Raw genomic sequence first — 71595 nt, 5'->3', positions numbered from 1 at the left:
GTGAACCTGGCACATAGCATGATCGAACTGCAGCAGAACTTAGGGAGCGTCTGACAAATGACACAAATTTTGTGTTTGTGGGGGGAAATACTCGCCGGCCCTATTTTCCTCTGCTCAAATCTCACTTCAACTCATCGGTCGACATTTACGTTTTGCAGGCTTGTTGAAAGTCTTGTTCAAACCGCTTTTCTCATGGGGCAAAAGGGAGCGGTATGTTAAGCAGATAAATGTAAGTGACAGGGGAGGAGAAATGGGTCACGGCTGGGCTTTTTCCCCCCCAAAACCTGTACAGAAATGAAGTGAGTCATTCATCACCGGGGAACACAAAGGGAACTGCCGTGATAAAGCACCTAAAAATACATAAAAATCCTGACAACTGCATACATTTCAGATACAGTGGAGGACATGATAACCCGCCCTTTCTTCCCTTATTCTAAAATTAGGTGTTGCTTCAGCTAAATCTGAAATTGCTTTAAAATGAACAAAAACAAACTAATAAAAGCTCTCCTAGGGGACTTTCAATTTCACATTGCTTGTAGTAACTTTTCATTTTAATAGGTCAGTTCTCTCTAAGCCATTCCATTATGTGTTTAAAAATAGGAACAGGCTTATTTTTTACAGCAGGCGACAGTATTTTTAGACCCACGGCTGACAGATTGCAGAACTTTGACAATGACTTCATTCTGATGAGGTGAAAAGTCCCTAAAGGGTATGAATTGACCAATAGTGTCATTGTTAGATTACTGCTTCGCACACTGTACTTCTGTTGCAAAAATACACAATACTGTAACAGTGCCTCTGAAGTAGCATATAAATGCTGTCTCAGCCAGGTGAGATTTTTACAGTTAGATAACAAAAACAAGGTGGTTTTCACAAAGTGAGGTCAAACACAGAGAAACTGTATAAAGTGTAACTTGTGGCACATTTTGAAGTGTAAATTCTATTGCTCTTTTTCTTCAGATTCAGATTCAGATTTAGATCAACTTTATTATCCCACACGGGAAAATTAATTTGGTCCAGTACTCCAGACATAAAAACACCATAAAATCCACAGTAAAAACAACAGAATACAGAGTAAGGCCGCAACATAATGATAATAAAACACATTTGATCACATTGAGACAGAATAAAACAATTAAAAAAAAATAATAATAATAAATAAATAATTAAATAAATAAATAAATAAATAAATAAATAAATAAATAAAAACAGTCAATCCAAATCAGTAATAAAAAAAGTGCGAGAGACCAGATAAAAGATCTGTTGATTAAAACTACATGTTATACAGGCTAACGGCTTGAGGAATAAAAGACTTCTTGTATCTCCTTGTTTTGAATTTTTTTTTTGTAGAAGTCACTTTCTCCGGGTCAGGTAGCTGCTGTGACTGAATGTGGAGTGAAGGGGATGGGGACTATCCTGTAAACATTTTTTTGAGTTTTTGGAGGATGAGTTTGGTGTACAGGCTGGTGGCTGTTTCTTGGTCAACGCCTATGATTTTTCCCGCTGTCCTGATCTGTCATTGCAGACTGTCTTGGTCCTGTTTGCGCATGTTACCAAGCACACAGATAAACCCAAAAGACAGAACACTCTGAAGTACTGATATGTAAAACATTTGTAAAATCCGCCAGTTTACATTAAAATGGTTTAGTTTGCATTACATTCAGCAGAGAATGTACAAAATATATATTCTCTGCTGAAATTTCCTGATTTTTGAACTGGCGCAGTCCCTGAAGTTAAGTTTATTGTCTATTTCAATTCTGAGATATTTGTATGTTGTGACCATTTTCACTGTTTCACTGTTGATTTTTGTAGCAGACAGTGCAGTTTTGTTCCTTCTAAAATCAATTTCCATCTCTTTTGTTTAATTCTAGGAAATTGCCCGTGCACCAATGTGCAAAAGCTGTCGTCTCTTCCTCAAAAGCACCAAGAGAAGCCTGATTGGAGTGTAGGAAACCTACTATCGCGGTGTCATCCGCGTACATTAAGCAGGGCTTCTTCTGATTCATGGTAGGAAATCCCTTATTGCCAGTTGCTAGTGTATTGTTATGTTACTGCAGAAGCCACTTTTACATTCAGGGAATGCCAGTACTGCCTGTAGTACACACATGTGAACAAATTATACCAGCATTGTAACGGATAGGGAGATATCAATGATATGGTAGCCACAATCATTGTTCCTATTCCTGTCCATGGGACAATGAGCCCACATAGTCTATCACCAAGGATTCACTCACATGTCTATAACCCTTGAAATGAGAGTATTGTGTGGGTAATTGTCCAGTTATTAATTAATCCAATGTCTAATCAAGCAATGGATACAATAATCATCAATTCACTCATCACTAAAACTTAATCAAGAACTCAGCCTACTGTTTACAAACTCTTAACTGAACTGATGCTATATGGAAGTTCTATGGCATTATGGCAGTTACTTCGGTTCTCCTACATAAAATCAAAACGTAGGCTATATGAAACATTTATGACAATGTTATGTTATTAAAATGTAGTTATTAAAACATTTAACAGCAGGATTCCCTATGTTTCAATACTTCACCTTTACTATAGTTAGCAAACAGTGTCGGTAACAGTGTTTGAATAAAAGCGTCTGCTAATTTATAAATGTAATGTAATGGTATCATGCATTGTGCGAAAGTGACGTGATTGCGAGCAGCAAGCCACGAGAAGGTAGCGTCTGAACATCGTCGTTTCTACGACAACCTGAAGTGTCGGAAACGGTCGGAAATGGCCGAACGCGGTGCACCCTGGGAGAGTGGAGAGAGTCGCCATCTTTATCAGATGAAGTGGCTAGCTAGCTAACATGCAAGTTATTAGCGCCTATAATTACCACGTTTATGGGAATATTATAAAAATTGCATTGTCTCTCGGATTATATGCTGGTATATAAATATTACGCAGATAAGGGAAATTATTAAGGACTAAGTCACTCCCATCAACGGTTTAAGCTTAGCCACCTATTTGCATAAGGGTTTGAAGAGGCAGCCATGGGTCGCTCCCGGAGTCGCAGCTCGTCCCGCACCAAGCACACGAAAAGCGGAAAGCACAGTAAGAAACGGAGCCGGTCTCGGTCGCGATCCAGAGACAAGGAAAGGGCAAAAAAGCGGTCAAAGTCCCGGGAAGCAAAGAGGAACCGAAGGCGTGAGTCGCGGTCTCGCTCGCGATCCACCACTGCGTCCGCCCGCAGGGAGAGGGAACGGGAGAGGCCCGCCTCACCGCCCGAAAGGATTGACATTTTCGGACGGACGTTGAGCAAGAGAAGTGCCCTGGACGAAAAACAGAAAAAGGAAGAAGAGGAAAAAAAGGCCGAATTTGAGAAACAGAGAAAAATGTGAGTGCAGTTGTGTGCTCCTTGTTAGCATGACAGCTAATTAGGCTAGTACTACAGCTGTCTAGCTAGCACAGATAGCAGGCCTTAACTCAATGAATTAGACTGCAGGGTGCTGATGCTTACCTAGCAGGCAAGGTTGAACGAATGTTAAGATTTCTTGTAGTTTCTGTTGTCACACAACCACTGACATTAGCTGTAGCTATGCACAGTTTAATCCATTAAACGTATATGTGGACTTCACTGCGAAATTGTGTAACTGAAGATGTCTGCAATAATGTAACTATTGCTAAGTTAGCTAGCGAATATTTTTTCTGGATTGATCCAAAACTGGATTGGATTGATACTAATGAGAAAAACAGTTTCCAAAATAACTTTTGTAAAATTGCCTGGCCATTAGCCTTGTAGTTGGTGTTTTAAAGAATTCGAATTACTGCAAAGTCAGTAGAGAGGTATCAGTACCAGGGACGCCGAATGAAAGGTTTATTAGACTAGCTAGCTATGTAACAATCGTGCTAGCTTCGTGTACGTGAAATGCATGGCGAGTGTGAAGAGGAGGAGGAATTCGAACAACGATTTAGCTCTCCGATCTATGGGTGTATTATGTCTTTGGATGAGTGCACGTTTTATGACGTAGTCTACTGTTAATGGTACAGGGAGCTAGCTGCTGTCTGTAAGCTGTCCAATCAGATGTGCAGGTTATCAGGTTACTCTCTGGCCCAGGTGTCCGTTTGGTTTTTGGACACGTCTCAAGAGATTCCTAAAGGTGGTGTTTTGTCATGGAGATTATATTATTGTTAGTATTTATTAATACTACTTGATATATAACACAGAGTAAGGATCATAAAGGCTGACTGACATGTGTGTAGATGGGTAGTCTCAGAGCTCAGATGATCGGATCTCAAAATATGCCAAGACACTGTCCTTACTGTTGGAATACAATAGATTGACATGGAGAGGCTTGTGAAAGTGTGCTGTTTTTGGCACACATTTCCTCTTCCCACTCAACCACTTCCCAGTGTCTCCTAGTTTATGTTTGAATCACTACCTTCACTTCAGAAGTGTCTTCATGCGATATGTTAGAAAACATTGGTTAGAGCCTAAAAATGTGTGCGTCTCTGGTGCTGGATTGCACTGGTTTCCCCACTGCTGTAGTGCAGAGATGCAAGCCTGGCATGTCAGGCTATATCGGATGGGAGTTCAGTGTGTTCTGGTCAGCATGCAAGTCCAGAGTCTGGCTTTGGATGCAACACAGTCACCTGTAGTCAATGGGAATCGCACTAATAACAGGCTGTTGCCGCAACACAGTGGCTCCAGCCTCCAGCGAACAACACTAGCGCTCAGAGCTGTGGCAGAAATAACCTGAAGTTGGGTTTCACCAGTAAATGCTGTTTCAATTCAGGGATGAGCCGCAGGGCTAAACCTGCTCTTTACTGCAAGTGCGAATTCCCCCCGTACCCTTTTCCTCTTTAGGCATGGAGCTGGGCCGTCCGGCTCTTCCCTCAGTTTTTAATGATGTTCCTTCACTGATAACTGTATACTCTCAATCATTCTCCTTCCTCCCTATTTGGAAAGCACAGTTTGTAGATGTTGTCCAGTTTCTGTATTATCCTTCATGGCACTCGCTAGCAGAAGCCGCATGGCTGACTGCCTGTAGGAGTCTATGTCGGGTACGGAGGCTCGGGGTGCTCTGCCTGCCATCACCCTGCATCCTCGGGCATTGCCGCGGCCAGCTACGCCTTGCCCCGCAGGACCCCCCGCTACAGTCGGCACTGTCGGCGGTGCACCTTCGTAGAACCGAGCGAGAGCTGGCTGTCGGATGCCAGTCCGGCGACCCTGCTGCTGGTAGCCTGGTAACGGAGTCAGGAGTGCGATAAGCAAACGTCACGGTAAAAAATCTTCCAGTTTTTAGCAAAACGTTACTGGGTATTTCTATTGATTCAGCTCTCTGTGAGGTGGTGTGCTGTCAAATTGCACTGTCAGTAGTGTTCACTCTCTTTCCCTCTGTAGCAGTATTTCATGAACGCTGCAGCTGCTGATAACTTGTCTCATTTACATTCATTACAGAAAGTGTAAGGAGCTGAGCATGGATAAATTTCGCCACTCTGGGATTTACACAAAATATAGCCGACCCGTCTTTGGCCAAGTGAACACTTAAGAACATTGAAGACATAAGTTATTTCTCCTGTGTAGAGGACTGTGAAGGGCATGTATATCTTTCCTGTTTAAATTGTGTCTGCTGTCCTGCATTGCAGCCCCAGAAGCACTACAGGATGAAATCTAGCGTGCTTCTCCTGCCAGGGCTGGCTTGGTTCCTACAGGGGTTGGCTGAGCTCTCTGTAATTCCGTCTGTGGAACAGGGATAGGCTATCTGTGCTGAAGCCGCCAGATGTTTAGAAACACAGATGTTTAGTGTATTAGACAGATTTCCACTCTTTTCCATGCTCTCTACTCCTGTGCATGGTTTTCTGCTGGTCTCTGATGCAGTGTTAGGTAAGGTTTCTTGGCCACACCCCTTTCGTGAATATGCATAATGAGGCTGAAAGTCGGGACTTCCAGATTCAGCAGTGTGTGGGACAGAATCTTTTTAGTTTTTATGCTGTTAATAATTTGAAATGTATAATCTAATATCTAAATTTAGCAATGGGCAAAAACGAAACATTTTGTGCATGCGTTTATTTAAAATAAGCAGGGTCCATTTTAAACATGTGCATTAGGTACTGCCTTACACTGAGCTGCACAGCAGCTGAAGACGCAGGGTGTCAGCCTTGTTCCTGTGTGGCTGGGTGTCCGGAGCTGTGGAGGGGCCGGCCAGCCCGCCCGTCAGTCCCAAACCCCGCCCACCCGCAGCAGGTGGCAGACACGCTGGTGAAATCAGGCTCAGCGGCAGCTTTAGTCGCGCGTCACTCCCGTTCTGGCAAATGTCACAGGCATCACCTCAAGTGCTGATCAGAGAACAGGACGGAGGGCAGAGATAGATAGTGTGGGACGGACAGAGGAGGGCAGAGGGAGAGAGATGGGGGAGTGGGGGGAAGGGTCGGGGGCAGCCGGCCCGCCCCGCGGCTGCAGGGCTGATTGGCCGCTGGTGGGCGTCTCCTGTGTCGGTCGCCCTCGTCTCCGGTTCCCGCTGTCCTCAGGAACGCCGTCTGCCGCTTTAAGAGCGTTCCCTGACCGAAGAGGCCGAGCGGACGCCGGATGAGGCCTGCGGTTTCCAGTTCCTCTGAAACGCGGGCTAAATTCGATTAGGGCTCGCCTGTTCCTCTGCTGTTGTTTTTCCCTCTGTGTTTTGTTGTTTATATAGCCCGGGGCGATGTTGTGGGCCTTTTAAAAAGCCCCTTCCTGTTTGCGGTGCAGCTGAAACGGTTTATACCTGTTTAAGGGTAAACGAGTCGCCCCCTGCCTCCCGAGGCCCACGGGCGTTTGCGGACCATGTGACCCGGCCTCGCCTTTATCTGGCGTTCCACGCCAGCTCCGACCCTGAGGGTTATTTAGCGACCCCCACTCCCACCCCTACCTGTGCGCTCAAGCACATCGTTCTCTTCCTCAGACTATCCCCTGATGCACCTTCCCACCCCTACAGCCCCACTGACTGGAACTGAGTAAACCATGTATGTTAACCACTATTTATAGCATTATATACATGCGGTGCCTTGGAGCCATCACATACTTTCACATTGCACTTACACATGAGCATCTCATTAAACTTCCACACACATAACTATGTCATTACATGTAGATGCACATGACCATCTCATCATACTTACAATCATAGCATTATGCTAACAAATAGTACAATAGAGCCATTGCATCACACTTTGACCAGTTTCACAGTTACTAAGCAAATATGTGTATCCCTTCTGCTGTATCATCACTTAGGTGCGAAATGTGGTGTGAAAAAGTCTGTTAGCCTTTTTGTTTTTATAGATACTGGACACTCTTATTGAACTACAGGTCCCAACATGCATATGTGCTACTCAGAACAACTACTAATAATTACCAAGGGCTTGTTTGTGTGAAAATGCGACTGCAAATACCCAGGAATGGGAGTCTTGGCGGAATCTTGCCTTGTGTGTACTCTCTTTATGCTTCTGAGTAGGGTCCAGTGATATATCATTGTGTTGATACTCTTTGGTATGAAGCTTGTAATTTATCTAATTGGCAAATACTGCATATCAGACATGGCATAAATATCATTTTGCAACAGTCCTTGAATGAGTGACGTTATCGCTATGGTATCTTTCCCAGGCCCAGCCTACTACAGTCCAGGTTGTGTTTGTGCATGTCAGGGACAATATTTGCACATTGCTAGGTAGCTAGCTACTTCGCAACCAACTAACTAGCCCTTGCTTGCATGCTAACAACCAGACTTTTGATAATTAAAAGACCTTAATATTACCTGCGATACCACGCTCGTAAGCCCGCTGTGTCATGGGAGTACCAGGAACAAGGCGGTGAAGCGTAAGCCAACGGCCATTGCCAATAAAACAACAATAGGCCAACTTCAAAATTTGTTCTTCCAGATTCTCACGGAGCTAATTTGACATGACCGGTTAGCATAATACGTGTTACTCCAAGATATCCTATTTGAGCTTTTTTGCACATTTCCGAACAGCAATTAAAAAGAAAAGCAACCCAAGGCATCAGAGAACTTATTGTATGTGGCCCAAATCACCATTTTGCTGTGATATATAGGCCCGGCTGTTGATTTGTTATGGCTCTGTAGATGATTGGAAGTGGGCACGCGTGTGAGGATAGGAGATGCGTGTGGACTGCTTAACGTCCTGTTCAGATTTCTGCACGACACAGACTGTGTTTGCAAGGCACTGGGTCCCCCTCAAATAATTACATGCTATCAGGGAGAGGCTTTGAGTGAGACGCGCGGTGCATTACACACACACACACACACGGATAATGCGCTCGAGTAGTAATCCCAACAACATTATGGCTCTTTAAGCTCCATTGTTGGCTTGGGTAAAAGACGTAATCCACTTAAAGGGAAGAAAGCGACGCTGGGCATGACCGCGGTTCCCAGCGCGTTCAGAGCGTTTCTTTAGGCGGGAGGTCACCTGCGCGTTCCGGAAGCGCTCGCGTTTCCGCGCTCCGCGTGAAGCCCCGGCCCACCCCGCGCGGCGGTCCGGGAGTCCACCGCCGTCGCCACCCTCGCGGAACGTTCCGGACCGCTCGACCGTCTCGCAAGTCTGAGAAGAATGGAAAAAACAAAAAAAACAAATGCTGGTTTTGTGAGCTGTTGTGCTTTTGGGGTGTTGTCATGCTGATAGGAGTTATTTGCATTTAAAATTTAGCATTTGCATGTCCGTGTGGAGGTTGTTTTTGGCTGCCTTCACACACGGGATTGGCAGACTGAGCGTTTGTCTGTAATCGTTATCACTTATAAAGAAAATGGGAAGAGCCATCCCTTCTGCCTCAGCCCTCTATTCCCAACCCTCCCCCATCCTCCCCTTATGCCCTCTTGCAAGGCCAAACTGTGTCACGTCGTTTCCTGTCACATCATTTCCTGTCTGGAGTAAGGTGCAAATAACTCACAATTCAGCAACTAGGTGAACTTCTTCCTGAAAGTTTGGAAATGAGTGGTTTACCAGCAGGAGAAGTTGGGCGGGGGGGGGGGGGGGGGGGGGCTAAGTGGGGAAAGATTTAACAGGGAAAGGTTTCCCGGGCACTGTCGGCCCTGGGGGGGCGGGCTACAAGTGAGGGTGATATGATGATAGGTATGGGCATGCCCCAGCGAACTGGCGGGATGCATACTGCCATCCCAATGTGTGCATGGGTGGGGGGCCTCATTTTTTTCCCATGCACCACTCATTTTTAGATCAGTCCTTGCTCTCACGGGAGACTGCTGAGTCCTGTGTGCCCGTCAGAAACGGAACGCCTTCGCCAAGGGCTTCTGTGCGTGACGGGCTTTTGCCGACGCCTCATTTTCTCCCCCCCCCCCGTGACCTCCTCCCTGCAGCCGTCAGCAGGAGATCGAGGAGAAGCTGATCGAGGAGGAGACGGCACGGAGGGTGGAGGAGCTGGTGGCCAAGCGGGTGGAGGAGGAGCTGGAGAAGCGGAAGGACGAGATCGAGCGGGAGGTGCTGAGGAGGGTGGAGGAGGCCAAGCGCATCATGGAGAGGCAGTCTGACTGGGCAGGAGCGAGCTGGGAGTGAGAGATGTCGGGCAGCTCACAGGATGGCTGAGGGAGGGAGTGGCGGCAGAGAAGCCAGATAGGTGGCGCTGCAGCCTGGATGCGAGGGAGGAGTAGATGGCCCGAGAGGTAGTGCTCTGTGTGCAGAACTCTCACAGGGGATTGGCTGAGGAGGGAGGGGGAGGGGTCAGGGGCAGAGATAGAAAGCAAGATAGGTAGCGCTCTGTGCAGAACTCTCACAAGGGATTGGCCGAGGGGGAAGGGGAAGGATTCAGAAGGCCAGAGAGGTAGTGCTCTATGCAGAACTCTCACAGGGGATTGGCTGAGGGGGGAGGGGTCAGGGGTGGAGTCAGAAGGCCACTGAACTAATACTCCATTGCTGAGACTTTCCACTACTTTTTAACTTTCAGGATTGAATTGTCTTGTTTGTCCCCATGAAAGGCCATCTACAAATTGACATTTTTCACCGTTTGTGCTAATTTTGTCTCCACTAGTCAGTACTTTTTTATCAGGGGATATAGTGCAGCTACAGCCTGCAGCACTGTAGCCACATTAAGGCAGTTACAGACATTTATCAAGCCTCACAAAGGGGTTATTAACATCACACACCATCAACAAGGGAAATCCTCAGTCTAATGAGCCCTTTAACTGGGACAGTTCCTGCAATCATTCCCCATGTGTCTGTGCATTCTGTGGAAGGCGCTCTCTAAAATGGCACCCGACACGTTTCCCGTGTCCTGCGCAACTTTAAACACGCGTGACCACATCGGGGTGTATGCTGCACACCCACCCACATCTAAAAAGCCTAAGGAAAAAAAAATGCGTTTTAGGGGGGGCCACGTGGCAGTAGTCAGAGCCGACTTTTAACACACACACACCAATCTCCCCGGCAACCGGGGGGGTTCGCGTTCCCGCCACGGCGCTTTCTCCGCCGTGGTCCCGTCTCCGTCTGTAAGCCGTCTCCGCTCTCGCTCCGTCTGAGTGAAAGCCAAAGTGCACGTGAGGAGAGCGGACTCTCTGCTCCGGTTGTTTAAAAAAAATTAAATAATAAAAATCTCGGTTCAGTTGCACGTCTCTCCACCCTCGCGGAATGCGGGCTCGTTAATCAGACGGGATTATCGGCTAATTAGCATTAGCCGCGCGGGTGCTGACCGCAGCGGCCGGCTAGCGTCCCCCCCGTCCCTCCGGAGCCCCCCGGGGAGCCGCCTCAGCCCCGCACCACCCCCCCCCACCCCTTTTGTGTCCCTCCGAAGTGGAGCCCGATTCTCCGGCCCACAGGAGCGGGCTTTCACCCGGGCGACACTGCCGGGTCTCCAATACCCCCCCCCCCCCCCCCCTTTCAGAGCCTTCGGCCCTGCGGTCCCCCGCGGTCCCCCGCCGCCCCGCCGGGTCCTAATTGCCTGGGGTTTGTTTATTGTGACGTTGGGAGCGGCCTCGGAGCGAAGGACCCCAGTGAATACCTTAGCGACCTGATCCACGGGAGAATGGCCAGTGGCTTGTTACTAATCTTCTGTGAAATGCCCCCTCCTGCACCCCCCCACCCCGATCCCTTCCGCTAGACTTCCTTCTCACAAGACGCCGGGGCGGGTGGGGGGGGGGAAAAAAGAGCTCTGCCCAAAAAGGATCCTTTTCACAGTTCTTTAGAGCAGTATTGCCGTGTACAAGACCGTGAGCTAAATTCACACAGGCTTTTCGGCGTTGCCTTGTGTTGTCCCAAATTGTAGTGTTTTTTTTTTTTTTTGTTGTTGTTGCTGGCTGGGTTTTTTTTTCTTCTTTTTTCGTTGGGGGCAGGGGAGGGTTGAACTGCGAGCCGTTCACTTTTGACATTTTCGGGACGAAGACGGGAGAGCGCGAGCGGACCCACAGAGCCGTCATTTAATCTCTCTAACACGGGTCGGGATCTATTTTTAAGATCGACTCTCGAATCCTAACCCTCTTTTCGAATATCGCGTCTTAATGATCGGAGAGCATGTCATAATTATTACAGACCTTGCTGTGTCTTTCACTGTTTTTATCACAAGAGATTCTCTGTCGGGCCGATGCTAAGATTGTGGCCGACACGATGATGCAACATAGACAAGCTAGCGAGGCTGTGCGTCTAATGTCCTGCTGATGTTGTAAATTAAGTGAAAATGTCATGCTCAAAAAGTAGCCTGATCACCTGAGCCTGAATTTTATTTATTGTTTCTTTTGAATTGGTCAGTTTTGCCAGCCAAACTCACCAGCACAACTTTCGGCACAGTGGCTATCTAGACTCGTGCTGTGTCTAATAGTAAAATAAGCCAGTGGGAATATTTTACACAAATAAGTAAATTGACATTTTGTTATGCACGTGAATATTCCTCATGGTCATAAAAATTGTAGTTGAATGTTTTTGCTTGAGGAACTGTTCATTTTAACACATGCTGTGTTCCTTAAAAGCACTGAGGCGCGTGTGTGCGTGTGTGTGCGTGCGTCAGAGTGAGGAGCGTACGCGCGTTCGTGCGAATGTGTGCATACACGCGCACAGCCGTGAACGTGCGTCGGCTGACACTGCTAACGCACCTTTACGTAAACCTAACCCCCCCCCCCCCCCCCCCCCGCAGGAGGAGGAAAGCTCAAAGAGGGCAGAGCTGGAGAGGATCCTGGAGGAGAACAACCGCAAGATCGCCGATGCCCAGGCCAGACTGGTACGTCCTGTGCGCTCGTGAAGGCTCGGCTACGTGCCTGCTCCAGAGTCGCTCACCCTCTGCTTCACGAGGGGATTGCACCATCGGTCACTTACCCACCTTAAAACCACACATACGCTGGCGCATTTAAATTGTGACCATTAAAGCGTGTGTGTGTGTGTGTGTGTATGTGTGTGTGTGTGTGTATATATATATATATATATATATATATGTGTATGCATATACGCACATACACTGACACAAATACTAGTGTTAATTTGTCATGCCAAATAAAGTTTTTGCTCTTTCATTGTGTTGCGCTGGATACAGTTAGCTTGCCAATATAGCTACTATTACATTGTACCAGGGCAGGAAACAAATTTTTCCATTCGCTGGCCACTGTGGCAGATGCATCCCAAAATCTTCTGGCCAATTTCACCGTTTTACCAGACAACTAGGTATTTGGAATAGGACAGGATTGCCAAATGATGGGTGGTTACCTGCCAAAGTGTGGCTGGTTGTGCAGACAAACTTACCAGCCACAGATAAAATTTACCAGCATTTGGCTGGAGGCTGGCGTTAATTTCAACCCTGGTGTGTGGCGTAAAAAAAAAAAAAAAAATCTAGTCATCCTGCCTTGCGAATCAGCTCCTTTGAAATAAAATACTCTGTAAATATGGTTAGCTTGCAAGCCAGTAAACGGCGTTCAGATCTCCTAAAAATGGAATGCTTGTTTTTCAGGTTTTCGTGTTCATGGTAACACATTTTTAATACCTCAGATCTGATTATTAACATTTTCTATTCGCATAGGTGATGAAAGCCCTCAAACTTAAACTGCTGTTTCTCTTTAAAACTGCAGACATAAACACAATCTGTGAATTAAATTAAATAAAAATGCAAAAAAAGCTAATAAATACAAAATAAATTTTGAAATGAGCTGGTAATGTGTTCAGACGAGCTTGGGAATGTGGAGTAAAAACCCTCCACATTTCTCTTCTGAATAGTTGGTGTGTTAGCCGAATGTAGTCAAATAAAAATTGGAGGCCCTCGCTATCTGTCTGTTCAGTAAATCATTTTTTTAAATCCGCATTAAAGAGTCCAAACAAAATTATGTATGCCTTTTAAAAAATTCTTCTATTGAAGAAATGTCTCCTCCTGTTTTTTACAATTAAAGCAGTTTGAGGTTTTAAATGCTTTTATTGTTTTGCTTTTGGTTTCTTTGTGATAATAATAATGCCCCTATGTCCCTATGTTTACCATCTCTCTACAATGGAAGCTAAACTCAGACAGGGCTCAGGAAAGCACGTAAAATAAAGCCACTTTCCCTCCTTTGTGAGAGAGACATAAACACGGCGCGCTGCTTTAGCACGGCAGGAGCGGCGGCTAACGGGCTAGTAGCCCGATAGCGAGGGCCGCACGTCTCTGATCTCTGCTCTGTTCTCTTAGACGCCCTCGGGAGGGGTTCCACAACTTACCGTTGTTAGTACTGCATTTTTGTCCCGATCGCCTGTCTCCTCCCCCCATGGAACCACTCTTAATGCTGTCTGGCGTGTAAGCCTGTAGTTCACACACGAGACCGCAATAGGTTTCTTCTTTACAAAAATGGCAACAATAGGTAGTCTTCTATGAATGTGGGTACAGTGTAGCCTACTTCTTTTGTTATTTTTGTTATGGATAATGTTGTAAATGTGGTATTATTATTATTATAATAATTATTTTTATTACTAATTTTTGTAATGTATTTATTTTAACTTGTGGGCTGTTAAAACGTTTTGCTGATCATGTGTTTTCACTGTGTGTGTTTGCATGCTTGTCTGTTTGTGTGTGTGTGTGTGTGTGTGTGTGCGCGTGTATTTGTGCACGCGTGCGTATGTGCGTGTGTGCGTACGTGTGTGTGTATCTGTCTGCGTGTCTGTGTGCGCGTGGCCGGTCGTGCAGGCCGAGGAGCAGCTGAGGATAGTGGAGGAGCAGAGGAAGATCCACGAGGAGCGCATGAAGCTGGAGCAGGAGCGGCAGCGGCAGCAGAAGGAGGAGCAGAAGATGATTCTGGGGAAGGGGAAGTCCCGGCCCAAACTCTCCTTTTCCCTGAAAGCAGTGGAGTGACACGCCGTCCGCCACGACCCCTCCACCTTCACCCCCACCCCCACCCCCCACCCCCCCACCCCCTCGCCGCCGCCCCACTCGCCGCACGGTAGCTTCATGTTGAAGTGTTCCCCCGGAAACTCATACACTTTTGCTCCCCTTTTTTTTTTAACTTTTTTTTTTTCCTTTTTTTTTTATCGCTCCTCTGGGCTGTGCTCAACGAACTTTCCGGAACGAGAGGCGGCGACGGGCGGCAGCGACGTTTTTGCGACTTAAGAGAAAAAAACCTGACTGTCCTGTCCTCTGTACTAAATGCTACGACCGTTGTTCTTATTGTTTTTGTGAAATGCTTTTTTTTTTTTTTTTTTAATCGTCTCTATTTTTACTTTGTTGGAAGGCAAACCCCAGGCTTGTGTTAACCTGATGTTCACCAGAATTGTTATTTTTTTAAACTGGGAAATGAAGTGTGATGTTGTACGTTGTGTGGGCTGAATAAAGGCGCGTTCGGTCTTATTAGAAAAGTGACCGTCCTGAACGTGGTTTAACCGCTGCTGCAGGGGAGTAGCCAGTGCGCCAGAATCGAACGAGAGAAGCCGACCTTTCCGCAAGCACAAGAGCGTCCGCTCGTCTCGGCACTGCAGGGACGCTGTAGGGTTCGTCGCTTCGACGTCAGTCCTCCCCCACCCCCCCCCACCCCGACCTTCTCATCGCCTTCTGCTTCCTGTCGTACAGTATATATATTTTTATGTATTTAATTTAAAGAGCGACATGGACGGGTGAAAAATGAAGTACGTGAGCGGAGGTGAGATGTTTCAGCTCAAATGTTGCGGTGCCCCGGCCCCGCCCTCCCGACCCGGGGGGCCCCCATTAACCGGAGAACAGGAGAGGGCCGGTGAGGGATTCACTCGCTGTGCGGTACCTTATAATACGGTCTGTGATGTGCAACGTTTTTTTCCCCCCTGATGTACGAATCCCTACACAAGAAAAGAAAAAACATGCCAATCTGTGTCCTGTGTCATTAAATTCTCTCTGAGTAACTTTTGTTACGTATGAGTGCAGTCTGCATTCCAGTATTCCATGTCTTTCTGTGTATTTCACTTGTTAAAAAAAACAACAAAAAAAAAAATGCACCAAACTAAATACCCCATAACAAATCCCGATTGTTGATCCTGATTCAGGTAAGGGCGATAGGCTGCGTGTTTGGGGATGGAGTAGGGCTTATGCGTGTGAATGCATGTGTGATACCACGCGTGCATGTGAATGGACGTGTACTTGAGTGTTTGTGTGGGTATGTATGTGTATGCACTTTGAGTGTTTGCTCGTGTGTATGTATATGTGTGAGTATGCTTTTGGTGGAGAGTATTTGGAGACAGTGCACTGGGTGGACAGTATGTATTGGGTAGAGAGAAAGTATGCACTGAGTGGAGTGTGTTGGATAGGGAGTATGCACTGAGTGGCGAGTATGCACTGGGTGGTCAGTCTTATGGTATTTTTTTCCACTCTGGAGTGTAGCTGGCCAATAAAACCTTTGGATGCTCCCCTCTCCCATCTGGTTGCTTTATTGACTAGTCGCTCAGGGTGGTAATGATGAACTGCAGGCTCAGTGCTCCTGCCCCATCCTCGGAAGGCTGGATCTCCGGTAATTTATGCTGAGGGAACACGGTCTTCAGCCGTGGTTCAATATGGGCTGCACCAGATTAACACAAATTGGTTTCAATTAAAAGGCATCATTTAGCCCAGACTACCGCCATTCCTTTACTCTGCTAATCCATAATGTGCAAGCAGGAGTGCTCCCAAATTAAACAATTTCAAACTTTTTTCCCGTTCTAGCTTTGAATGTTGATTTAGAAGTGAGTTTGGTGCTTCCTGAATGAATGCTAATGAATTTAATTTCTAAATACATTTTTTTTTTTTATGTCGGTCTAATAATTTCCGGAATGCTCCTGCTTGCTTGGTCTCGATTAATCATGTCTGAAAGTTTGGGGTATTGGTTCTTGTGCTGTGTGTGATGTGAGCGCCTGTTTGCCATTGGATATGCCCCAAGTGAAACAAAGACATGCCTGTGTATCATTTCAGGTGTTTTTGTTTTTGGTAATTAAATTAATTTTCTATGTATGCAATACATAGAATAGAGTAAGCAGATATAACCTGAAAACATTCCCCTCCCCCTTCCCTCGCACAGGATGCTTGAAAGTCAATTAATCATCCACGAAAATAAAATAGAAAGTGCCTGATTTAAAAAAATTATAATTCTAATTCATCTAACCAATTATTTCTTTACAGCTGTAATTCCAGTTTTTCACTACTGCAGTGTCGCTGGTCTGGCCTTAAGACATCCGGGCAGAAGAGAGTTGCTGGTAAAGTAATGATTTTGGTGACGAGGGCAGTGGCTGGAGTGCCTCTGAACGTTATCCGGATTTAGACCCGCCGTTCTGTGCTGCTGTGATTATTAACTGCGTCTGGATGCTGAAAGGAAGTGTTAAAAACACTAAAAGTTTGCACCTACCTGAAGTTAGAAAGCCTAGGCTCACCTTCTGTTTATATTTGTTTTCCTCTGGTGAGATATATTCAAATGTAGGGTCCCATTAATCATATACTTAGAGACATTTAAAGTATAAAACATTTAAGTGTTTTTAAAATGGTGCACTGTTCCTTTAAGCCCAACAGTTTGACTGCACTTTATTTTTTTAATCTTAATTTCTACAGGTGCAGCTTTTGTTTGTCTTTACTGGTTGTACCTGCCTTGCTACTGTTGGTATGTATGAATTAAACTTCTCCAGCTGGGTTTGAGTCACGTAAAGTAATTGCTGATTTAAAAATTGCAAACGAGCAGTACGGGTTGGGAATGGTTTTCTTCAAGTTTGGGACCTGCTGTTGCCATGGTCATTCTGCGGGCTGTTGTGGTGGGAGTTCCTTGGTCACATAGGGCTGCTTACTTCACTTACAGTATTTAAAATCAAGTGAAAAACCTTATTGGTGAAAAAAACAAATGTAAATCTATGAGCTGGTTTAAAAAAAAGCATATAGGTGACATTTATATGTAAATTTGAAGTTCAGGGCAAATGTTGATTGAAGCCAGCCGGTGACACTCCGCCTGTCCCCAACTTTCAATAATGCTATAAAGTGTTAGATGAATCAAATTACCAGTAATCAATTGCATTTACCTGTTTGGGCACTCAGGGACACGGTGGTGTGCAGAGCACTTTTCTAAAATATGACTTAATGGTTGAGGGAAAAATACTCACAATGTACAACTTCTACATTAGTATAATTGATAAAAATTAATTGGATTGACATTAAACTTTCTGGTGTTTTTGACCTTTGTTAAGTTTTAGTGTATGCTTTTCTGTGATTAAATATTATATTTTGGATACATACAGAAGGTTCTGATAGGGGGTATTCATGGGTTTGTGGTTTAAAGCAAAAATACATTGTGTGTAACTCCTCAGCAGATTACACAGTGATATTGTGTTTTCAGAGACTGTACATATGAACATATTCACGTCTTAACACAAATATAATTATTTTATTGATATTGTAATAGGTAGATATTTATGAATATGCTAGTACTTCATTTTACTCATGTGGCATGCGCTATAGAAAGTAACGCCAGCAGAAATTAAGATTAAATGTAATTAATCGGGTCATACACGTACAACCTCTCGAAGCATAACCTTGCGAATTGCTTTGGAGTTACTTAATAACTCCGTATAGTTTTTAAAATCACAAACTAGGCATTGTCAAGCCTATAGCTTCAGAAACGTCGGTAAGTATCTAAAATACCATTCATAGCACACAAAAACCATCTGGGACAACTGAAAACATACACGAAAAATGAAATAAAAAACACATAAAACACGCATAACCTATATGTCAGATATTAAGAATTTGAAAATACAGTAACTTTTTGAATTTTCAAAACTCAGTTAAGGAAGAAGTGCCTTTGCGATAAGATTGGGCCCGAAATATTCTATATGCATATAAAACGAACAAGATAAAATAAAGATGGCTAAATCAGTGTGCACGCGTATGCGACCATTTCAAGAGCAGGACTCTGTGATTCTAATAGACAACCCAAACGCAATATATCATGTGTTTGACAATTTTGTCATCACATTCTCAAAGTCTTACGCGTGCAAGACATTTTAGTTCAACGTCACCAAAATACAATAGGTTGTTGTGCAAAGACTTCAGATGATTCCCATGACTTTGTGAGTTCAATGAGTACCAAGCCAATTTGACATGTCCGATGTTTATAAATAACACGAAAATGTGTCTGTAGTGTTGGGATAATTTCATTTCAAGACCAAAACACAGATGAACTCTCACAGAAGTAATTTAATATAGGCCTAAGGATAAAATGTTATGCAATGTCACATTTTTTATCGCATTAATTTTCTAACCCAATATTTCAACAGTAAAAACCTTTCTTGCCCTCTTCCAAAGTTTAACAATTTAATATCTCCATTCACCGCACTTCATCCTCCCTGCACTACTGGATGCGAATTTCCGCCTCACGCGCGCGACTGCTTGTTCCGAGGGTCCATCGTGTTTTATAAAAACTTAAGGTATACCACAAGACAGGGCACCCATGGGGCCCCAGGTTATCGGGGCATTAATTACATTTTACATTAGTTTAGAAATGTTTCATAAATTATGCACTGATCGTCTTTGTTTGGCGACTGACTTGTCTCAACGTGGATGTTCCCGGTGCGTGCTTTAACACAAAGGTGTAAACCGTAGGCCATCCACCGCTGGCAGTTATAAAGTTTAAAAGATACATTACTGTGCAATCACTTTCCCAAAAACAGGCTTGTGGGCGCCCCAGGAAAAAAATAGACCATAAAAATGAGAACTAAAAACTTTGATCCTTCAACTTAAAGCTAAAATATATTCTAATTTCCCCCAAATGTATGCCCTGGCATGTCTTTTCTGCATGTTGTTAAACTGCGATTGACCGGCTCATTCGTCTCTTCAGAACTCCTTCAACTGATCTCGGCTTTCATCTCGATTAGGTCGGGATAACACTGGAGTTTCCGACTTCCAATTATACATATTCTATATGTACACACGCATATACTAAAGCATTCTTTCAACGTGGGTGAACATGGTGAAAAAGTTTAGATTTTTGCTTCCCTTTGGCAACATGACTGGAGTTACAGTAAATTTAAATTCAAGACTGACATAATCCAGGAAAAAGTGCTACATTTTCTGAGAAGGCGATCACATATTTCTTGGGAGTTCTGTCCGTTTACGCGTCGAGAGCAGTGAGCCTAAAATGAGAGGCGCAAGTTAACGGACGTTTTTGGTGTTAATTTGAATTAAACTGATTTTATCAACAAATTGAGTTTATCTTGTTTTATAAAGACACTGACAAAACGAGTACTAAAACAAATTACAGTGAAACTGATGGCTATGGTTATGACTACTACTGTTACTAAGGCTCCTACTGGTAGGATAATAATAATAAAAATAATAATAATAATAATAATAATAATAATAATAATAATACATTTCCATTTTTACATGTTTATTTTTAAACATTCTCAATTCATATAGGCTAAAAGCAAAATAGCCATTTTTTTGCAAACTGACAAACAAGGTTGAAAGACAATATTATAACAATAATAATATTAAATAGATATTATAGTTCTACCCTCTGTTATAACCATATGCAAGTGATTTACAAACCTTTATTATCATTATAATTATTATATAAGAATACGTATTTTCTTTCCTGTAGGGCGTATAATTTCTTAGCGTTACTTTTTTATTTTATCGTGTCTACTAGGCTACCATTAAACAAGTAAATATATTGCGTTGACGGAGTTCGCAAGGACTTAAAAAAAAAATATTTTATGTTGCTAGACTTGCTGACTCTAGCGAAGGACAGACACACGGGGGAAACAAGTTAGGAGATCTTTTGGCTTTCTTTTCTATCTGGATCCAGAAGAGTTCCTCGTGTAAAGTTTTGTGTCATAATACATACGTTTAGAAAAAAAAAAAAAAAACAACGCCGCCAGAGCAACCGGGATCTGTTGAAACATGTATAGGCGAGTTGCAATACCCTATTCTCATAATTATGCGTTACTTAGTCTTTGCTTTAAATTTATTGCATCGTAGTTTGAAGTTTCTTTATTCGCATACACAATTTCGGCAGATGCGAAATAGCTACACATGACGGGTAGCCTTTACACGGCATGCATAACCTTAGCGCGGCATGCATCGTGCGGCAGTGAAATTCGCACGAATGTGTTTATTGGAGACGATTAGGACATATGTTCCGTGGATCTATTTTCAAATTGCGTTGTCTAATGGCACTGATTAAGATTATACAAATAGTGCAATACACAAAAGTGGCTAAACACCCTCTGATCAAATTAACAGGATGAAACGTGTGAAAGGTTCACGCAGCATTTTCCTATCACTAAATTTTGGTCGAAAAGGAGATGTAATCCCGGAAGGGGAGACAATTCTCTGCCGAAAAAAGTCATTAACAACGAAAATCTTGAACAACAAGGGTTCTGTTGGGCATTATGTAGAACTGAGAGAACGAGAGAGAGAGAGAGAGAAATATGAAAAAAAACTTTCACATGATTATTAATATAAATTAATTACACAAACTCAGCACACGTGTAAAATACAAAATATAATTAATTGTAACTAAAGCTATACTAATATTATTATGATAGTTATTATAATAATGAATAATTAAACTAATAATCCCTGTAATGTAATGTAATAACAGTGACTATAATAACTACAAAATATTCCTATTTTAGGCTATGTATTACGCTAAAACAACACCAGCAAGAGGAACAATGTAATAGCCCACTACTACTACAACTGCTGCTGCTGCCACTACTACTACTACTACTACTACTACTGCTACTGCTGCTGCTGCTGCTACTACTACTACAACAGCTGCTACTCCTACTACTACTACAACAACTACTACTACTACTACTACTACTACTACTACTACTAATAGGCTACATACAAACGAACATACAAGCATGCATATGTACCTGTACCATATGTAGGCTACATATGAATTTATTTCCTTTTGTAAACAAAAACTTTTTTTCGAAAATTCTAATGAATATATATTATTAAAGATACTAACTTAATCTCACGCAAGCCTATGATTATTCATTAAATCTGATTTATCACAAATAAAAAAATAAAAACATCTGTGAAACGTCTCGTTTTTACTCACCTATTTATTGTACATTTATCCGCTAGTGAGCGCTGTTGCCCTTCGGAAGGAAATTGGTTTTACGGTTTCCAGTTTGACGTAATTCACATCAATCACATTCAACATATCTCTTCTAAGTTTGTGTCTTGCTATCCAGAGTCAGTAGAGACGAAACTTTAAATGATTATTTATAAGAACAATGTACTCCAAAAACAGAAGCCTATTTAGGTTGCTTTAAACGTATGGTTATTTTAAAAGAGCTGATAATTTGATGCCATATAATATAAAAGATTGTACCAATATTTATTGTGAAATGTCGATTTAAATTCATTTATGCATTAAATAAGATATGTATGTTAATTGTATGCTAAATGCTGTTTTATCTTTATATAGCCTATTACCTAAACTTGGCATCATGCAGCTTAACATTTAAATCCTGTACGTTAAACCCACACTTCGGCTGCAGACGGTCGGCGACATCTCTGGACTCAACTTGCAGTAGAGTTGCCTACTTATTTGGGGGAAAAAAACCAGCAAGACAAAGACATTTAGTCTATTCGGTTGTATTTTCTTACAATATCCAAAGGCATTTTGCCGCATGTATTCATTGGTAAAATTGCCTTGCATTATTATGAATATCGTCGCTAAATAATTTTATTTCTCAAGTGTATGTAAAGCAATTCGGCTGTGTTCGCGTGTCGTTCCACTTCATCCCCCTCGGTCGTTGATTTGGGGTTCAACTAGTCACCAAAACGTTTACCTTGATCGCCTGAAGTGTTTCTATTGATTTCCAGCGGTCTATCCAATGAGAATCAACGTGGGCGGGGCCACTGGAAAGACACTGCTAGCAAATATTCCGTCTCTCGGTCGCTTTCAGTTACTTGCAGCCCGGGCTCAGCGTAGCTTTTCGTGCCGCCTTGCAATTTCACAAAGGAGTTCTACGGGACCTGCATGATTCACCAACAGCACTCCCTTACAACTGAAAAGGACCGAAATGAGAATTTTACTTTAGTTTCATTAATTTAACTTATTATTATTATTTAGTTTTCATTTGTTCTCATTATTTTATCCATTTTTTAGAGTCTCAGTTGCAGATAATTTGCAGCTTGCATAGGGAATATACAGAATCACTATTTTTTCTGCTGCTACTCTCGGAGAACGCGTGCAGTTGGATTGATACCACTTTACTTGGCAATCGCTGGACAAAACCGCGGATTATTGTGTTCACATGTATCTGGCATCGAGGGAAAGGACATCGACAGTGGCGTGGGTCGCCCTGCTCTGAGGAATGTACCTCCTTCGGATCGGATGGCTGAGGAAAATTAACACGGTCTCATCCGAATGAGAGACTGCCGCACGACCCGGTTTTCCCCTGTTCTGCTCTTGCTTTCTGAAGGTTTGGAGCTCTCCCGGTGCTTGGGATATTTGCGCGCTCCGTAAGAGCGGTCGCTTTTTGGCCGTGGCGGGACTGATTAAACCCGTTTCTTCTTTGGGAATTTAATTGAAAAATTATTCCTCTGCGTCGGATTACAGAGTTTTGCTCCGTGTATTGTCGCATTTACGCTCGTTGGCGATACGAATTATAATAATAACAAAATATATATTTAATATCCCACATTTTGTGACCCACCGTGGTGGATGCAATAATGGGGGAGTCGCTGTGGAGATACTGTTTCGGAGTTTTCTTCCTTGTGTGCAAGGTGAACCTGTCCCGTGCGCTCATTTTAGAGTCCATCTACTGGAATACAACAAACACCAAGTAAGTAAAGCAAACGCGCTCACTACATATACATTACTGGCAGGATACTTGTTTTAACCCATATATGCTATATTACCCCAACAGAGTAGTCATAAGAGCGTGTCTGTAGTGAAAACTAACAGAAATAATCTTAAATATGTGCTAAAATGCTTGTAGAATATCAATCATCAAAAAGGCTCGGATGAGTCCCACAAGAAGCCGTTTTAAGTGCGTAGCCTAACCTGCAGTCAACTGAGGTGAAATAATATTTAAGATAACATTATATTTAATACAACAGAGGCGTATTGCTGTTCTTTTTGCGTTTTTCTTCTGTTTTAATGCCCGGTTGCGTGTGTTTGTGATGAACGATTTTATATTCGATGGGGGCCGAGAGGATAGTTCGCATGTCCTAGGGTACTTGTCTTCTAAGATGAATATTCTTAACTTTACACCTCGCCTCTACGTGATCAAAAAAAACGTATGTACTGTTTTTCAGAAATAACATTTTGATTAATAATGAGACTGCATAATATATAGGTTATGAAGTTTAGCATCCTCGACTATTTAGCGCAAGGCCCACTTACGGTTGGATCCGTCATCTCCATCGCGCATTGATAATCTTGTTTGAAGGCGCATATGATGTACCATGCCATGAAATGATAATAATTATAAATAATAATAGTAATAATAATAATGTCAAATTTTATTGTTGCAAATTTGTGCATTTAAAAAGTTTATAATGCAACGTACTCCTCTTTGAATTAATTTTTATTTCTGTTTCTCAAAAAAAAACTTTTTAATAGGACAATTTTGGTTACTGTATTTTTTTATTCAGATATCGATATGCCACATTTGTTTTATATTTCCTAAGCTTCATAGACATCACAACAGTTGCTCTTTGTATTGGAAACAAACAAGTTAACTTGTACAAAATGAACACATTTAGGGCCCTTCGGATAATTAACTAAATATGGCCTGTAATTTATGAGCCACTGTACAGGTTAGACATTTACAAATTTTTTATGCACGACTCAAAATATAAAAAAATATTCGGCGATACGCACTGAGTTGGAAATGTGGACACCGTGGAGTTAGCTTACATTGAGCTGGAAGGATGTCGGGTTTTCTTGGAAAGTACGCTCTATAACATGTAAACCACATAAACCTGACTTGAATTTTAACATGAATATCGGCATATCGAAGCAGTTCTTTATTTTTTGGGGACCTGGGCATACTTGTCTGCGTTCCGTTTTTTTTTTTGTCATAGAAAAATACGTTTCACCACGCGACTTTAGATCTTTTAGTTGGAAAAGTAGCTATTCTCTTAATTTTTTTAATGGGCCTGGACTGACAGCTCGGAGGCAATGACGACGTTTAACAGGTGCCCTCCTTGGCCTCTCATACTTACAGTAGCCTTCGAAAATGCATCTGCTTGAAAAGACATTTTATTCGCGTCTTCATTTTTAATCAGCAGGACTGCAGCGTGCATGTCTTCAGATATGGTACGCGGAACTTGCGTTCGATGGAGTATTGAATAAATAACGCAATGCGAGAATTATTATCGCGAGAGAGATAAACAGATATGGGGGGGGGAGAGAGATGCTGGTGGCTTTGCATATTACATACAATTCCTAACTGTCTGTGTCGCTATGGTATTCGCATTTTTCGTACGGCGGCAGTTGCGCAATCAGCAGTTAAAATACTGTCTGCGCAGCGTGGCCAGATAATGCAGAATAACGGCCTAGTTGATGGTGTTAAGACTAGAGATTCAAATCCTGGTGTAGGAGAGTGTCAGGCATTGAGATGGCTGGAGTGATTATTAGGTCATTGGTTTGCCGGCTGTTGGCGAAGTAGAGGGGAGAAATGGAGCTGATAGTGTTTAACAGGCGAGAGGCTAATGCCAATCCCGGGTTGCCAGCGCTGCTCCTTGCAGCCCGTAGTTCCGTCTAGTGCAACCCAAATGCGTACAATTTACTCGTAAATGTAATATGTCCACTGTTCATTCAGCTCTTAAGATAGTAGGCTACATATGAGTCGAATAGGGACCATATGCACCCGGTAAGAGTTGATTTACACTGGACATTTTGCTGTGATCGTTCCTGGGGAAATATGAAAAGGAACATTGTAGAGCATACACCAGTCGTTTGTGATTACCAATTTAATATTTTAGTAAGACAGTTCATTTCTCAACTGATTTATAGACGGATGAACGCGCATATATACAGATGTTTCCTGCTTTTTATTTGTACGTTACGTCAATGCACAGCAAAAATCAAGTTTGAAAAAGTTTTTATTTATATTAATTGACCTCACTAGCCCACAACCCGTAGCCAATTTATCGCTAATCCATGTTGAAGGCCAGTCACGGAAGAAGGTACCCGTATCGTTCGTTCTTCCTAATGAACCCTTTTTTGCTCAAGCACACATAGGGCGTAGATCAGATGGCAAGGTTACTCATTATCTTTAAAAAATAAAACAATTAGCAAAATAGGCTACCACTACCACTGCCCATGAGCTGAATTACAAGCACGAGATGACTTACTGACGTGTCGAATGAGTTTGCAACCTGGTCCTCATTCGTATTAATGAGTAGTTCCTCTAGTATAAACACCATACAAGATTAGCATGCGGGTCTTTTCATTGACGAAAATAATTACTCGTGAATTTTTTTTTTTACATTATTAATATTTCTCCTTACATTTGATCTTTTTGCTCAAAGTAATTATGCCCGCCAGTTAAAATGTAGTTAATATGTAATTTCTACATTTTTGTTTGGATGTGTTCAGATTGTAGGGGGAAAAAATCTCTGGGTCTTCGCCATATCGTTTAGTTTTCTTTGTTTTCTGTCCCGGGCCGACGAAGACTCAGCAAAGTTCAGTGCATTCGGTGAATGTGCAGAGGAAAATGCTAACCATGGGGCCCTGCCTGTCAGTTTAAATCGTACTGTTGTTTACGCTTTACTTAAACCAGTGTATGCACACCATGGTGGTTTTTCGCCTACTGGTAATCCGTTTTGTAGTTTTACGTGAGAAACAAAAGCCAAGCCCTGCTTAACACATTTTTTTATTGCAGTGGAATCCGCCGCTTTCTGTAGTTCATTAGTAGATTACAAAAGATGCTTGGCCTTTATAGCCAGGCAAGTATAGATATGCAGATACAGCATGAATGATCAACAGGGGGTTCCCAGTGCCGCAGGGAGGAAACACAAGAGGCCATCTGATTTGTTACGCACATAAGAAAACAAAACAAGACAAAAACAGGTTTATACTCTGCCCTTACAATATGGTTCGCTTGGAGGATTTTCTGTTTTTAGTATCACGTGTAAAACATTGGTAAGTCTTCCCATTTGGTATAATGCGCACAAAGGTAGGCTGAAAAAAAACTTTCCATGCCAACTCATGGAAGTGGAAAAAAGGTTTGCCTTTAGAATGTATCTGAGGGGCATAGGAAGAGTGAGGGTGGGGACAGAGGTTTTGAGGGCGTGTGGGTTGAACCCTTGGCGCTCTGATATTATTATTTAAGATGAATTGTTACTCATTATGGCATGATGGCAGACTTCACGAACGGTACAGGCCTCCGATCATCCGCATCCCATTTTAATGAAAACGCGGTGAATTTACTCCCATGCCGTCATCGTGCGTCCACTTCCTGAACTTCTCAGTCCTTGATTAGAATCTCCAATATACTGAGGGGATGACCGAAAGTCAAATAAACTTCGCATTTTAAACACAAATAAAACATCGCTTTCATCTCCTAGCCTCATTTTATCTGTCTCTCTCTCCCTCGCGTTGGCCTCACTTCGAACCTGTCACTTGTTGCCGAGCTGCGCCGTGCTGTGGGTTTCAGTTTTATATTTTTTTGCGCGTGGTTTAATGCGTTTGGGGGCGAGGACGCGTGGATTCGCCGGGGATAAATACAGACGGGAGCGAGCGGAGAGAGCCGTGCGGTCTGAGCCTGGCAGGAGAGACGGCGATGGAGATATATTTAAAGAAGAGGAGCCCACGCCGTCCAGCGGCAGACAGCCACGGTCTGTTGGAGAGCGGCAGGCTCGGGAAGCACACAGTACCGGCTTTGTCCTGTGGTCAGTGATTATTTTTGTAGGGCTAGCTTGACGCACTCATTCCGCGCCGCCCCCCCCCGCATTCTACATCTCCGCAATCGGTATTTAGGTGAAGGCAGGGCCAGGGTGGGAGTTAAAAAGAGAAGAAGGGGGGAATGATAAAAAAAATGAAGGTGAGAGAGAGAGAGGAAGTGAGACAGAGGTAGCAGGTTGTGATGTTGCGGCCACGACCTTAGGCCATCGCGTCAAGAACTGAGAAGAACAGAAGACGAAAAAATAATATAAACTCTCCCCTTTGTTGGTTGTGAAGGAGGAGGAAAAGAAACAAAAGCAAAATGACAAAAGCAGATGTCCGGCAGTTGATTGACTTTTCAGTTGTGTTTTTCCTTCTCCTCCCTTCTCACCCGCTCGTAGCTTATTGGGCTGCACTTTGATCTGATATCAGAGAAAAGAAAACGTTGAACCGGGCCCGAGCACCTGTGTGCCTCGTCTCCTGGGGGTCCCACAATGTCTCCACGGGAAAAATCAAGACCAAGACGCAACTGGAAGGAGACTACAACAGCAGATGTGTCTCCAGAGAGGAGATGCGTCCAGATGCGTCTCTTTAAGAGACGATGTGCTCCTCTGAGATAGGCATCTCAAACTTCAGTCTTCAAGGGCAGCAGTTTATGTAGATTTTATGACTTCCTTTCAATCAGTTGCTAATTTAGGCATCGGAGGCAAGCCGTATCGACTCATTGTCCAATCACAGAGTCAGATTAAGCACGCTGGAAATCCAGTAGACGCACTGGCTCTTCAGAACTGGAGTCTTTCAGAGGCTTGTCTATATTTTATGGGATATAGATTAGTTTGAGTTGAATTCAATTTAATTAAGTGGCGCTTTATTGGTAGGGCAAAACAATGCAGGCTTGCAGAAGCAGTTACAATATGAAATAGGCAATATGTTAGCATGTTGTATGTGGCATTCGCATTTGCACAGTTAATAATAATATAAACAATAACAACAACAATGATATTAATATTATTATTATTATAATAATAATAATAATAATAATAATAATAATAATAATAATAATAATAACAATAATAATAATAATAATTATTATTATTATTATTGTTAGTAAGCTTCTAAACTTTTCACAGTGTAGATATAGGTCTTTCTCCCAACATCATGATTTCATTTTGTTGCTTAGTATTTGTCTTGCATGCCTTTCATTCTTCGGGCTGCAGCGCAAGTACACGTCGGGGAAGAGGACATTTGGGCTGGAACAACAAAGCCGCCCGTCCCTCTTTACATGTCACCGGCCGGATGAGCCCCTCCCCCCAGATCGTTGCCGTGGCGCCCACCTATCCGCCGCGTCGCCGCCCTCCGCCCCCCCCCCCTTGCGGCGGTATTAACAGATAGCGGCTCGCTCCGGCTGGTGTGTGCTCGTTAGCGGGCCAGTGTGGGGTGATGAACGTTCCTTCGGCGGGCCTCCCGCTGTCCGCCCGGCCTTTCTCATGCAGACCCCGGGTAATATTTACAGCTTGGGGGGGATGAGCTGGAGGGGGAGGGGGGCGAGGGTAAAATTTGGCTCATGCAGGGGGTTAAAGCAATTCCCAGACATGAAAGGGAGACCTCGGCTTTTATTGGTTTTACACCCGTGTCCAACCCCTCACCCCCCCACCCCCCCCATCTTCTCACCGCCCTACCCACCAGCTCTCCTTCCAAAATACCCTCCCTCCCCCAGCCCTGTTGATTGGATATGCTGGCTCCAGAACGAAGCAGTCCAATCGTCTGCTGACGCAGAGGGATTGGAGGTAACGATGGCGTCTGTGCGTTGGAGGTCCGGGCGACCTTGTCCGGCCCTTCCTGCTTTAACTGGCTCAGCGCCGGTGCGGACGCTGAGGTGCGGACGCTGAGGTGCGGACGCTGAGGTGCGGACGCTGAGGTGCGGACGCTGAGGTGCGGGGGGCCGGGCGGCGGCGCTGCGCTGTGGTCAGGCCGACTGCAGGCGAGGCCTCGGTTAGCGCGGCGGCGGCTCGCAGCGAGCTTCGGTCGTGCGATCTGACGGTTCCTCTCCCCTCTTTTCTCCTTGGTCTATCGATCGGGTTTCCTCAGATGGTGGCTGAGAGAAGCCCCTTTTGAAACCGGCCGCGACGATGTCTCCATTCCAACCTGTTTGATTGTTCGCAAGAAGAAGAAATTGTTTCATTGCCGTAGATTTTTTTTTTCAGCGTCTTGTACTGCTGACGCGGCGTGTGATCTGAATTTGTTGAGGGCGGGAGAGAAGGGGGAGAGAAAGAGCGATGAGAGAGAAAGAGAGTGAGTGTGACGAGAGAGAGAATGTTCCTCAGTGCCACAGCAGTTTTTTTTTGTCAGAATTTAAACTGAGAGAGGGATGAGAAAACGAAGGAAAGCGGGGGAAGAGAAAAAAGTTGGAAATGAGAGAGAGAGGTGTATGAAAGATGGATAAATTAATGACAAGAGGACAGATAGATAGAGGGGAGTGAGAGAATTAGCATCAGAGGTGTGAGAGTAGGAGACAGAGAGGGATGAGAGCGATGGAGAGAGAGGGATGAGAGAAAAATATAGAGAGAATGATGAGAGTGTGCCTCGGTACCAGAGTAGTTCTGTGGCAGGACTGTGCTGGGCCTATTTAACTCCACACTACTGTGTAGATTCAGCTCTTTCGCAGAAGCAGTGGGCTGTAGCCATAGAAACTAGCTGCCACCGACCTTTGCCAGGTCCCAACCTTAGTGTTCTGCCTTTTTAATCTGAGAGAGAAAAGAAGGACTGTGTGCAGAGTCGTTATGTCAGTTGTTCTCATGATATTGTGTTTTGAAACGACAAATACGCTCATGTCCATGCATGTATCAAAGGCCAGAGGTTAAAAAAAAGACCCAGGAGTTTTCTGCATGCGTTCTGATATTCTAATTAAGGCATTTTAGCTTGTGTTGGCCGGAAGATGTACATTTCCTTCTGTGGAGGAGTTGTGTGTGACCATTGTAAATATATACATTTGTGTATTTTGACATTTGTGCTGCACTGCCATGTGCAAATTTGCTCTTATGTGTGAGAGCCTCTGTTTGTGTTTCAGTTTAAACCAGTGATCAGATGTCTCCTGGTAGTTCAGGTACATTTTACTTTGAATCAGGAAGATAGCAATGGGCACAGTGTGCTCAGTGTGCTCTTGTTTACGTTCAGCAGTTGGGCATGAGTCTGGCGTAAGAACTCGCCCGCAGCTCAGAAAGCTCCGGACCCCCCTCCCTCACGCGAGCTCGCCCTCCGATCGTCTCGAGACTCTCGATTCGGCTCCTCGTCTTTCCCCGGGGGAGGGTCGGAGGTCGCGGCGCCGGGCCGTCTGCCAGGACGCTCCCGACTTGGAGAGCGAGCGAGCGAGCGAGCGAGCAAGTAAATTATTGAGCAAACAAGGAAAACAAAACGCGGAGAAGTTATTTATATTTGATGCATTAATGTAGAACGATATTCCCAGAGTCCGGGGCTGGCACAGCCTCTTAAATGTGCAGGGGAGGCCGAGCTGGAGACCCAACAGTCAGCTTTTAAGAGAACCACCGCTGATATGATAGTCCTCTGTGGGGGGCTGGGATGCATGGCAGCAGATCAGAGGGAGTCTGGAGGTTGTTTTCTGCTCTCTCGGGTTCTCTCTTTCTCTCTCTCTCTCTTTTTCTCTCTCACTCTCTCTCACACTCTCTCTCTCTCTCTCTTAGTTCAGTTCAGGTCACTTCGGTTGGCATTACTAACGTGACAAGAATAATGCCCTTACTTTTCCAAAGTGTATGCTGACTGAATAAACAAATGGCAGTCAAACAGGAACACATTTTACAGCAATATTCAATCACACGAATAAACAAAGAAACAAAATCATAGACCTACGTAATGCTAACGTAAATGTAGCCTTGCCCTTTCTTTCTCTCTGTCTCCATTTTGTTCTCTGCCCTTCTCTGTCTCTCTTTTTGCAAGCTGAAGGTTCACTGTGTCAAACAGAGAAGGTCCGTGGCCGGTCACAGGACCCAGTTGAGGCAAAGACTGCCCCCAGTGGTCATCTGCTCGCTCCCTGCCTCTCAGTGTCAGGAGAGGATTGGTGGGAGGTTGGGGTTGGGGCTGTAATGACCCTAAAGCAGAGTGCTGGTGTACCCATACATGAAGCTACTTTGTGCTATGAGAGATGGGCTGTGACCTGACCATCTCAACTCCCCAAATCCACCTGTTGACCAGAGTAGGGAGCCAATATGATGATAGCCTGAAGATTAGATTAGATTAGATTAGATTCAACTTTATTGTCATTGCACATGTCACAAGTACAGAGCAACAAAATGCAATAAGATGGCCACAGCCTAACTTAGAAACCCACAGGTTTTGTCCAAAGTGTACAGTCTCTCCTAATAACTTTGTGTATGGGTTTAGTGTGGTAGCATTTCAAAGGCTAACTTGCAGTTCAGTGTTATAGGATAATCCTTGTCAGCTGTTTGTGTATGCTCCAGAATTTTTTATGGAAAATGCACGTCTATACAGACAAATCAGCAGGTAACAACTGTTGTGCATTAGACCAAGTTTTACTTTTAAAGATTAATGATTGACAATGTTTCACTAGTTAAGTACACATAGACATACTTTCAGGGACCTCTCCCACTTAAAAGAATACATTAAATTCCATCCATACTTCCTTGTGAGGAAAGTCACACTGTAAAGCATCTCTAGTTCTTCTGTAGATCAGCATTGAAGACGCAAAAGTATCCCAGAGACCCGAGGAAACCGTTCTCCCCCCCCCTAACCCTGTCCTGTCTTCTTCCTTCTCTCCTCAGATTCGCCCCGGGACAGGGGCTGGTGTTGTACCCCCAGATCGGGGACAAGATGGACATTGTGTGCCCGCGGGTGGATGGCGGGGTGGGGGAGGGGGTGGAGTATTACAAGCTGTACATGGTGCAGCGGGCGCAGCTGGAGAGCTGCACCATCACCAAAGCGGACACGCCCCTGCTCAACTGCGTCAAGCCCGACCAGGACGTCAAGTTCACCCTCAAGTTCCAGGAGTTCAGCCCGAACCTGTGGGGCTTGGAGTTCTTCAGAGGGCGGGACTATTACATCATCTGTGAGTACCCCCCCCCCCCCCCCACCCCCCCACAACATTTCGGTATTCTGTATTGTTCAAAGATCCGTGGGAGAGGGTGTGAATGTATGTGTGAGGGTATGTGTGGGGTGGGGTGGGGGTGGGCTTGGTCAGTTGGCTTGTTTGTCAGGAATTCACGCCTATTCCCGCAAGTCAACAGGAAGTCAAATACTCGTTTTCTTGAGTGTGGCTGTCGCCGTGCGGATTAGGCTGTGTGTGCTGCGTGTGTTTAGCGGAGCGGGCCTGGTGTTGGTTGCCTTAGCGGCGGGTTTGGACCTGAATTATAAGGTTGGGGATTGGGGCTTAGCGGTGGCGTGGGAGGGAGCCCTGTGCGTTCGGCGTGCGGAAACGCCGGAGAGCCCTCTGCCCCTCCGAGCTGGCGTCCGTGCTCCCGCCGCTTTGCGAGTTGGCGTTTGACGAGCCGGGGTTTTTCCCTCCTTTTTTTCCGTGCGACAATGCGAAGGCCTGGACTGCGGCCGAGCCCGCGGCGTCCGCTAGGCTTTCAGCGCCCATGCAGGAAGGGGAGGGGAGGGAGGGGAGGGAGGGGTGGGGAGGGGGAGGGGTGGGGGGAGCAGGCGATCCAAGGGACTAGAGTCACCACAGGGCACAATACAGGAGAGAGAGAGAGAGAGAGAGAGAGAGAGAGTGGGGGAGGGAGAGGAGGAGAGCAAAGGAGAGGGGGAGGAGAGAGAGAGAGTGCGACAGAGAGAGAGAGAGAGACAGAATGAGAGCATATGAGAGGAAGAGGAAGAGAGAGAGAGAGTGGGGGAGGGAGAGGAGGAGAGCAAAGGAGAGGGGGAGGAGAGAGAGAGAGAGGGACGGAGAGAGAGAGAGAGTGCGACAGAGAGAGAGAGAGAATGAGAGCATATGAGAGGAAGAGGAAGAGAGAGGGAGGCTTTGAAAACCTCCCTTCTGAGTACTGTTGGAACAGGCACTAAGAGAGCCATCCGCCGCTGGGGCTGTCCATCAGAGCAGTTACACAGGAGAGAGACAAAGGCCCCCCCACCTCTCTAACATCATTCGCCTTTCACAAACCGGCCGCGTATGCGTGTTTGTGCGTGTGTGTGTGTGTATATGCGTGTGTGTGTGTATATGTGTGCGTGTGTGTGTGTGTGTTTGTATGTGTGTATGTGCTGTGCGTGCGTGTGTGCTGTGTGTTTTGGGCAGTAAGCTGGTCGGCAGTGGGCCACCACACCGCTATGAGGGTCGGTCGCACGAGCGTCCGTCATTTATGAATGGATGGATTTATTCGCTCCCGACCCCGCGCTGTTCCTTATGACGTGACTCCCCTGGAGCTGGCTCTGGTGTGGGGAATGCTGGGAGGAGGTCACGTGACTGCGGGGGGGGGGGGAGCAGTAATTCAGGGGAGGCTGAGGTCCTGCGGCTCCTGTGCCCGCAGAGCAGGGCGCTTGTGTGCGGCGCTGCGTTCTTTCGCTCGCAGAAAATGGCCGCTTTCGAACACGCCGGGGCGCGCTTGTGAGCTTGTGAGCGCTTGTGGGGCTTCCTGGGTAAAGAGATTTTTATCTCGCTGGGGCTCACCTGGATGAATAAAGGAGAGATTAAAAAAAATAAAAATAAACAGCGAAGGCGTGCTGTGCTTTTGCGTGCCGGGACGTCGCGTTTCCGCGCGTGTGAAAGCCGCGCCCCTCCTTCAGCGTGTCTGTCCCTGCTCCGTCTCCGTGGTTTTGTCTCTGCCTGAGCGTCGGACGCGCTCCGATCTCAGCTCGTTAGACCGAGCGCGCGTTTCTTTCTTACCACCGGTCCTCGTCAGGAATGCAATTAGGCCGGTAGAGGAGAGAATTCGACTTTAAAAAGCGATAGGATAAAAAAAAAAAAAAAAAAAAAAACAAAAAAGAAAAACACACTGATGCATTGGCCTGACTCTGACCGAAACCCCTGGGCAGACTGCACGGGTAGAGGGCGCAGATTTCTCCCTGGGTCTTATCAGGAAAAGCCCAGGATGTGTGAGTGTTCCGCAAAATCGTTTCTGGGGATGAAAACCGCCACTGTGTGTGTGTGTGTGTGTGTGTGTCTGGGGGGGGGGGGGGGGGTCTGTTTTGGAGACGGTCCAGGGACGAGCAGACTTATCTGTGCCGGATCAGATAAGTAATTAATTACAGCCTGTTTAATCCAATTGACTGGGTCAGAATGGATCGACTCAACTCGCCAGGGAATGATGAGTTCATTTCTTTTTCCTTTGTCGAAGTGTAACAAAGAACCATCGCAGAACGAGCTGAGCTAAAGAACATCTCTGGTCGTAAGGCTTGGGGATCGGAAATATTTAAAAAAACAACATCGCAGTAACATAAAAAGAACGGAACGCTGCAATAATGTCTGAAACTACAAAAGACTGGGCCATCGGACGCATTCGGTCAGTAGAAAGAGGGGGATGAGAAAAATAAGTTCGAGAGAGGAGTGGAGAGAAGGGGAAGTGTGTGTGGGAGGTGAGTCATCAGGTTATTTAGAGTTGGTCGTCTGTAGGTGCTTTGCTGCTTTGGCTTTTCTCCTCCCTGTGCCTGCTCTGCTGCATTTCACTGATGTACTGGAGAAACACAGTGTCTGACCCTGCCAATGGCCAGCACCTTCTCTCTGTCTGCATCTTTGATAATAATGGTGATAAAACTTTAACCGCTCATATATCACACATATAGGTATATATCGTGTATTCCTTAGGTTGTTGTAAAGAACATTCACGAATGCACATACACACAAAACACGCACACACACACACACACACACACACACGCATGCGCACACACACACACGCATGCGCACACGCACACACGCATGCGCACACGCACACACACACACACAGTTTTGTTTGAGCGCTCTCCCAGTGTGATGATAACACCCGGGCCTCCAGGGCAGCGGCTGGGTTGATGTGAGTGCATGAGGCAGCGCTGCCTGCAGAGGAACCTGAGAGCGGGGCACAGTCTGATCTAAATAGCACAGGAGTGACTGCTGACAAGTGCATGAGAGAGAGGGGGGGGGGAGAGAGAGAGAGAGAGAGGGTGAGAGAGGGTGAGAGAGAGAGGTAGAGCAGGAGGGAGAGAGGGAGAGAGAGAGACCTCTTGCCTGCTCCAAACTCTGTTTTGGCAATACTGTTCATTGGGAAGTCATGCAAATAAAGTTATTTGAGTGCATGTGTCTGTGTGTGTGTGTGTGTGTGTGTTTCTGTTTTGTGTATGCGTGCATGCGTGTTTGCATGTATATGCTTGTGTGTGTGTGTGTGTGTGTCTGTATTTTGTGTGTTTGCACCTGCCTTGTGTGTATGTGTGTTTGCGTGTGTGAGAACGAGAGAAACTGTTACAAAGAGGAAGGGCAGAATCTTATTGAGACCTTGCGTATGTGGGCACTGAAACAGCAAAATGATTTCTCTGAACTATAATACACACGTGTGTGTATTAAATAAAGAGGGGGGGGGGACAGCGGGGCAGGGCTGGGACGGCGGGGCCGGGACAGCAGTGGGGTGAGGTGTAATGTGAGCCGCTGTCCGAATCGGAGGGCTCCCCTGTCAGGGTGGATTACAGCGCCGGGCTCCGAGTGGCCGTAACCAGCCCGTGACCCTGGCAGAGTGCTGCCGCTTTCACGCTCCAGGGGGTTATACGGGGACAATTAGCACGTCATTAATATCATTGCTGCATCTGTCTCTCTCTGTCTCCATCTCTCTCTCTCTCTCTCTGTCTGTCTCCATCTCTCTCTCTCTCTTCGTTTTCATTTTGAAAGCGCTTCACTGGCATGGCATTACACAGTGCTGCCAAAACAAAGAACAGCAGACAGCCAACAGCGTAATTACTCGGTTAAAAAAAAAAACACAACAACGAGATTACTATCCGTTGTAAACATGCAGCAACTATTAGCCACGAACAAGTAAAGACTGATCAGGGGTCTCTCTGGCCATTGCAAATGGGGCTGTGTTGGGCCCAGTAAAACTGGCCATTTCTCTGGGTCTTTGAGGGAGATACATTCTTCTTCGATTTTGAATTAGCCAAAGTTGCTCACTCCAACCGCAGTACAGGAGAGCGTGTCTTGCTCTGCCTGTACCGTCTCATAGCAATAACATGAATCAGAGTGGTCACATGATCTGCTTTGGGGCGGCTGGTTTGACTGCGTCATCCTGTTGTCAGTGCCAACTTATGAGCACTTAGGCTGTGTTTGCCCTTTGATTTTCACCTTTGACAGTAAAGTAGGCAATCTCTTGTTACCATACAGTAGCAACTGTCCTGGTGTGGCCCATTAGTAATAGTGATAGTACTCATACTACCAGTGCAACGACTACTGCTACTACTACTACTACTACTACTACTACTAATAATAATAATAATAATAATAATAATAATAATAATAATACATATTTTAAAATTATTATTCCATCACCCTGTATATATATTCATTGTGAAGACTCAGTCGCCTGGATGGATTCTTTCTCACTTTTTTCTGTTTTCAGGGAAAATAATGTGCTTATAATCAGTGAAAATGTATTGAGCATGCCTTTGTTAGTGCTGTATAATTCTTTCTCTCCGGGGACAATTCTTGTGTCATTAATATCATTGATGCATCTTCGCTGTATCACATTCTATCTCTCTCTCACTCCCCCCCTCTCTCTCTCTCTCTCTCTCTCTCTCTCTCTCTGTCTGTTTCTCTCCGGCCCTGAATGTTCCCATTCAGTAAGCATCTATTGTGATGGCAGCTTCATACAGCATAGCGGTTGTTGTGCGTTAATTATGCTCGCACACACAAAGACAGGGTCGCTTTGTTGATTAAATGAATTAACCGCCTGAGAAATTGAGTAAACAATTGAGATTATAATTCAACTGGCTGGTTTGAAATCCCAGTAGAAAGATTCGGTTAAAGGCGGTGCTGAACGTGCTTGTGTAGTCTACGGTAGTGTGATGTTGTGAGTTGTTTGTGGTAGTGTTTAAAGTGTTAGTGAATCTGTCTGGGTCAGAGTCGGTATAGGTTTCTGTGAATATATACCTTTGTGTGTGTGCGCGCGTGTGTGTGTGCGTGCGTATGTGTGTGTGCATGCATGTGCACGTGCGTGTATGCGTGCGTGTGTGTGTGTGTATGTGCGTGTGTCTGTGTGCGTGTGTGTGCGTGTGTGTGCGTGTGTGTGTGCACATGTGTGTGTGTTAGCTTCGAGCACAGATGGGATACACACTCGTACACATGAGCTGATGGTGGCCCTGAGCTGGCTGTGGGGAGATAGCTATATGAGTGTGGCAGAGAGAGTGAAGCTCTGATTTCCGTGACATTTGAGTGATGGAGGGCAGGGAGAGTAGTGACTGGGCCTGCAGAAAGGCTCCCTGTCCCTCGCTTCAATCATCCACTCATGCCTCTCTCCTCTCCTCTCCTCTCTCTCGCTCTCTTCTTCTCACTGTGGCTGCGAATGAACTCCCGCGCTCTATCTCTGTCAGTGACACTTTTTCGAAAGTTTTATTGGCATGTGCTACTCTTTCTCTCCCCTTTTCTCTCTTTCTCTCTCTTCCCCGTCTGTTTTGCTATTTTCCTTTCGCTTTGGATTTTCATGTTGTCGGTCCTTTGCTCGCCTCTCTCCCTTTCTGTTATCTTAATTTTGCCCGGAGCAGCGAGGCTTGGTGGGTTAGCAGAGCGAGATAGGTTAGGCATTCCGTTCCCCTGCCAAAGGCGTTCTGGTGCACACCCAAGCCTGCAGCCATAACCTCCTCAGGCCTGACAGCTCATTTTCCTGCCCTGTGAGGGGACGTGAGTCTCTGGCCTTAATCTCAAGAGCCACTTATTCTACTGCGCCGAAACCTACGCTACGGGGACCTTCGAAGGAAACAAAATGGTAGTTTTGAAAATATTTTCACTGCAACATGTTTTTGTCGTCCTGGACACTTGCGTGATGTCAAGAAAATAAGTACTTTTAAGTTTTATGCCAGGTCTCAGGAGGTGAATTTACTTATGAGGAAATAAGTAGCTGTTTTCAGTCCAGTTATGGAAAAAGGTTTGGTGTTAACGTCCCCTTTTCCGTCAGAGCTGGAGCCGGACTGACTTGTTCAATTGAAACCTTCCTGGATTTCCCTCTGTTGCGCCTTCATCTGCTGTGTTGACTCACGTCATGTGCGTTCGCTAATGCTTACCGGCGCTAGCCTGCTATTCTCCTGCATTCCGAGTCGCTCTGAATGAGGGCGTCTGCTAAAGGAATGCAATGCAGTGTGATGTAAAACAAGCTGCGGGCGGGGCGGGGGGAACTCGCGCTGCTACCCTGCTGCTGCCGAAGGCGCTCAGACAGGCAGACTGGCCCTCTCCTCCATGGGCCATCCTGGTGGGCAGCTTTGACCCCGGGCTGAGGGACTGGCCTTCAGCATGACGTAGCGCTCCGCTGCCCGTACTACAGAAAAAGAAAAAAAAACAAAAAATAAAGCGCTACACCAAGGTCAGCCAACAAAGGCTACGGCCCTTCCTAGCCTGGGCCCCGCTCTGTGGCGGGGAAAGGAATATAAGACCGCATAGCCTCCGGTCATTTTTTTAAATGAGAGGCCCTGCGTATCGAGAAAGTCCAGTTCTCCTTCAGAAGAGGGCCTATTTTGTTTGGCGGGGTGAAGGAACCCGAGACAGAGAACAAATACTTTGGCGTAAACTGTGTGTACAAAAGGAGGGAGAGCGCGGGGAGTTGCAGAGTGTGTGTTTGTGTGCATGTGTGAGTGTGTGTGTGTACAGTGTGTCTGTGTGTCGTGTGTGTACGGGAGGCGTCTGTGTGGACTGCGCGCGTACAGTGTGTGTGCGCATGTGTGTGTGAGTGTGTGTTTGTGTGCATGTGTGAGTGTGTGTGTACGTGCTGTATGCATGCGTGCATGTGTGTGTGTGTGTATGTGTGTGTAGGTGTATGTGTGTGTGTACAGTGTGTCTGTGTGCGTATGTGTATGTGTGTGTGTGTACAGTGTGTCTGTGTACGTGTCTGGTAATTTTTCCCATGAGACACTTTTATGGTGGTGATTTATGGGATGTGTTTTCCATTTACAGAGCTGTGTTTTTACTGAAGCAACTGGCCTTGTTGCTCAATACACCAAGGCTCTGCCCAGGGGGGAACAGAACCTATACCCTTATGGTTACGCTGGATGGTCCTTGGGCATCCTACCCTGAGGGGAGGACTATGGGCAGCATGCAGCAGACAGATTGACCATCGCAGAAAGACACAAAGAGACAGCCAGCGATACGGAGACTGACAGAGAGATTGCAAATGTTTATTTTTGAATTCGACTTGGATCAGAGGAGCTGGCTGCCATTGCGTGTGTGTCTGTGTGTGTGTGTGGGTTATAAACCAGTGTTGTTACAACAGATTCACAACACAAGGATTAATATAAACATATAAATGCAAACACACACAAGCTTTTAAGAAGATTTGCTCTTTGTTGCCATGTGGAAAAAACAGAACTCTCCAACAAGTGAGTGAGAGAGAGAGAAAGAGAGAGAGAGAGAGAGAGAGAGAGAGAGAGAGAGAGAGAGAGAGACTTGTTCACACAACCAGCACAGGGCAGTACAAGGATTTGTTTCTGCGTGTGCTGCATCATTCATTCAACGCTTATTTTTATTTCACATGCAAACTGGCTGGACAAAAGAAAAAGCGAAACAGAGAGACAGGCTAGGGAGAGAGTAAGAGAGAGAGGGAAGAAAACCTCACCAATCAGGGCTTGCTTTTTAAAGCTGGTTTACAGGGATTGCTGGGAGGCACCTGCTTTTTAATTCTGTTCCGGTGGATGAAAGGGCTTTAACACAGGGGCAGAGGGAGGGGAGGGGGGCACGGGGGGGGGGGAGAAGGGGGGTGGTGGGGGCAGGCCGCGAGGCGCCTGTCTCTACGCTCGGCGGCGGAGGGAATGCAGGCCAGAGCGTCTGGCAGCCTGACAGCGGCTAAAACCCTCGCATCTCATTAGACCCGTGCAACTGACCTGATGGGGAGGGGGCGGGGCGGAGGGGGGGGCGGGGGATGTGGAGAGAGAGAGAGAGTGCAGTGAGCCCTCACCCCCTCTAGAGGCAGCAGCGCTCAGCTCTGCCCGTTTCCCTCGGCCTGCTGGGAGTCCGGCCGCTCCGCGCGGTTGCTCGGCCTCCACGCCGGGGGAGTCATTAACCGCCACGCGCTAAGAACACGGCCACACACGCAGGCGCTGGGAAAGGGACCCCCGGTTCCTCTCAAAACCGCCCCTGAAACTACAATGTGCAATTATCGTCTTTTAACCCGAGGGCCTGAGAAACGTTAGCGCTCCCTCATTTCGACGCTTCGCGCCTCTCCGATGCGTTTTGTTCAGCTTATTTATTTATTTTATTTTTTTGCTCGCTCTTTTCTCTTTTGTTTTTGCACATTCGTCTTTGCGGGGGAGAGGGAAGTCAGGAGGTTGCACGGCAGTCAGAAAATGCTCTTACAGCAGAGTTCTATTGCCCTCTGGGGTGCTGTATGGCGCTAATGGGCGATAAGCTGTGGAGGAATTTCCCCCCTGCTCCCGTCGAGCGGTTTTGTCCGGGCGTCTCCTGCTCTCCGCGCTCATTCTCCCCGCGCCTGTCCTCCCTCTCCTCCACCTGCCGGAGCTCATTGCCCGGTCCGCCCGGTTTCTGGCAGCACTGGGAACGCCAGCCGCTACGGCGCTGACAGCTTGCCTCTGTGAATACGGCCCGCGTAAGCCGTCGCTGTCTGAACCACTCTTCTTCCGAGTCCTGTGCTGCTCCGTAGTTTACTGTGCACTGCGGAATGCTGGGACCTCCTGCCCTGGTCCTGGAGGCCTGCAGGGTCTGCCGGGGTCAGGACTGTAGAAGATTTAAAAAAATATTATTCATGTTATGGTGCCGTAACATAACATAACATAACATAACATAACATAACATAACATAACATAACATAACATAACATAACATAACAAAATAACATAACATAACATAACATAACAAAACATAACATAACATAACATAACATAACATAACATAACATAACATAACATAACATAACATAACATAACAACATAACAAACCATAACATAACGTAACGTAACGTAACGTAACATAAAATAACATAACAACATAACAAAACAACTTAACATAACATAACTAACATAACAACACAAAATATAACAGAACATAACATTAGTGTCTAATTGTGTTTAAGGCAGTAGCAGGGCATTGGGGTGAGTGCGATTGTGTGCGCGTTTGCGTATTCTTGTTCACGTCCGTGGCTCTGTGATTTTGTATTCAGGTGTGCTAAAAGGCTGGGACGGTTGGGCTGTAGGCAGGTGCATGTGGCTTTAAGAGGGGTTGATAATTGGCTTTGTGGTTTATGCCAGTGGAGCACGTGACCTTTTCGGAGGAAAGGTTCCACTCGACCCTCCCCTCCGCTCCTTCCCTCACTCCTTCAGTCTCCGCCGTCTGACATTCTTTCTCTCCTTATCCCTCTCTTGCCCTCCTCCTGCTTGTACTTTTTTTTATTTCTGTTAGTCTGTCCTTCTGACTCTCTCTGTAGTTCTGGCTGCAGAGGAAATGCAGGGTGTTGCTGTGGTACTGGGGTGTCGCCTGACGAGTTGAGTGAATAAAGATCCGGGTGTTTGGACGCAGCAGGTCTTCTCCCCTTCTCTCTGCGTGTTTCTGACACTCTAGCCCTTCTCCTCTCTCTTTCACTCTCTCTTTTTGTCACCCCTCTCTCTGTCTATGACAGCTGCCTCTCTCCTCTTTCTCTCTCCCTCTCTCTTCTGCTGGTTTGTTCTGCTGTCCAGCGTAAGTGTCGTTGGTGAGAGTGAGGAAGTGGGGCAGCGGTGTCCCTTCGCCATGGTAACGCACGCGAGCGCTCCTAGTCCGAATGGCCCAGTGACCCCTTGCCTTTCTGTATCCCACGCCTTTAATCTCCATCTGAACACGTGGCTGCTCTTGTTCTTTTGGGTTACGGACATTGCCAGATTGTTAGTGAGTGTGTTCGGCGTGACCACAAGGAGTGTCTGTTGGGGAGTGTAAGGAGTGCATTAGGACTATCGGTTAGGGAATGTGCTTGAGGTGTGAGTTAGAAGTGTCTGTTGGGGAGTGTAAGGAGTGTGTTAGGACTATCGGTTAGGGAATGTGCTTGAGGTGTGAGTTAGGAGTGTCTGTTGGGGAGTGTAAGGAGTGCGTTAGGACTATCGGTTAGGGAATGTGCTTGAAGTGTGAGTTAGAAGTGTCTGTTGGGGAGTGTAAGGAGTGTGTTAGGACTATCGGTTAGGGAATGTGCTTGAAGTGTGAGTTAGGAGTGTCTGTTGGGGAGTGTAAGCAGTTGGGTTTGGAGTGCGCACATGTCGTGTACTTGAGTCTTTAACTGTGTTCCTCCTGACCCGAGGGTCCTCTGTAATTGGATGGGAAATCAGCGTTTCAACGTGTCTCGTGCCGGCTACCATGCACAGTCTGAAACAAACAAATGTGCCCCTTCTCCTGTGTGTAAAACACATTAGCAAAGCTATACGTAACAACTCATGGGGGGGATATACACATGCATGCACACACACACACACACGCACACCCATGCCCACACACACACACACACACACACACACCTACGCTCCAGAGAAAGGGTGGCTGCTCCTACGGGACACATGATTTACAGAGAGACATAATTACTCAGCCCTCCCCCGTGTGGGTGCTGGTGGTGACGGCCATTTTCTCCTCGTCTTCGTCTTCCGCAGCTACTTCTAACGGCACAATGGAGGGGCTGGAGAACCAGGAGGGAGGAGTCTGCAAGACCAAGTCTATGAAGATAGTCATGAAAGTGGGACAGAGTGAGTAATAATGAACATATTTTTCAAAAATGAAAACCAGCGTATATTAAAATGTATTCCTTACACACACACACACACACACACACACACACACAGTATTCTTGTTTCCCTGTTGTGGTGCAACATAGTGGATATGATATCTTAGGGCAGGTTTTTACGAATACAGACTAGAAGACTTATGGACCTAATGATGCCAAGACATGATGTACGGCATTACACTTCCCGAAAAGCAGCATAACCTCTTTTTTCTTCTGCGCCATTTCTCTCATCGTTAACAATGATGGCGATTATTAATATGTCAGTTAACCGTCCTCGCCGAGGTGATTCGCCGATGGTCGCGGTGAGCGATTGCAAACCCTAGATGTAAGGAGAGACTCTGTGAAGGTCAGGGGATTGATAGCGAGGTGTTGGGAGCCGTTAAAAGGAAGGCCCCATTGTGTGAAGGCGGAACGACCCGGCTGCAGCCTCCGCTATCTCTCGTTTATGTGTCTCTGTGTGTTATCTGGATCTTTCAGGCCCTTCTGCTGATCCCGTATCACCCAAAGACTACCCCACCGGGTACCCCCCCAAGCACCCGGAGGGAGGGGCGAAGGACTCCATCAATAAACAAAACGACGCGGGCGACAAGCACGGTGAGCGTGGTGACGGCTGGGCGGCGGGTGGGTGACACTGACACGTGTGTGTGCGTGTGTGTGTGTGTGTGTGTGTGTGTGTGTGTGTGTGTGAATGAGTGACTAATGAACACTTTAACTCTCCCTCTTTATCTTCTTCCTTGTCCTTTATCGTCACTGTCTTCTTGTCTGTCTTGTTCCTTGTCCTCACATCCTCTGTACTCCTGCTCTGGCTCTGGATCTCTCTCTCTCTCTCTCTCCCTCCCTCCCTCCCTCCCTCTTTGCCTCTCAGTTAATTTCAGGTCAGGTTCTTGGCCTTATTTACGTGAGGAGAATGCAGTTAAAGTGCCATGCATACGCTGAAATAGCATCCACTCTACGGGCCGCCTCACAGACTCACAGCGCCGTATTACAGCGCACGTCAGCGTTCAGCAGACACTCTTATCCAGGCGCCGGTTTGGGGGGGGGGGCGTACATTATACGATTTTTTCCACGGGTTACGACGTCGGGAGCTCGGGTGCCCTCTCGCGCTTAGCGAGGTTCAGACTGCGACAGCCGGTCGCACGATAGCGTAGGCTATACGAGCTCCCGTACAGATCACATGACGTCGCAGTCGGCAAAATACAGCGGGCGAAACCTCAACGGGAATTTCAACACAGGATCGGCCGGCACGACCTCTCACGCCTGACAAATTCGAGCTGACTGTGCCCAGGTTTTTTTTGACGCGTCTGTGAACCAGTCGGATCGGTTTCGGGGCGCATCCGTCGCGAGTCGCGATGTTCGGACGTAATGTTTTCCTTGCGATTTGGCAACGGTCGGGAGCCCGCAACTCGCGTGACGTACGCCCGATCACACACGATTCAGGAGAAGCGCCTCGCTGAAACCTACAGCGCCTCGCTCGGAAATCGAACCCGAAACCTCTTTGAGCTGGTGAGCCCGCTTACACAATGGCCCCGGTGACAAATAGCATTAGCAATAACGAAAGAAGCATTCCTGAGCTCTCTCTCTCTCTCTCTCTCCGTCCGCGGCCTTCAGTGACTCACTTTGTTTTTCTCCTCCGTCCTCAAGACGCGTCCCAGAGGGAGGCGGAGTCGGACGGGAAGGGCGGCAAGCCGTCCAGCATGATCGGCTCGGAGGTGGCGCTGTTCGCCGGGATCGCCTCGGGCAGCGTGATCTTCATCGTCATCATCGTCATGCTGGTCCTCCTCCTGCTGAAGTACCGGCGGCGGCACCGCAAGCACTCGCCCCAGCACGCGGCCGGGCTCTCGCTCAGCACGCTGGCCACGCCCAAGCGCGGCGGCGGCGGCGGCGGCAACAACAACGGCTCGGAGCCCAGCGACATCATCATCCCGCTCAGGACTGCAGACAGCGTCTTCTGCCCGCACTACGAGAAGGTGAGCGGGGACTACGGGCACCCCGTCTACATCGTGCAGGAGATGCCCCCCCAGAGCCCCGCCAACATCTACTACAAGGTCTGAACTGGGCGAAACCCGGCGGGGGGCGCCGCACTGGCCAGCGACGTCCCCGGCTGTTTTGTTATTTTTTATTATCGTTATTATTATTATTGTTATTATAATTATTATCGTTGTTATTACGGATCTCCTTGCAACTGCAGTTGGTGGGATCCCAGCGGACTCCTTGGAAAGGTGCTGTGTGCGCGTGTGTTTGTGTGTGTGTGTGTGTGTGTGTGTGTGTGTGCGCGTTTCGGGATGGGGTGCTCTCCGCGTTTTGGGGGCGGGGCTCCGTGCTGGTCCACTGCGGCGGATTCGGCCCGCCGCGCCGGGGGGCGGGTGCGGGCTCCGCGGAAACCCCCTGATTGAGGGGTGAGGAGGGGGGGGGGGGCGAGCAAATGACCCCTGCACTTGACCCAAGGATTCTCACTTAAATGGACTCCACTGCCTGGGAACAGGATAGCACAGAGCAAAAAAAAAGAGAGAGAGAAAGCGGAGGAGAGAGGGAGATAAAGAGAGGACTGGCCAGCCATGAACTCATTTCAGCCATTACTTCTCCGTTTCTCCGCTCACCAGAGACGCCCCTGGGATTAACAGCAAGCGAGGAGAGGGACAGTGACTCTTTGGACATGGACAAAGGGCTCTGGACAAGCCTCTGTCCACCCCTCCGACAGCGCCCTCTCCCACCACTCACGCGCTCACTCGTTTAAACTCTCACTCTCTCATTCAGCCACACAGTCACTCACCTACTCACTCACACACTCAGTAACTCACATACTCACTCACTCACTCACTCACTCAGTCACACACCAACACGCATGCTCACACGCTCATTTGCTCTTTTGGTCTTTTTCAATCAGCGTATTGGCTTCAGTAATTTGTTTTTTCCCCCCTTTTTTTTCTCACCACCCAAATCGGTAGCATACATTTTTGTTCACTGTTGTTACTTGAAGTCTTAAAAGGTTTTCTGAAACAAAACCAACAAAAATTGTTTCTTTTTCCATGTATGTGTTGATCGCTTGCCAGCTCTTCTAATACTGGAAGTTCAAGTTGGGCTGTTCTGCTGTTATGCATAAGGATTATATGACACTTAGACACAAATGATTCACACCTAGGAGAGGTAGGAGAAGAAGAGCAGAGAGAAACAAGGAGAGAGAGAGAGAGAGAGAGAAATGCAGGCAGTGGGAAAGACGGAGTAGTGTGTTAAACGATAAAGGAGCACTGCTGTCTGCCTCCCTGAAGGCTCATTGTCTTCTGTGGTGACAGGAGGGTTCTGGGCCACCAGAATTATTGCATTACACAATTGTTGCGGTATCATAATCACACTCTTATTGTGTAACCCAGTTCCTGCTGCATGGGGAGTAAAGCAGCCAATGGGAGCTTCTGCAGCCTTGGGATTGGTTGAGGTTTGGAATATCATTAAGGGTAGATGCCAGGTGCCCCTCTACAGGGTGAAGAGTGCTTCAATGGCGTGTGCAGTTCTGAAGGAGAAGTTGTACCGTAGATGCAGGCAGTAAGAATGAACCCTGCCTTAATCCTACTGAAGCGAGTAGATTTAAACAGGAAAAGAGCACTAGCAGAGTTCAGTGAGATGCTGAAGTTGGTCTTGGTACTAGCCTGTCCTCTTTTTCACATGGGCGAACCAATTATTCATGTTTCAGGGCTGCTAGGTAGACCAGCAGCCTCTTCACCAAGTAAAGCACATGAGTAATCAGACAATAGATTGCCATTTCATTTTATTACTCTTCATTTTAATTTAACTTCAGTTGTTTATTTTTTGTTTAATATTCTTTTTTTTATTTTACACCTGTCATTGAATTTAGATGTAAACTTTCCAGGGGAAGACATAAGCAAAAATTTGAAAATAGAGAAGAATTTTATTTATGATAGATGGATAGAGCACAGGAACTTTTGGAGGGATAGAAAAAGTTTAATAATATATTATGGTAATTACACATTATGCAAGCTAGGTTTTCATTTAAAATGTTATGAATTTACCCCCCCCCCCCACCCCAGAGAGATGTCTTAAACTGCCTTTTTTTAAACAATGCAGGGCTCGGAAGAGAACGAGATAGAGAGGTCACCTTTGACTCCTGCTCATGGGAAAAATATTATGGGCCCAAAAATAGCTGAGATCAAGTGTTAATGCACTGCATTCTGGGATATAACAGGCTCTCAGTGCTCTACTGAAGGCCAGAATCGTTGACGTACAGTGTCTGACTGGTACAGACCAGCGTTTCCACAACAGAACCCACAGACCCCCACTGCTTTACTGTAGCATGTCCTAAAGGATCATGGGAAATTTCCCATGCTTCCCTGTGGCTTTAGCTCTTTTCCTCTGTGTGTGTGTGTGTGTGTGTGAGAGAGAAGAAGAGAAGAAGGGGGGAATGATAAAAAAATGAAGGTGAGAGAGAGAGAGAGCGAGAGAGAGTGTTTGTGTGTGTGCAAATACTATTATATTATTTTAGTATGAAGAATGCAAATCCCTTTTTATTTCATGAACATTATTTCCCCATAATCACGTAGAATTACAAAAATAAACGAATAATAATACTAATGATAAATAACAAGAACTCTAAACTATAAATAACAGTGAGAGGACGGGTGGTGACTGAATTACAGGCAAAGAGGTTGGGTCACTCGATCATTCATTCTCACATCTTTGATTCACTTTCACATGACTCTTAACCAAGAAACGAAGCCTTCAGTGACCTGAGTCTGTGGCTCTGTCCAGGGCTACAGAATTTGCAAATATGCAATTTTATTTGTTTTATTTCTGACAATGAAAAAAGAAATGGACAAAAAAACTACACCCATAAGAAAGTGTTCTTAAACCACTGGTAATAACAGCAAAGTATATTGTGAGCTTTATGCTGTTAGTTTTTCATTTGATTTTTTGATTAGTATTATTTTCCAAAGTCACTTCCTTCAGTATCTTTTTTTATGACTGTGTCGTAATTTGAGTTAAACTGTGAAACTGAACACGTTTGATCTAGGTTACTTAGGGAAGAAATACAAATAATGGGGAAAAAATTGCTGTTTTGTCCCTTGACAGGGGCATACAATGACAATCTTATTAGTTTCTTTAAATCTGAAGTCCTTACCCTGCTAACACGTAACAAACTAGTAATGTTGCTGTGATGTTTTATCTATATAATAGCATTGAAGTAACATTGCAGCAATGTTGTGACTGTGTTGAACGTTAGCTGGGCGTTGTGTCTTCAGGCTACTGTAAAATGCCTTGCTCTCATGGTCAGCCCTGGTCGTTAGACCAAGATTTTGCACCGTACATCTGAAGTTAAGGTATTGTAAATGCGTTAGCGTTTGTATCATACATGGAATCTTGGTTGTTACGATAGCCTTATTCACTTTTTTCTAAATAAATTAAAAATAAATACGTAAATAAATAAAATGATACGGAAAAGAGAAAAACAAAATAGACACCACAATAAATCAACACACTTTTTTGGTTACCAGCTTATGTACATAATGAAGATAAAACCTGATAGTTTTTTTTAAAGAAACTCTTAAGTAAGATGTTTTGTATAAAATGAATTTTTGCTATGTATTTTAGCTAGTGATCATCAGAATTCCCATACTATCCTTTCCCCCCCACTCCCCCACACCCTTTGCACTGTTTCATTGAAATTTGGTTTAAAACGATAAAAAACAAAAAAACCTTGCCAAACCAACTGCTGCATATTTGTGCCATAAGTGTGTACCATAAATATTTATTTAATTTGTTTAGTTTGTGTTTTTTTTTTTTGGTTCTTTTTTTTGTCAGATATGTAAGTAACACAGTATTAAGGTTGAGTTGTACGTTTTTATCTCCCCGATTCCTTTAGTGTGTACTGGGCTGTGGGTGGCTTTAGTCCTGCTCTGCATCTCGTAAAGGCTAGGCTGTGAATAAATCACACACATTCCACCGATCTGTCACAAGCGGAAATTGTTTTTCAATAAAATGTTTTTCCTATGGAGATGGTCTCTGTCTGTCTTTCTTCCTCCGCGGGATTGTGTTATTCCGCACGGAGTTGCGCACCGTGCTACTGCAGGACTGGCGGGGAATGTTCGAGTTGAGCGTCTAAATAAACGCAGTTCTCCTTCAAGGCCGTCGATGCGCTGTTTGTGATTTGGCTGCTGTAGACGTTTCTTTTCATCTGTTTATCCCTTAGCTTTAGCTTTTGCCTAATTTGGAATGGCCATTTATATTTATATTATTATTATAAATTTTTTTTTTTTGCTTGTTCTCTGTTTTCTCTAAATTTGGAATGTCGAAAACGTATATCGGGGCTCATAACTGGCCCCTCGGATATTAATTTGGGAACGCCCAGACAAGCGGGTGCAGGTGGTGTCAAGCGGCCATTCTAATCGCACCCTGGGCAGGTCACTTTCCAGGAAGAGCGCTGCACGTGCCATTGGACCAGGCTGGATGCGCACGCCTATCTGCCCAGAGCACCTGCTGGTGCGCGATGAGGACGGCAAAACTTCTGATGTAAAACTTCTGGGTGCGTCACTGCACCAGGGAACCAGCATGTCCCTCACAGTTTTTTGAACTAGATGTTCCATCCAGTGATCAATCAAAAAAGGATACGTGCTTAACTTTATGAAACAGAATAAAATAGGACACGATGTCCGTGCCTGGAGGTCGTGCTATCCCTTGCTTCTCCCCAGCACCTCTTTATTCATGTCCTCTGTTTAGGGCAACCACAGGCTTGTTTGAAGCTGGTTAGGTCCCCCGGGTTCCATTTGCTATGTTATGATTCGTAATTGAGGATGGGTCTATCTCCTGGATCCATGTGAAGCATGAAGAAGAAGATATGGGGCTTACAATCCCCCCCCCCCTCTCCTCTCTCCTCTCTCGCTCTCTCTCTCTCTCTCTCTCTCTCTCTCTCTCTCTCTCTTTCTGCCCCTCTGTCTCTAATTTAGCCCCATTAGTTGTTAAAGAGCTGAGCAATTACAAGCCTGGGAGAAAAGTTACCCTCCATCACCGAAGCCGCAGCGGGCCTGGCGGCGCTGGCGCGGTAACTCCGGATCTCTGTGGTAATGAGCGCCGAGCGGAAGAGTTTAACGGTTTAACGCCGTGACGCACGCGGGCGAGCCACGGTCACAGAGCTCCTCCCCGCCGCCCGTGACCGCACGCTGCGTGCCGCACGCTGCGACGTGTGTGAGCCGGGTCTGTGTGCGGCCTCTTCCTCTGGGCGGGCCTTCTCTCAGCGCAAAGTCTCGGTCTGCGAAGACAGACGCCGTCTCCGTGTACAGACTGTTTCTTTGTGCCGAGTCTTTCTTTGTGTGGTCTGTGTGGATGTGTACGCTGCGTGTATGTGTCAGCCGTTTCTGTGTGTGAACTGTGCGCAGACTGTACCTGTGTACTAGCCTTTTCTGTGTGTGAACTGTGTGCAGACTGTACCTGTGTGCTAGCCTTTTCTGTGTGTGAACTGTGTGCAGACTGTACCTGTGTGCTAGCCTTTTCTGTGTGTGAACTGTGTGCAGACTGTACCTGTGTGCTAGCCTTTTCTGTGTGAACTGTGTGCAGACTGTACCCGTGTGCTAGCCTTTTCTGTGTGTGAACTGTGTGCAGACTGTACCCGTGTGCTAGCCTTTTCTCTGTGTGAACTGTGTGCAGACTGTACCTGTGTGCTAGCCTTTTCTCTGTGTGAACTGTGTGCAGACTGTACCTGTGTGCTAGCCTTTTCTCTGTGTGAACTGTGTGCAGACTGTACCTGTGTGCTAGCCTTTTCTCTGTGTGAACTGTGTGCAGACCAGTTCCTGTGTGCTAGCCTTTTCTCTGTGTGAACTGTGTGCAGACCAGTCCCTGTGTGCTAGCCTTTTCTCTGTGTGAACTGTGTGCAGACCAGTCCCTGTGTGCTAGCCTTTTCTGTGTGTGAACTGTGTGCAGACCAGTCCCTGTGTGCTAGCCTTTTCTCTGTGTGAACTGTGCGCAGACTGTACCTGTGTGCTAGCCTTTTCTCTGTGTGAACTGTGTGCAGACTGTACCTGTGTGCTAGCCTTTTCTCTGTGTGAACTGTGTGCAGACTGTACCTGTGTGCTAGCCTTTTCTCTGTGTGAACTGTGTGCAGACTGTACCTGTGTGCTAGCCTTTTCTCTGTGTGAACTGTGTGCAGACTGTACCCGTGTGCTAGACTTTTCTCTGTGTGAACTGTGTGCAGACCAGTGCCTGTGTGCTAGCCCTTTTTCTTTCTTCTCATAGAACTGTATCTTTGCTGTGTCTAGCTGACTGTGGGTAAATCAGAAGGACTCTATAGTCACACAGCTTCTCATTCACACAATATCAGATTTGGGCTGATGCCACAAAAGCAAACGATGACAGAACACTCCGCACAATGTCTCTCTCTTCCCTGCCTGCACTTCTCTCTCTCTCTCTCTCTCTCTCTCTCTCTCTCTCTCTCTCTCTCTCTCTCTCTCTCTTTTTCTCCATCTCTTTCTTTCCCTCATTCAGAGCAACATTATTTCATGCTCCTTTGATGCGGTGAAGTGTCCTCCTTTCCTCCACCTTCTCTCTAGTCTCAATGACCCGGGGGTTTCTGTTTAATAGACTCTCCACTCATGTGTCCTTGAGCCTTTATGTAACCCCCCCCCCCCCATCTCTCTCAGGAGCTGAGGGGGTTTCAGCGCTGAATCTATTCAACCTGTGCCACAGCGTGACCCTGGCACAAACGCCAAGTGGCGCACGCATTTCTCCGGGAGGGGGAGGGGGAGAGAGCACGGGCGCGGGCGCGACTCTTCAGAGCGGCGGGCAGAAACGCCGCCGGGGGGGGGGGGGGGGGGGGGGGGCGAGGGGCATCTGTGCGTGAGCGCGGCGGTTAAGAGCGTCTAAGCGAGGGAGGCGCGAAAGGACGAGGAGCTCTCCTGAGAGACGGGGGGTTCGAGGACGGATCCCCCGAGCCGATCGCCGCTGACCGTGGCCCGCTCACGGTCTGCCCGGCTCGTTTTCGACTTCGCGTCTATCGTCTGTGCGCCGAAAAAAACAACAGGCCCGTTCTCTCCGCTGGATTTCCTCCCCTTTCCGCTGCTTTCTCAGTTCTCCATCTCATTCTCTCTCATTCTCTCTCTCTCCGTCTGTCTCTCTCACTCTCTCTTTCTCTCAAGCGCATGGTGGCCCAGCTCATGCCAAGTGCACTTGAGTTTAGAGCTCAGGGATCAAATGCAGCCAGAGAAACAATGTCAGGAGAGAATTAAGCTCACTGCCTGTTTAAGGAAACGCATGCATTTACACCTACCCACCCCCACTCTCTCCACACACACTCACGCACACACACACACACACACACACGTGCACACTCACACGCACTCTGCTACTCATGTCCTGATATATTCTCCATACGCACCATCCTCTTGTAAAACCCTTTGCTTATGTTAATCAATGCTCAGCTTTATTAGTGCGTTTTCTCAGGGAAGGAAAGGGCAGGAGTCTCATTAGCATTTGATTTTTATTATTCATACGTACCGACTCTCCATTACTCCTCCACTAATTGGGACCCATTATCAAGAATTTGCATCGATTGCTTTGTTCTTTTAATATTCTAAAATGTAGTGGAACATGACTTACTTGAATGTGAATCGAATTCTGGGAAGGGAAAAAAAAGCAGAACAATTATTTTCCATTCACACGTATTTTCCATTTGCTGACTAATATTTTTTGCATGTATACATAAAAATATATTAGAAATACATGGAATCTGCTCTTTGCCATAGTTCTTAAAGTACAATACACAGTAACTTATGAAGTGTTAAGTCAACTCTAACAGAGTACATGAGTCCAACAGACTGAACATTTTACTGTGAAGAGAGGTTTTAGGATTGTGATAAGGAGAGAAAAAATGGTGTGTCTGAAAGCTCACTTTGGCAGTAGTGCAGCAGTCTTGGGACACAAACTGTTCAGAAGCCTGAAAACCCTATTTCATTGTCTCTCCCTCTAACACTGACCCCTGCCGGAGTGTTTGCCTAACATTCTGACTTTGTAGTTGCCTTAACACAGTATAGCTCATTAGCATTAATTCAGTGTGGAGGTATGTCATTACAACTCTTTACATTGAATGTGAAATGAAATAATTACAAAGGAATTAGAGCATTAACAGAAATAACGGGAAGCAATGAACAATACATGCTAGACCACTTCAAAAGGTCTACTTTTATTGGCAAATGAACATGGTGCACACAAACTTTTCACCAGTTGCCTTCTGAAGTGCGTTGGACTGTGTCAAAGAATGGATTTCACACCATGTTCAAATCTTCTGCCGCCAGACAAATTAATAAGAATTTAGTAAATCTGAATTTGCATTTCATAATTTTAAATTGTATGTTTTGAACTTAAATTTGATTGCACATAATTTGTATTTCATCACTGATTTCATGTATTTGGTAAACACTTGAACTTGTATTTCTTCGTCAGTGTTCAGTTTTAGTTCAGTTAAAAGCTGAATTTGAAACTTGAAAGCTCTATTCAGGCTTTCAACTCTCAAAAAGCCACAATTTTAGATTTGACTCCTCTGAAGCTTTCAGCTCCTCAAAAGCTTTCTGATCTACTAAAACTCCGTAAGGTGGTTGGCTTTTCCATGTTTCTGATGCCATGTTATTCATTTCCTGTTTTATTATCTCCAGTCAGCTACCTGCCTTTTACCCAGACAGATTTACCTTCACACTCATATTTCTCGGCACAAGAATGGAAACATTTTCTCTGTAGAAAATGCTTCAGGCATCAGCACATGGGGGAAAGATTTAATGCAACAGTAACATTAGACATTGTGAGGACAGTCTGCGTTGGTCTTTATATTAGCTGAATATGACTGAAGGTAATGCAACAGTCACATTAGACATTGTGAGGACAGTCTGCATTGGTCTTTATATTAGCTGAGTATGACTGAATGTAACCACTGGGGTTGGGTAGACCTTAGTTCCTTGAGGTGACGTCTCACCCATATCCAGCAGCTGTTCACCAGGCGACGGTGCGGGGAGGGGCTACGCCCCTCCTGTGCCTGGCGTTGGTGCCTGTAGCATGCTCTGTGGCTTTTAGTGTGTGCTGTCATTCACAGTCTCACTCCGATGAGGTGTGTGGCACACAGGTTACCTCCCACACAGCTCCAGGTGAAACAAGGACAGGAGTGAGCTCCCGCAAATGTTTTCTTTTCAGATACTTTAGCACCCCGTGGAGACGTATACAATTCCTGCAGATAACTGACTGTTTTGAAAGACGCGCCTATTTTCACCAGTTCACCTGAAAAGTTCATTTTCTTTGCGTTAACGCCATGTTTTGTAGAATTCTTTTTCAAATTTAACTTAAAATCTTCAAATGTGCATTTGAAGCCCTGGGTCTTCCTCTTACCTAGCTGAATAATTATCTTGCTGGTGGGGCTCGTAACCAGAAAGAAGGGAGCAGAATTCAGGCTTTAAAAAAAAAAAAAAAACTAAAAAAAAAAAAAATGTTGTTCAATGTATGGTTTAATATCGACCAATGGAAAACATGAACCACATGCATAGGCAAAAAAAAAAAAAAAGATTTCAGATGAAGTTAAATTTTCTCCGGCGAATTGTCGCTCATAGCTTTGGTCTCCGAGGTGCCCCTGAGTGAAGGCTAATTAAATTCACATCTGAAGCGGCTCGCTGTGTGATCGTCTCTCCACAGGTTGTTTCTGCAGCAGCTGCTGAGCAGCCCATGCCTGCGAGGAGCCCGTCACTCTCAGCCTGGTAAAAACACCCAGCAAATTACAGGCCGGTGTGAGCAAGATATCGCCCTGTGTGTGTGTGTGTGTGTGTGTGTGCGTGTGTGTGTGTGTGTGTGTGTGCGTGTGTGTGTGTGTGTGTGTGAGTGTGCGTGTGTGTGTGTGTGTGCGTGAGTGTGAGTGTGTGTGTGTGAGTGTGTGTGTGTAGGTGTGCGTGTGTGTGTGAGTGAGTGTGTGTGTGTGTCCGTGCTTGTGTGTGTGTGAGAGAGAGAGAGAGGGACAGTGTATATGAGTAATATGTTTAAGTGTGTGTGTGTGTGTGTGTGTGTGTATACATGTGTGGGTGTGTGCGTGTGTGTGTGTGCGTGTGTGTGCGTGCTTGTGTGTGAGAGAGAGAGAGAGAGAGAGAGAGGGACAGTGTATATGAGTAATATGTTTAAGTGTGTGGGTGTGTGTGTGTATACGTGTGTGTGCGTGTGTGTGTATACGTGTGTGCGCGTGTGTGTGTGTGTGTGTGTGTGCGTGCATGTTGAGTAAGATGCGGGTGATACCAGATGCAGTGGTATGTGTGTAAGGCAGGGTTCACTCTGAGGGTTCTGAGACGGTGGGAGTTCATGTTGGGCAGATAAGGGCTGGGCTCACAATGGCACATTGTGGGAGTATTTAGACTTTCCTCTGAAAGGCGGAAAGATGAGACGTCCTGGTGGAGAGCTTGAAAGCCAACCGTGTCACAGGCGTAGCTAAACTAAAGTGGGTTCAGAGACTTTTACAGGGCACACTTCCGCACCCACACACACACACACACACACACCCGCACACACACGCACACACACCCACACACGTATACACACACACACACACACACACACACACACACTTTTCTCTCTGTTGGCCTGTAGTTAGTCAATTTAACAGCTCTCTCCTTTTCTTTCCTTCAAACTTTATCAAACAGCACACACACACACATAAACTTGCTCTCCCTCTCTCTCTTTTGTTCTCTCTGTCTTGCTCTTTCCCTCTCTCTGTCGTGCTCTCTCTCTCTCTCTCTGTCTCTCTGTGCGTGTAGGGATCCTCAGTGCACACACAAGCACGCACACACACACACACACACACACTTACACATATCTCTCATGTACACTGTCCCTCTCTTTCATACACACTCTCTCTCACACACACACACACACACACACGCACACACACACGCACATACACACACACACACACACACACACACACACAAACTTGCTCTCCGTCTCTCCCTCTCTCTCTTTCGCTCTCTCTGCCTTGCTCTTTCTCTCTCTCTGTCTTGCTCCCTCCCTCTCTCTCTTGCTCTTTCGGTCTCTCTGTCTTGCTCTCTCTCTCTCTTGCTGTTTCGCTCTCTCTGTCTTGCTCTCTCTCTCTCTTGCTGTTTCACTCTCTCTGTCTCGCTCTTTCTCTCTCTCTCTGTCTTTCTGTGTGTGTAGGGATCCTCAGTGCAGCAGAGCTTTGTTCACTGGGTAATGTGACACAGCGATGGCAAATGGAGTTGGATCAGGGGCCGGTCAATTTAACAGCTCTCCCCTTCTCTTTCCTTCAAACTCCTTTATCAAACAGCCTCTCAACACAGAGGACCTGAGGGGGGGGAAGGTGTCAGAGGAAGAAAAAGGAAAGGAGCTATTAAGTTGCCCCCTGACCAATAAAACAAGCTGTCCAGCAGCCATGGGGATTAACTACAGGCCAACAGAGAGAAAAGTCTGGAGAAAGGATGGAGAGACCCCAGCAAAGGAGAGGAGATTGATTCGCAGAGGAAGGGGAAAAACAGAAAAGGGCTGGAGAAGGGTTTAGAGATGGAAACGAGGAGGGACAAAAGGAGGTGGGGAAAAGAGACGGTGTCAGGAGAATAGAGGAAGAGGATGCTCAGAAAAGAGAGGTGCAGGGCAAGGTAGACGAGGATGAGGAGAGAATGTGTAGGATACAGAAGAGGTGGAGGAGAGGAGGAGTGAGGACACAGGATAGGTGATGAGAGAGAGCCAGACACCAGGTTGTCTAGACTGAAGACTGACAGCTGAAGAGAACAGTTTCATAAATCTTGAAACCGTGCGGAATATCATTATTAAAAAAAACATCACTCCTTCTCTCCCCCTTATTATCTCTCTCTTTCCCTCCCCTTCTTCTCCTTTCTTCCCTTTTACTCCATAGTTTCTCGCTCCCTCTCTCCTCTCTGCTCTCACGGTTCCTCCCAAGTCTACAAGGAGCTCTCGCGGCTCGGAGGTCTTTACTGTTTGCCTGTTTTTGAGTGGAGACTGGCGGTAGCTGCCCTTCCTGGTGCCCGTGGCTGCTGGGCCCAGACAGCTGCAGACAGGTCCTGTAATGGAGCGCGTGCCACCAGCAGGCATGGAAAGGACAGCCAGCGACCAGCGGGGCAGCCTAGCATCAGCTGTCCACGGCATCTCTGCCACAGAATGCAGCAGATGGAGACCCTGGGAATATAGCATAGAGAGTGTTTTTGTGTACGTGTGTGTAAGAGAGAGCATGTGTATGAGTGTGTCCATGAGTGAATGACTGTGTGTGCACTTGTGTTTAAGCATAAGTGTGTGTTTGCGCATGACTGTGACGGCGTGCACATAGGAGTGATTGTGTAAGTTTGCGTGTGTGTGTGTGTGTGTGTTAGTGATTATATGAATGTTCATGTGTGTTTGAGAGTAAATGTGTACGTGTGTCTTTAAGAGAGAGAGTGTGTATGAGTGTGTCCATGAGTGATTGTCTGTGTGTGTGCACTTGTGTTTAAGCATAAATGTGTGAGAGAGAGTGTGTGTGCATGAATGTGAACACGGACACCTGTGCTGCGTGTGAATTTGTCTGAGAGTGTGAGTGTGCGTCTGTTTTTTGTCTCGTATTTTAGTTTAGAGGTCTGGATCCAACTGAGCCTGATTTCAAAATTTGAAAAGTTTGACTCACAATCAAATGCAAGTTATAATTGTCATCAGTAGTACAACTTGTTCAGTTAAATTATTACCAAAACTGACTTGATTAACTATAGCCAAGCCTCTTTTTCAAGTATGAAGGGCCATATCCAACGTTCTGGATTTCTTTCCAAATTCTGCTCTCAACTTTGTCATTAATGCACCAGTTCCTGTGATTGTACAGCTCAGGGGCATTTACAACTGAAAACTGTCCACAGGTCCCCACACTGAATGTTTTGCTGTGGTCAGACGTACAGGTGAAGTGACACTGGATACACAGCAAACAGGAACCTGCATACACAGCAGCCTGTGAGGAATGGAACTGCCCACCTCTGTTTTAAGCAGTCTCTTTTTGGATCGGTGTTCCTCCTTCTCCTTGTCTGTCTCCATCTTACTGACATCAGGCTGACACCAGTGAGGGGTGGAGGGGGCCGAACGAGAGAGAGAGAGAACGTTCCGGGCGTGGACCTCCGGCAAGGCGGCAGAAAGTGACGTGACGTTTTCGCAGCCTCAGCACTTTTGTGGCTTGTGTGTCTGTGTCGCCGTGACAACGGTAGCTCTTCTCTTTTCTAACAAACACGCTCTGCACACACACACTCACACACACTTACTGTATGTAAATCTGATTGAAGTGTTTGCCAAGCCATGTCCTCTCTGTCAGCAGAACTGTAAATTTATAAATAATGCCCCCTCTACAGTTTTCACATACACACACACACACAAGCATGCGCACACTCAAACACTCACACTCACACACACACACACACACACACACACATGCACGCACTCCTATCCCTCTTAATTATGCAAAGCTGACAGACTCATGGAAAGTCATTGTGTTTCGTAATCTTTTTTAAGAAGATAAATTAGAACGGCAAAACTAGTACGATGAAGTTTTCATACGTTCCAAAGAGAAAAGGTTACAAGAAACACGATAAAGAATGAAAACGAAAGAAGATAGGATATATAAAGAATTCAATTTAGGGAAATGCTGTACGGTACAGAGAGGCAGAAGACCTGCAAGGGAAGCAGAGATTAAAAAAAAAAAGGTTTTCACTAAACTTTAACCAGAACGGCGCCATCGGAAGATGACATCATCTGCTGAAGCCCTACCTGTGGGAGGGATGGCGGAGAGAGCCACGGAACGGCAGAGCGCTGCGCTGGGTCACCGCGCTGGGTCGCCGTGCTGGGTCGCCTCTGTCACCCCCGGTTACCATGGGGACCCGGGGTCAGCGATCCGTACCGGAGGAGAAACAGGAAGCGGCGCTGGCAGAGATCAGAGGACCCCGCCCCCCCCTTACTCAAAATTGTTAAATGCCTCCCCCCAGCCCCACCAACCCTGGCCCCTAGCTCACCGTCAACCATCCCGAAAATAAGAGAAAGAGAAAAGGAATCCTTGCACCTGAATTGTTCAGAGTCATCGGTGATCCCTTAGGAGGAGTGAGAAGGAATGCGCTGCGATCAGAGCCGTAATTAATCCCGCCAATTACGAATCGCGGACACACCCCCACGGCCCGGGGCCACGCCCCACTGCCTGCGTCAGACTTCAACGGCTCTGCGTAGGACGCTTTAATTGAAAGGCGCCGCCCTACGGACACTGCACAGGAACGCAGAACCGCGCCGCTGAATGAATTCCCGCCGTTTGCCGGAAGCCCTCAGGTGATGACTGCTTTTGATCGCCGAGAGTAGCCCTCGACCAACCCCCTCCCCGTCAAAAAAGAGAAAGAACCCTATGGATGTAGGGGAATATGGAGGATAAAATCCTCCAGTGTTCCGGCCCGGCGGCAAACATGGGGGGGGGGATCCCAGCGCCTGCGGGGTACGCGAACCTTAATGAGCTTTTCGTTTTCGCCGAGAAGTTCGGACGCGCTCCAGAGCTCCCAGCTCTCAGCTTCGGCTCTCCCCGCAAATAACCGGGGCCTGAAATGTTTGCCGTCTGCACCTCGGCGAACCAACGTCTTCATCTGTTTCGCCATCTGCCGCTCAGCCGGGCTGCTGTTGCTTCCCGCCTATTTGAAAGTGCTCGTGGAAAAAAAAAGAAAAAAAAAGCAATCTTTGAAGGCCAGCCGTCGGAAATGAACACCGTGAAGCGGAGAACTGGCCTGAGAATTGGGAACACCCACAAACCCTCGCATGAAAAGGGTCTTAAAAGTCTTTGCTGTACCATGGGGCAAACCACCGGGGCCGGGTCATGGTTGCCTGTGTGGCCCTGTGGTTATGGAGCCAGACTTGTAATTAGTAGGTTGTGGGTTCAAATCCTAGGTGTAACACGTTTGTTTGTACGCTTAAATGTGGTGCCAGACTTGAATTGCCCTGGCAAAATACGGACTATGTCAATGGGAAAATATTTATGAATCGCAGGCTACGTAAGCCTCCTTTGATAAGGCTGCCAGTTAAACAGTAAGTAATGCGATGTATTGGCAGCTGTCGGATAACCGATAAAACTAGAGTGGAAACTTCTGTGAGCGTGCGAATGCATGTGATGGGGAAAATGCGTTTGAGAGCACTTAATGAACAGCTGAATTAAGGAACAACGCAGAGTGCATGACACATCCTGGGCCTAAAGCACTCCTTTGAACGAGGCTAATATTAATTTAGTGATATTTCTCTGTGGGGTGATATGAGTGAGAGGAGCTTGACTGCAGAATCTGCTATGGGATCCGAATTCCCTCCACCCCCATCCCAGGGGGGAGGGTGGTATTCTGGGACACCACAGCCACTTTCACACACAGAACACAGAGCATTGTCATATTAAGTGTTCTGGAAATCGAGTGGCTTCTCAAATCAAACCAAATCAATTTTGCTTGTAAAGTGCTTTTCAAAGAAAGCTGTCACAAAGACTCTTTACAGAGTAGCAGAGAAGGGGCAAGAAACTGAGGAAAAAAAGCAACAACCAGGCCCCCAAATAGCAAGAACATGAGGTAAAATACTCCCAGTGGAGAGAAAAACCGTCAAACGGTGGCGAGAAAAAACTCCCTGATGGGAAGAAATCTCTGGAGGAACCCGTCTATAGAGGGGGAGGGGGACCCCTCCTGTTCACACAACTAAGGACTATCTGGTAGTTTACAGAGTTAATACCATTCATACATGATGAAGCCAGTAATTGTGGTTTGAACAAGCCTGGTAATGTATGATTTTCTTAATTCTGGCTTACTAGACAGAGAAGCTGGCTAATGTTTGCTAAGTAGCTTGCTAATACGGAAAATGTTAATCATTACAGCAAAAGTCCTCTCATATTTTAATGTGCTTATACACATACAGGAATTCTAGAATCATTTGTGCTATACTACATGGATGTGTGACAGTGACAGCATGCAGGCTACTGTGTAGCTTATTAGCATGGGAAGCTTTATATTTTGTACATGCTCCATTTATTATTTTTTGCAGTTGTAAAAAAGAATGAAGCTTGATCGATGCCTTGTGTGCGTCATCTGGTAATGATGTGGCATTGTTCTCAGGATAATAAAAACGGAGCCATAAATGTTAATGGGTCTTGAGCCTGAGCAACTTTTCCAGAATGCTTTCATTCACATGACCCCTAAATGGTCAAGTTCCAAAACGCTGTCGGGTAAGGCTACATGTGTAAGAGGGCTCCTGAGAAGCGGATGGCAGGACACACGCACCCACCCCCTCCCAATATGCAACCCCCCCCCCCCCCCCCAAACAGAAAAGCTGGTAAAATGCCAGTCAGAGCTTCCCTGCAGCAGGAGAAAATCAATGCATTACAGTACGATAAATTAGATTAAGACAAATTTGCATATTCCATGATGTCATCGACGGGAAGCGTGAGATTAATGGCGGAAGAACAGGAGCGGCAGTGTGGGGTGTCCATTGATAAATCGGACACCCCCAAACTGTTCATTGGACTGATGAAAAGCAGTGCAAGGCTGATTTTCATGAACTGTCCTCTTAATGATGCTCTTTATCACAGCCTGATCAGCCACAGCCCGCAGTCATCTGTTTTATGAAACATTCTAGGGAACTCGGAACAGCTATTTCAGCTAAGTTCACTGCCAAAACTTTGCTTCAAAGAGTGGAAAGGAAAAATGGTATTAAAAAAACTCTGTGAATCTGAATAAGGAAGTACAAAATAATAATGGAATTTTAATTTTTTTGAACGCTCACTTTTTGACCCCCGTTCGTCTTCTCTCTCCTGCTCTAAATCCGAAGACAAAAAGAATAAAAAAATTGGCGCATTTTTATTTTTTGAACGATTCACTTTGGCCACTCTTCCTCTTGTTCTCCTCTTCCAGTGAAGCAAACTCTTCTGTGAGGAGGGGGCCTGGTGTGGAACGAGAGACCCTTTAACCTGTGGGGGGGGAGGGGGCAGGTCCTCTCGCCTCTCTCCTGTGTCACATCCACACTGTGGGCAAACGTGCGGTTAAAGCCTGTTAGACAGAGAGGCGCAGGTGCTGATTTCGTGACTGGGAAAAAAGAAAAGGGCTCTGTTCTTCCACAGTGCAAAGGGTCAGACAAATCTTCCTTTGACCCCCACCCCCATCACCACCCCCACCCCCCACGCTCTCCTCTGGTTAGTCTTTTGGGAAGACCCTCGCCCAAGTTGGCTGCCTGTTATTTATCAAGAACTAGAGATGTAAACTCACTACAAAGAAAGGGCACTGCCCTAAATCTTCTGTGCGTGTGAATGTGAGTGCATATGAGTGTATATGTTTGTGTGATGTTTGTGTGTGTGTGTGTGTGTGTGTGTGTTTGTGTGTGTGAACTTGTGTGTGCGTGCATGTGTTTTTGTGTATGTGTGTGTGCGTGTGTGTGTGTGCAAGTGTGTGTGTACATGTTTGTGTGTGTGTGTGTGTTTGTGCAAACATATGAGTGCCTTTGGAAATGTGTCAGTTTACAGGAAGGTGAGATCAACATGGATAGAGCTACACTCGCCCCCCCCCCCATATAACACCTGCGCAGCTACGCTCAGCACAAGGCTTTAGCATCGACACAAACACTCTGCCTTTTCTGTGTATGAACTGAAGTCACTAACATGCTGTACAGTGAGCTAAGCACACCCAGGTGACTGCGGAAGAACAGCAGAGGGAGAGCGAGAAGGAGAGAGAGGCCTGCAGAGCGCGGCCCGGAGGTCCTGCTGACGTCACCTCCAGGAGCCTCGGAGGGGTGCCGCGAGGAAGGAGAACGCCCCAGAAGAAAGAGGCGCTCCTTCAGCCTGTTCATCTGCCCCGCTTCGCCTCTCCCTCAGACCCCGGAGGGGGGGAGGGGGCGGAGGAGGGGGGGGGGGGGGTGGCGTCGTGGGGGTAGTTGCTGCCGTCGCGAGATCCGCCGCGTCTGAGGCGCCGATAAGGAGGCGGAGCTTCTGTTCGGCAGGCGAGCGCAGAGGATAAGGGCGGGAGGGAGCTCGGAGCCTCTGAGCTGATGGACCGCTCCATAAATCCAACATCAGCTTAACATTCAAACAGTGCGGGTCACGGGAATGTGTACTTTTCCCTCTCTCTCTCTCTCTCTCTCTCTCTAAATCCCTATCTCTCCCATTCTCTCTCTCTCTCTAAATCCCCATCTCTCCCATTCTCTCTCTGTCTCTTCGATCGGCTTTACTGGCGTGACAAGTGCGCGTTTGCACTGCCAAAGTATGTTCGTATGAAATTTGAATACGAACATATTCAAAAGTACTATTAGATGCCATACTACAAATGACAGAAAAGAGGAAAGAATTATGATCACCAATTCAGAGCGCTAAGAAATAAAATATTGAATTGGAAATAGACAGAATAAAGGCTAATAAAATAAATACATTTGAATATTTTCTCTCTCTCATTCTGTTTGTCCCTCTCTTTCCCTTTCTCTCTCTCTCTCTGTGCATGTGTGTCTTATTGTAAACCTTTGAACTGCACTGCACACTTCCTAAGCAAATTAGGTTCTCACACTTTCTCATTCTTGGCGCACACAGTTTAATGCATAAAGAGGGCTTGTTTAGCCCCCTTGTAATCTGCACCAGACCTTTTTTTTCTCCTCCTAAATCAAAATATTATTAGAGGAGTGTGTTTGCCTGGGAGCACCGGCGTGATTGAATGCACCTGCACCTCCAGACACGCTTCACCTTTCCAGCCTCGAAGAGGAAAACACAAAAAAAAAAAAACTAAACAATGGCTCACCTGTGCTTTGATCTTGCGCAACGTGTATTTGCAGGAACCGTAATGCGGGCAGTCTTGCTGGGGAATGTGAAGTATCTCTCCTTGCCGAGGTGTGATTTATGACAGGCTCAGAAACAGGAACCGTCCTCTCCCAGGGCTGGAGCAGGTCACAGATTAGGAGTGTCACTTTCTCTGCCTCAACAGCTGATAAAGGTCTGGAGTGTTTGCCTCCGCTCGGCGCGATCATCAAAGGCAGATTAACGAGCCCTCCCCCCTGACCCCCTGGCGCTCTGAGTGAGGCTTCCCCGTTCTGCATAGGCCTGCCGTCCCTGGTGTGATCAGTCTTCAGTCCTTCCAGTTTGTCTCTCCTGTAATCACAAAGGAATTTTCAAAAATAAACTGTCATGTAATACTAATGAAGTATGTTACGAAATGCAAAATGCCTTCCTATAAATGAATCTGTGCATTGCAATTAAAATGGCGACAGTGTGGCGTAACGTTTAATTAGTGGTGTCAGTCGCCCAAAGGCAAAAGGTTGAACTCCCAGGTGCTAGACTCTTCACCATTGTTACAGTTAAAGCATTTAAAGCAGCTTCTCTTATCCCCATTCGGCCCATTTATACAGCTGGATATCTGCGCACACAGTTCGGGTCATGTGACTCGCTAAAGGGCACAACAGCAGAAACCCACGTGGGAATTGCGCCAGCGGCCTGGAGTTCGCCCGCTCAGGTACCTACCCGCTAGGCTACACTCGCCACCGCTAAAATTGGAGGATTGCCTTAGTTAAAAACATTGTTTCTGTATTTCTTAGGTGAAAATTAATTCCTCATTTAGCACATTTAAAGAACAGCCGGTTTAACACAAAATTAACACATTTACTGAGACGTTGCTACATAAAAAAGTACTTAAAATATGATATTTTTAAATTCGGGGGTGGTTTTCCTGTGCCTGTGACTAACCCGTTGATTCACCGGAGCCTTTGCCCCCGGTCCCGTTTGAGTACGGAGACGCCGCCCGCGAGCGCGCAGATGTGCGGCTTCTCCCTCCGGAGCCACAAGTCAGCGGTTTCATCGATCCCTGGGGGAGCGTCCTTGCTCAGGGATGCTATTATTATGTGTGCGCGCGCGGTTTATCGACCGGCCAGGGTCTCGGGACAAAAGCGCGCGGTGTAGCTATCCGCTGCGTGTCCGTCTGGGGGCTGGGGGGGGGGGGCGGCTGCCGTTGCCAGCGTTAGAGCGTTCAATGGAATTGAGCTTCTCAAAGGCCGAATCCCTGCTACTTTGCCAAACTTGTTTTTCCAGTAAAAGTCCTGCTCAGAGGCTAACTTATTTTTTTTGTAACCTCCTTTCATGTTTTCACAATTTTTTTGCTCCTTGCTCCCCATTGTAAGCGGAGTGATTCGAAATGGCATTCGCTTTCCGAATCAGCAGGAAGGACACGCAGCTGAGCAGTCTATTAGTGGAGCGCTGCTCTCGTTTTGGGTTATTTTTTAAAGCTTTTTTCTGGGCTCTGTGACAGGATCCTTTTGGGCGTTCATCACCTGGAGACCCCCCTGGAACAGGAGCCCCAGCCTGGGGGGGGGGTGAGAGAGAAGGAGAAGGAAAAGTTTTGCTAGTTATGTGTATGAAGTTCTCTATTACTCTTTCTGTCTGCTAAACTCTCTGTTGCTCCTGCTCCCTCACCTGCCGTCCCCTTTCTTAAATTTAGAAATTTATTCAGAAAGGAAATTTTGTGTATGGATGCGCTACACGTAGAAATGTCTTTAGTGCCCCGTTGCTAATTACCTTTCTGTAGTTGATTCATTCCATTAATTTTGTTCATGTTTTAAAAGCAGTGTTTTTCAAAGTCTCTTTCATCTCTTTTCTCTCTCTGTCTCCATTTCCCTGGTTGTTTTTGCTCTCTCTCTCTCTCTCTCTCAGAGACCAGTCATCACCGAGCTGTCAGTCACTTCCACAGGTGACCTCATCGTGCCACATACCTCGACCTCATCTTTTTAATTCTGCTCAGTTTGTCCCCACAGTCCCACCCCAAGCCCGTCCCCACCCCCAGCCCCCCGGGTCATTCTGAAACTCAGCCTCGCTGACAATGGGACTGAAATCTCCATTGTGTATCCTGCAATTCCGAAGGATCGCAGTTTATTTCGAATCGCAATATTCTCTGGACTGGTGAGCTTTGAGACTGTGTGAGTGCGCTCTGTACCGTTCCTCTATTTGCGGCTCTACGCGGTGAAAGCATTGCATTACTTTATTTACATCAGTGTTCACAGTTAAATGTGTCTTACGCACAGACACACATGTACACCCACACAGACACACACAAACACACACAAAGAAACAATACAGCTGGATTTTCTATGTGCATTTCACCCCCCAGGCTGAAAGTGCAGGTAATCAGACCTTTGTCCAGGTCTCTGTGTGAACATTCCTTTAATGTTATTGTGACGTGAACGCGGGCGATGGCATTGAACTGTGAAACAGTTCCCGCTGATCCGAATCTGCACATACATGTGCACACGCACACGCAAGCTCACACAAAAACATACGCTCATACACTCACACTCTCAGACACATGCGCACACACACACACACATACAAGCACACACACCCATACACACACCTACACACACACACACACATACACATACACCTATTCACATACACATACACAGACACACACACCTACACGCACGCACACACACACACACACATACAAGCACACACACCTATACACACACCTACACACACACACACACACACACATACACATACACCTATTCACACACACATACACAGACACACACACCTACACGCACACACCCACACACACGCATACACACATACACATACACCTATTCACACACACATACACAGACAAACACACCTACACGCACACACCCACACACACGCACACACACACACCTACATGCACACACGCACACACACACACATACACATACACCTATTCACACACACATACACAGACACACACACCTACACGCACACACCCACACCACACACACGCACACACACACACAGGGCCTCTCTCAGGCCTTGCCCGGGGCTGTGGGACGGTACTTGAGTGCCAGAGACAGCGTCTGTGAGAAAGTGCAGCGAACGCAAAGGAAGGCTCTGGGAAACTGTCACTGGCATTAGAGGAGCGGCTTAAGGTTACCACTGTGGGCGGGGCTCTGTAACCCAACCCCCCCCCCCCCCCACCCCCAGCTTCCCACCCACCCAGCCAGGTCCTGTGCTGCTGGATGCATTCCCGTTCTCCCATTACAAAAATATAATACAATGCAATTGTTACAAAACACCTCACAAACATGACTGTATCCTGAAATTACAAGCAAAGCTGTGGGCGGGGGACTAGGTTGGTATGAAGCTGCTGATCCCTGACAGTGATCAAAGCCCATTGCCACATGGTGGCAGTCATTTTAATAATAATTTTTCTACCTCAACATGTTGTGCACACCTGTGTATGTGTGTACATACTGCCATAAATTGAAAAAATATACTGTAAGTCAAATTCTATATGGAGGCACAATTGTCTAATACATGCTCGACTGTAATGTTTGCTTAATTGTGCATACTGTTCACATATATTCCACAGAGCAACGCAGCAATAATTTATATACTGTATACTATATGGCCAAAAGTATGTCCAACATCTCATCTAAAATTATGGGCATTAATATGGAGCTGGTCTGCCCTTTGCTGCTATAACAACCTCCACTCTTCTGGGAAGGCTTTATACTAGTTATTTGAGCATTACTGCTGGGATTTGCTTCCATTCAGCCAGAGCATAGTGAGGTCGGGCTCTGATTGAGTGATTGGGCCTGGCTTGCAGTTGGCTTTCCAGTTGATCCCAAAGGTGTTGGATGGGGTTGAGGTCAGGGCTCTGTGCATACGAATCTGAATACCAAGTTCTCGACAAAACCATTTCTAGGTGGCACTCACTGTGTGCCCGGGGCCATGTCATGCTGAAACAGGAAAGGGCCTTCCCCAGACTGTTGGGGAAGCACAGAATCATCTAGAATGTGATGGTATGCTGTAGCTTTAAGATTTGCCTACACTGGCACTAATGGGCCAAGCCCAAACCATGAAAAACAGCCTCAGACTAAGAAGTGTCCAGATACATTTGTGATTTAGTAAGTCAACAGTTTTAGTTAGGAACAGACAGTGGATATGATCTGAGGCTCTGCCATCAATCCCAGTCCCAACACTGCCCTCACTGCCCGTACCTTGCACCTGACTTCAGGAGAATTAAACCTGTACTGTACCTCACAGACTATAGCGTTAATGCTGGATAGAATAATTGTTCGGAAAATCTTGTTGGCGGATCCCTGGTGCCTGTGTTCCCAGCTTTAGTCAGCTTCATGAATCATGAAGCTTTCCACAAAAACTGCATTCCTTGCACCACGTGGGGGGCTGCTAGTGTTTGTGTACATGTTATATACACGTGTACAACTACAGGATTGTGTAGTACACACAGCAAAAAAACAAAACAACACATCTGGCTCTTCCCACGTGTGCCTCCCTATTCCCAAACAAACATTTGTTTTGACAGTGAGGCAAATGAGGTGACTTGTTCAAGCATCATGAACAAGGCTGAAATTTTGATTTTAACATTGGTGGAGAAACATTTTTTACCAAAGTATTTTCTTTTGAAATTCATATTTAAGATTGATGGTATGAAGTAAGAAGCATGAAGATGTGCATTAATAAACGGCAAAGTTGTACTGAAGACAAAAGACTAAAACTGAGGAGAAAACAATTGTCAAAATAGTACAAAAGACTAAAACTGAGGAGAAAACAATTGTCAAAATAGTATATATATATCAGTGAAAAATACCAGATTTTGAGTCGCTGTCTTACATTTGACACACCGCTGTAATAAATTCATAATACAGAAGTCCTGGGTGAGTGCCTGGTAAACAACTGAAACAAATGAGAATACATAAGAATGATATTCTGTCACTCAGCCTGAATGAGTCCAGCCGGCACCGACTCAGTTGACGTTGACTCGTTTTTAATATTCACAAGTTGAGTTTATAAAAGATGCATCACTGAGCGTTATTGTTTCCTCAAAATAAAAAAAATAAAAAATAAAAAAAAAAGTTTATTTGAGAACCGGCTGATTATTTCCACTTAAGCGGGCGCCCGTGATGTGCGCTGTCACGGCTGTCATCCAGAATGAGAACGGGCTCTGGTTTGTGCTCGGCTGAAAAGAGGCTTCTCTAAAAGCATTCCTCCCCGAAAACTGAGTGCTCGGGAACCCATGTGACTTTAAAAAAAATATTATTCCATTTGTACTTGCATTTTCCATAGGGGATTGAATAAAGTTCTAAATAAATTGAACTGAGCAATAATACATTTTGTCCCAATTCATGATTTGATCCCTGTGTCCCTGGTCAAGCTCTGTACCTTTTTTATACTCGCCACAGATTCTTCTTGCAGCTTGTATCATATCTTCTACTATGAACTGAATGTTTAAACATGCGCAATTAGTGTAAGCACTCTGATAATCAAACAACCACTGTGTGCGAACTTGTGAGTGTCTATTAATTATGTAAGGTCCTTTTTCGTAAGTGCGGAAACACTCAGAAAAAGAAACGCGTTTGCCCGTGTGATAATCAGTCCTTGCATTACAGATGGGTATTGTGCGCCATTCTCTTCCGGGCTAAGATAAGAGCAAACACGATTGTGTTTAATCTGCTGTGAAAGAAGATGCTTTGGGCCATGTTCCATCAAGACTCCGCATTATTAGACATACGTGTTGTGCCGATAAGGGAGATGGGAACCGTGATTACAGAGCCTTGTGCACATGAAACAGACGTGTTGTGTGTCTATGGCAACACGCGTCTGTAGAAGACAATGGGATCGGGTGTCCTGGAACTGATGCAAAAACATGCTGTTGGTGTTGTCTCAGTGTTGTCGCAATGCTTTTTGCTGGGTGGGAGGTATTTGTGGAGGTGGCGGTGTTGCTAGGGTGATGTACAGCTTTGCCGGTGGTGAGAACAGGTGGGAAGAAACAATGTTTGGGCCATAGGGCTTAGTTATGCTCTTGACTCCTCTGTCAACAGGGTCCCTGTGTTAAACGGTTGATCCCATAAACCCTTTCATAAGTCTACTTCAAGATATATGTGAGTTTTTATGTATGAGTAGCTTGTATGCATGTGTGCAAGTGTGTGTGTGTGTTTGTGCCGTGTATGTGTGGGTAGACAACTGCACCACAAGCCTGTGGGATGTTGCAACACCTTCACCCTTACTCATTGAATCAGTGCGTTCTCCCACCTATTCCAACCAATAACAGCTCTCCTACCTTCTCCACCAAATCACAGTGTGTGTGAGTAGGCACCTCTATGTTCCAGCCAATCACAGTGACCTTCTATCTACTTATCCAAGTCAATAACTCTTCTATCTCCTCTACTCAATCACTCCCACCAGCCCCACCAAATCACAGTGCTCTTCAGGCTGGATTGCTGCCATGCCCCTCCGGTGGGGCATCTCCAGTTTTTTTTAATGGTTAATAGAATGGTGATCAAAACTCTTGAATACAGTGGGGACCATAGCACCGATTTACATATCGAAAAAGAGCAGGGATTCAAGCAGTGATGCATGCTTTGAAAAAGTTTAGACTAGAGTACTGATTCATACACTCAAATAGAGTGGTTATTTACATTCTGAAACAGAGCCGTGATTTACACTCTGAATCAGAATATGATGTATGAATAAAGTAGGGACTAGAGCACTGATTTACACTCTGAATCGGAGCACTATGAATGTATATAGCAATGACAAGAGCAGTGATTTACTCTCTGAATCAGAGCTGTATGTATGAGTAAAGCAGGGACTAGTGCAGTGATTTACACTATGAATCAGAGCCAGACTTCTGGAGCAGTGAAATAGAACAGAGCACTCTGAACACTTTGAAACAGAGCAGGGCTTAGAGCTGCGATTTACACTCTCCAACAAATCAGTGAGCACAGGAGTGATTTAAACAGCGAAACAGAGAATGGAGTACTTTAACAATTAAAATTCATGTCAGCCAATGAAGCTGAAATGAAACTGTTGTGAGTGAGTGAGTTCATTTTCCATTAATTGAACCAGTTTTTTTTTCTCTCTCTCTCTCTCTCTCTCGCTTGCCTCCAAGCCATGCAGCTGAGGACAACTCTAATCCCCTCTGCCTGCATACTGGCCTGACTTCAGCCTCATTATACATGCATTAAATATACATCACCATTGGCTTGGCTCTAGCAAGACTGCCGTTCATTTATATAATTCTATAAGCATTCTGCGTCCGGAGCCCACATGTCATGCAGCATGTTGGTAGTGACGGTGATGGCGAGAGCAGATACAACATTAATATGCATTGAAGATGGCGGTTGGGTAAGCACCAACATTTATGACATTCCGGTCACCTGCTAATTACAGAGAATAGTTTACACTATGCATTGTGACAACAAGAACGAATGAACAATCACACGCAATGTTATGATTGTATTATTAATAGATTTCCGGAAAGTACACAGTGCAGTACATTACATTACATTACAGGCATTTGGCAGACGCTCTTATCCAGAGCGACGTACAACAAAGTGTATAACCATAACCAGGAACAAGTGTGTCGAAAACCCTAGAGAGGTGTGCATACCACACCTACCTTGACCGCACATCACTGGCAAATAGAACAGCTCTTTCTACATGTCTTTCTGCTCTTTCTACACTGTACATTGGAGAACAGCTGGCTGTCTGTTCA

General features: G+C 46.0%; 2 protein-coding genes across 2 annotated transcripts; both read left to right on the top strand.

Annotated features, from left to right (window-relative positions):
• Positions 1–2746: 2746 nt before the first annotated feature.
• Positions 2747–15280, top strand: LOC135251936 (arginine and glutamate-rich protein 1-like). Its single transcript, XM_064329819.1, has 5 exons — positions 2747–3346; positions 9312–9486; positions 9603–9614; positions 12071–12154; positions 14072–15280. The coding sequence occupies exons 1-5, from the start codon at positions 3003–3005 to the stop codon at positions 14234–14236; spliced, it is 780 nt and encodes a 259-aa protein (XP_064185889.1). The 5' UTR covers positions 2747–3002; the 3' UTR covers positions 14237–15280.
• A 7001-nt stretch (positions 15281–22281) lies between these two features.
• On the top strand, positions 22282–49100 carry LOC135250921 (ephrin-B2a-like). The gene is made up of 5 exons (XM_064327747.1): positions 22282–23172; positions 32018–32301; positions 42969–43061; positions 43577–43693; positions 44741–49100. The coding sequence occupies exons 1-5, from the start codon at positions 23060–23062 to the stop codon at positions 45148–45150; spliced, it is 1017 nt and encodes a 338-aa protein (XP_064183817.1). The 5' UTR covers positions 22282–23059; the 3' UTR covers positions 45151–49100.
• The last annotated feature ends 22495 nt before the right edge of the window (positions 49101–71595 follow it).

This window comes from Anguilla rostrata, chromosome 3 (genome assembly GCF_018555375.3).
Source record: "Anguilla rostrata isolate EN2019 chromosome 3, ASM1855537v3, whole genome shotgun sequence".
In the NCBI taxonomy this organism is placed as follows: domain Eukaryota; kingdom Metazoa; phylum Chordata; class Actinopteri; order Anguilliformes; family Anguillidae; genus Anguilla; species Anguilla rostrata.
The sequence above is the reverse complement of the archived record's forward strand: the minus strand, read 5'-3'. Positions and strand labels throughout refer to the sequence as shown.

Excerpts from the sequence above, each read along its gene's own strand:
- LOC135251936 (XM_064329819.1), top strand. The coding sequence starts at position 3,003 with ATGGGTCGCTCCCGGAGTCGCAGCTCGTCCCGCACCAAGCACACGAAA. Across the intron at positions 3,347-9,311 it reads TTTGAGAAACAGAGAAAAAT|CCGTCAGCAGGAGATCGAGG; the intron begins GTGAGTGCAGTT and ends TCCTCCCTGCAG. Across the intron at positions 12,155-14,071 it reads CCGATGCCCAGGCCAGACTG|GCCGAGGAGCAGCTGAGGAT; the intron begins GTACGTCCTGTG and ends CCGGTCGTGCAG.
- LOC135250921 (XM_064327747.1), top strand. The coding sequence starts at position 23,060 with ATGGGGGAGTCGCTGTGGAGATACTGTTTCGGAGTTTTCTTCCTTGTG. Across the intron at positions 43,062-43,576 it reads AGTCATGAAAGTGGGACAGA|GCCCTTCTGCTGATCCCGTA; the intron begins GTGAGTAATAAT and ends TGGATCTTTCAG. Across the intron at positions 43,694-44,740 it reads CGACGCGGGCGACAAGCACG|ACGCGTCCCAGAGGGAGGCG; the intron begins GTGAGCGTGGTG and ends TCCGTCCTCAAG.